A 72089-nucleotide genomic window follows, 5' to 3' on the forward strand; every position below is an offset into this window, starting at 1 on the left:
CCTGCTGCTCTTGCCCAGCCTATTCTCTGCTGCCACCACTCCCCTCCTTCCCACTGTGGGGTGCACTGTACACATTCTGCTGTTTAACTGGGCATTCGCGTAGGCAGGATGGGGAAAGTGTTGGATTGTGCTTTGCCTCAGGCACCAAAATGGTTGGGGCTACCCTGCTTATGAAGCTGTGTTCATATTTAAGCTTCACTACTCTATCTTAAAACACCATCATATAGGCACATAATGTAATACCAATCTAACTGGGGGGGGGAGATAAAGTTCTGTTTATTTATTTGTTTGTTTGTTTGTTTGTTTAACGCATTTATATACTGCCCCATATAAAATCTCAAGGCAGTTGACAACTTGAAGAAACAACAGTTAAAACCTAAAAATCATGCAAAACAGATTTAAATGACCATAAATAAAACTTTAAAACCCTAAAACATCATAGCTGGGTGACTCTGGGCCAATCACTTCTCTCTCAGCCTAACCTACTTCGCAGGGTTGTTGTGAGGAGAAACCTAAGTATGTAGTACATCGCTCTGGGCTCCTTGGAGGAAGAGCGGGATATAAAATGTAAAAATAATAAATAAAAATAAATAAATGAAAAGCCTGATGAAACAGGTGTGTCATCATAAAGTTGTTGAAAAACAACCTGAGATGGGGAGAATCTAACTTCATTAGGGAGTGTGTTTGAGAGCCACCTAATGACACAGCAGGGAAATAACTTGCCTAGAGAGCAAGAGGTTGCTGGTTCGAATCCCTGCTGGTATGTTTCCCAGACTATGGGAAACATCTATATCAGGCAGCAGTGATACAGGAAGATGCTGAAAGGCATCTTCTCATACTGCAGGGGAGATGGCAATGGTAAACCCCTCCTGTATTCTACCAAAGACAACCGCAGGGCTATGTGGTCTCCAGGAGTCGACACCAACTCGATGGTGCAACTTTACTTTTTCCAGAGCCTCAGGGCTACTGCTGCAACAACAACAACAAATATTTATATACCACTTTTCAACAAAAGTTTCCAAAGCGCTTTACATAGAGAAATAATAAATAAATACATACATAAATAAGATGGATCCCTGCCTCCAAAAGGCTCACAATCTAAAAAGAAATGTAGGATAGACACCAGCAACAGTCACTAGAGGGATACTGTGCTGGGCATGGAGAAGGCCTGGTTTTGGGTCTCCAAGTTGTCACCAAGCGAGCCAGTGACAACTGCAACCGGACCTCCCTTCATGATCTAAATAGGTGGTGGAGTTCATGAAGAAGAAGGTGCTCTCTTATCAGATCATGTCACTGTTAGTTTGCCCCTGCCAAATGAGCCAGTCTATGTATGCTTGGAATACAAAAGATGTGTTAATATTTTTGCAATCCCACTGGAAGTTTCAACCCTTTTGATATCTCTAATCATTGTTTACTTAGTCACAAGACCTGTTTGGCAGGTGAATGAGAGCATGTAACCTAAGCCTGATGTGAACAAGGCAGATTGAATCAAACTTATTTGTAAAATTATAAATGTTTTCTATTTGGGGACAAGCAGAATTTTAATTGGGATAAATTTTTTAATTACTCATGTGCCTATAAAGGTTTTATGTGAACTTTATTTAGGTTTCATCTTTTTTCACTGCTCCCCAGCTAATGCTAAGTGCTGGAATATGATGCCAGTGAGAAAACATCTTAATAATTCATTTTAAGCTCACTAGCAAGAAATTGTCCTTCTTCTTTGGAAGTGAACACCCAAGAGATTTTCTGTATTACTTTAATGAAGACCTCTTTCACAGAAGTACATACAGATGTTAGACATCACCTTCAAATCCAGCACACTCAAGTTAAATACTGGAGACACATACATTCATAACTTAAGCAATATGGCTGTCAAATTGGTTAAGTTGTGTGGAAGAAAGTTTAAGTTCATTGATCTAGCTCTATTGTTCTACATAGGCATAATAGTATTAAAGGGACTCCACTTCTTAAAACTTTCCCACATAAATAACAATTAATTGTTATTAAGAGGAAGAGGAAACTTCTCCAAAATGAGGAGTATGGTGAAAAGGAAACTGAAAGGAAAAATCAGGAGAGTCACTTCACTCCAGAATGCATGGAGTTTACTCAAAACCACAATATTAGAAGCCCCGTTAGATTGTATACCCAAAAGGAGGAAAGGTGACACTAAGTCCAGGAGGATGCCAGCATGGCTAACCAGTACTGTCAGGGAAACCATAAAAGGGAAGAAGAATTCCTTCCAAAATTGGAAGGCCTGTCCAAAGGAAGAGAACAGAAAGGAACACAAACTCTGGCAAAAGAAATGCAAGGAGACAATAAGGGAGGCGAAAAGAGAGTCTGAGGAACATTTAGCTAAAAGTATGAAGGGGGATAACAAAAACTTCTTTAAAAACATCAGATGCAGGAAACCTGCCAGGGATGCAGTTGGACCATTTGACAATGAGGGAGTGAAAGGGATTATTAAGGAGGATATGGAGGTTGCAGAGAAGTGAAATGAGTTCTTTGCATCCATCTTCATGGCAGAGGATACTGAGCATATGCCTGTTCCTGAATCAGGCTTTTCGGGGATGAAGGCTAAAGAACTGAGTCAGATAGAAGTGACAAGAGATGATGTTATAAAGTGTCTGGAAAAACTGAAAACAAGCAAATCGCCAGGGCCAGATTGCACCCATCCAAGAGTCCTCAAAGAACTCAAATGTGAAATTGCCGACCTCCTTGCTAAAATCTCCCTGCAATCAGGCTCTGTACTGGAGGACTGGAAAGTAGCAAATGTAACACCAATTTTCAAAAAGGGATCCAGGGGCGATCCGGGAAATTACAGACCAGATGTTAGCTTAACGTCCGTTCCAGGCAAATTGATGTAAAGCATCCTCAAAGATAAAATTGTAAAGCGTATAGAAGAACATGCCCTCCTGGGAGAGAACCAGCATGGCTTCTGCAAAGGTAAATCTTGCCTCACTAACCTTTTGGAGTAGGGATATGTGAACCGGTTTGGGGGTTTGGGGTCGAACCAACCCCTCACCTGTTCCATCCGGACCAGAACCGAACCCCTGCAGCAGTTTGAGAATTTTTTTTTTTAATTAGTACTTCCTAGCCCCTTCGGGGGGCTTCCTAAAGGCTGCAGGTGGGGTGGGGGGGTCCGTGGAGGTCATTTATCACCGCTGCTGCCCATAAAATAATCCTTTTTGTCCATTTGGGCCTCTGTTATTTGGCACGGTGGCCATTTTGCCTGCTGCACACATGCCCAAATGGCCTCTGTGAGGCCTGGCATGGCCCAGGGCCTCACAGAGGTCATTTGAGCATGCGCGGCAGCCATTTTTAATTTTTTTAAAAAGAACAACAACATGGCTGCCATGCACAATCTGCATGCTAGTGCAGGAATTCCACTTCAACATTGTGGACCTGCTTTAGAGTATGGGGAACTTCCTTAGCGCCTAGATGCAGCAAACCTAAGGAGGAACCAAAGAGCCTTAGCAACAGGCAGCCACATACTGCATGAGAATGAACTAGAATCTGAGATGGAAAGAAGACAAAGGAAGTTATGCAAATGGAGTGCCAGACTAGATGTTGTTCACAGCAGGAGACATAGGGCTAGGGAGCCTGCTTGCTGCTCAACAGCTGCAAAATGGCCTGGGTGGGGGAGTGATTAGTGGCACAGAAGCAGCAGGCCTGTGAGAGTGCTTCAGCCTTTCCCCACCCACTAGATTTCCCCTTCAGCTCCTTCCGCTGCAGCTGTTTTTTGCTGCAATGGCAACAAACAAGCTTGCAACCAGCTGGGATGTTCATACACAAGCAGCTGTCAGAGCCCTGAGCAACCAGAGGGCTTTCTTCATCACCAGGAGCTGTCTTTATGCATGCCCCCTCTGGAAAATCCCCTGCATAATTTATTTGTCATTTCCAAGCTCAATGTATAGTAGTGACGTGCGGCTGGTAGGATCTGTGTTGTCGCACCATTATAAGCAATGTTCTGTTCATGGCTTTAATTTTCTACATGCTTTGTGCTCATGAGCTGAAACCATTTACTTGCTTTCACAAAATACATTCAAAAGCCTTACCATGGATGTAAGATGACAGAGATAATAAAAATAAAATACTAGTGTATTTTATTTAGTGTAATACAAGCTTTAGTGTAATACAAGCTTATGTAGTCAAAACTGAATTGTACATCAAATTAAAACTTGTTTGCTATGTAAACAGACTTCCCATGTAGTATTTACTTGCAACTTTGATACAGATAAAAGCTTGTGAAATAAAACATGAAAAAGAAGTATTTAGTAAGGCTGCATTCTCACAATCATGGCAATCCTGGTTAAAAAGTTAACCATTGTGGTTAAACCACATCTATCTAAATGCCATTTGAACAGGATTACCTGGGAAATCTGCATTTTCACAACCAGCTCCATTGGGATCCACAATCCTGGTTAGCTCTTTAACCAGGATTGCAGATGATTGTGAGAACACAGCCATAATCGTAAATATGCTTTCTGTCAAAGCTATGCCTACTAGCTGACACACTGCACATAACATTCCATCCACCTTATAATAAAACATATGTCTATTTGCTCAGGAGCACTCCTGCACAACATACCAGAATTGCAAAATGGACAGCCATTTAAAATAATGGCAACCCATTGTGCAACTGTGTTTACTAAATTCTTTTGTGTTGGGCAAGAGCACTCTTGCTCAGCTTTGTGTACTTTCTGTTACAAGATAGATGAAACACTGCGTAGCCCATGTTCATTAAAGAAATTTTACAGGACATTTGCAAAGCAAAATATATTGCTGGGGCAATCTTTTAAAAGTGATATAACTGACATAGTCCATGTCAACTAACCACGTCAGCAAATGAGTCCAAATACTAGTACGTTTTAGCTATTATTCACCTCAATTATTCTTGAGGTGGCAGAGTTATGTGCTACTGTGAACTGATAATATACAATATCATGAACAGCAAAACACTGTTTTGGTGAATAATTATCTGGACTCACATATTCATGTCTTACAGTTAGTTTCACAGGGCTTCTATAAATGGTTGCCGGAAGTGATGATATATCCAAAACCGAAAGGAATCTGTTTTCAGAGGACCTGTCTCTGATAGTGAACACATCAATCCATCAATCAATGTCAGAATTTGGCATCACTTTTCAAAATAAATACTATCTTTTTGGCTCCCTTGCTCAACTTCTTGAAGCAACTTGCATTCACATACATTTCCATCAGGAAAGTTTTGGTGGCGAAAAATAACCAGAGTGTAAGGTTCAACCTATGCATGAAAACAGCCACTCTGTCTTTAAACCCAGGTCTACCCTAAGAACATGAAACTGGAAAGGACTGGAGTGCATGGACAGATTGCTGAACCGCCCCAGTTTCCATTTCCCCTTACATTCCCCTGCCCTGAAGCCGCTTTTCCTCCAGTCAGGTTCCTGTTGGAGCCAGCCCAGCTGGAGAAAAACAGACAGCAGGGAGTGGGGGGGGGGGGAGCAGCAGTCGCTCCAAGGTGGCTGATGTCTGAGAAAAATGGGCGTGTGGTTATTTGTTTATATGAATTTGGTAGATGTTAACATATTCCTGTGTGAAATGTTCATTGGGCTGGGGTAAGTTGAAAGAACCACCGCCCTCCTCTCTGCAGCCTCTGACTGTACTGATAACAAAGAATATATTTTGGAAACCACATTCCAGATTTTTGCAAGCTGGAAACAAAATAGTCACTGTGAGGCTTAAACTGAGAGCCCAGTGATCAGGGCTTCCTGCTCCCTGTACCACCAAGACTGTTAGTCAGGAAACCACAGACATGGGAAGTCAGATGAAACCAATCTGGCCTGGGAAGTTTGGCTGACACTGAAGGTCCATGTGGTGCAATGGCCCATTGGCTGATATAAAAATGCTCAGGTCTGCTGCCTTCCCTCAGGCATATAACTTGCTGCTGAGGGAGGCCACCAGATCATCCCTCTGTAACACCAGATTACTGAACTATCTGCCTGCCACTCAAAGTACTCGCTAGAGGTTAGCCAGGTTGGGCACCAGCCAGAGAACCCATGCCCATCAGATGGTCCACCCGGCCTACCCATGAAGCCCAGTCCCCACCTTCTTATGGTGGCACTGATGGTACAAGCCTCTCAGCCAAGGAATTCATGCCACTATTGCCTTATCCTGACCTCTTGACTGGCAAATGAGCTTCCTCCCAGATGCTGCTGCAATGATGCAGAGCACACTGGGAGCAAGCCAGAGCACTCACTGATGAAGAGGGTCGGAGAAGGAGGAACTGTCACCACCACCACACCACCACCACCACCACTACCACCACCACGGGACTTGGCAGTGGAGACACCCCTCCTTTTCCCACCCTATCCACTGGAGGAAGTGGCAGCAGCTCCTCTTGCTCCTACATTCCAAGGGTGGAAGGGGAAGGTGCTCTTGTTACCTGGCCCTGCTCTGTGAAGCGATTCTCAGGGTCTGCCTTTCACTCTGCAGAGTCAAATAAAGCTTTGAAAACGGTCTCTGGTTTGGTGAATGTGATTGGCTAGAACACCAGGCTACATAACTCGGAATTTCGGTAACACTCTCACCATCTACGAAGATTCCTCCCCCATTTGCCATGGGGAGGATAATTGTTGTTGACAGCTCCTCCTCCTTCTGCCCTCTGAGGATATGAGAACAAGCTGCCACCAAGGAATATCCTCCTCCACCCCATTTACCAATTCCCATTTGGTGAATGGGGAAGATTGCCACTTTCAGCAGCTTATCCCCCCTCCCTCTTCGAGGGGGAACTGCCACCACCAACAGCACATGAATCACCACTACATGAATGGGAAGGATGAGAGTGGCCACTGTCCACCACCAAGTCGCCCCCCCTGCATTTGCCAGTAGATGTTTCCAGAGGACCATGGGGGTCCAGAACACCTTCAGGGGCCCAGTATCCTTGCTCCAGGGCCCAGCACAATCTGGTACCAGCTCTGATACTTTCCTGCCTTCAAGCCTGAATTCATCCTCATCAAGCTACTGTGGTTGCTGCTGCCGACCTTGTTTTGTGCATGGACATCACCCACGATGTATCCAAGGAATGGATTGCATTTGTCCCACATCCAATATCCCAATGTTGCTTGACAGGAGATTTGCAGTACGTGGCAAAGTGTTATTCTTTGCTGAAAGAATATAATAGCACACATTATTCTTTATTAAAGGAAGTGTGAGGAATAGTTGTCGGTTACCACAGCAACTCATTTTTGGGGAAAATTTGGGTACTATAGTAATGTGGTTTTTACCAACTGGAAAATAAATATGACACAGGTACATAGCATAAGACCTTTTCACACATTGAATAAGTTGGGGGAAGAAGGGGGATCAAAGTGCTGTGTCAGGGGCGTAGCTGGGGAGAGGGGCCCCATGTTCATTCCAATCTCTGGTGGCCCCCCAGAGTGAGGGAAAACATGAAGAAAATAGGAAGTGGTGGAACTGGAGGCCCGGGTTCTTTAAAATCTTTCGCTGAATTATAGCTACACCCCTGTCCTGTGTGTGAATAGACCCTGCTCATGTACAACTGTTGGTGCATAGATTCTTCTGCCATGATCCAGAATCCTTAAATATTCTGTACACATCTGGAAATGCTCATTACTATTAGCTCTGTTTTATTTCATAAATAGGAAAAATGCATTTAAAAAAATAGGGTTTGTTTTTTCAAAGATTCCAAAGCTTCATCTTGCACCTGTGACCATATTTTCAGAAAGGTTTGGAATGCTAAATCATTTGGTAATTAACTCTTTGGAAACAAATCTTGGCAAGCTCTTGTCTGAGTGGCAAGCTCTTGTCTTGTTCAATTAAAGCTTTCTAGGCTTTCATATTGCAGCAGATGTTCAACTTTTTAAAAATCTTTGTGCCTTTCAGCAGTCTTTGTGAATGAGTCTACACTGGATATCCTTTGGTATTTTTGTTCTGTATCTATTTTTAAATAACCAGATGATCAGGCATATTAAAAGCTCTCTCTTGTCACAAAGACCAACAATTCCTGTTTGTTTTATTAATGCCTCCTCCAGTTACATGGATATCAATGTTTCTAGCTCAAGATTCTAAAACTTGTTCAATTCCACTTCTCAAGGTACATTTTCTTACTGTAGTTCCCATTTCTAGAGTTTGCCACTGTACAAAGTGCAGGATGGATTATACTATCAAACCACATCTGGTGTTGTGATTAAGAAGAGCAATCTTGATCAGCTTCTCATTTCCCTGGGAATGCCTGTCTAGGTGGTTCTCAGGGATCACAGTCAGACTCCAGAGCAAGTATCCAGAGAAAAAGTGATTGTTTTACAATTATAAAGGAAAATACTATTAAGTTAAAAGCAAAGTTCCATCAACACTGAACCTGCAAATATTTATTATTGATAGGTTGTTGTAATGTTGATTAGAATTGCACCATGTCAGGTCAGAATATTCATTTCCTACATGAATTCTTCTAAAATTATTTATTGTTCTCTTTTTCTCTTCTGGGGAAAAAAAAATCACCTTCCCGTTTCCCCTCCTACTAGCACAGAATATATTCACTCCAATCCCGTAACTGCTATTTGAAAGGCACAAACAATATTTCATGAATATAGATTGTACTTGTTTCAGACTATGACACAGAGGCATTTATAATGCAGCTCTATTCTATCCTAAAACACAAGAGACCATTGCTTTGTATCATTTATTATCCATAGCAGCATACTGAACAGAGCCAAGGATACAAATTGTTCTACTGGCTACAGAACAAATAGACTTTTAATGAATGGTGGTCAGTATTTTACAGCTAAGATTATAGCATGAAAGGGGCTATTTTTGATTAATTTGCTGATGTAATTGTTAGGTTTCAAATCTGATATCGAACAAATGCACAGTGCAATTCTATCCTTGAGTTAAATAGGAATGTAGGTAAATCCCCTACACTGGCATAATTCCAGGAGTCTCTCCTTAGACAGAAAGAATGGCCACACTCCACATCCTCTAATAAGACCCAGTAGTTGGAACATGTTGCATGTGTTCCATGTTTTCATGCTTCTGAAAAGTGTTCATAAACTACAACTGGTGCAGAATGCAGAGCAGCCAGATTATTATTGGGATCAACTGCCTCAAACACAGAATGCCAGTACTAAAGGATATTGATGGGCTACCGGTTTGTTTCCAGGCTTAATTCAAAATGCTGGTCTTGGCATTTTGTAGCCTCAGATCTCAGTGCCTAAAGGACTCTTCTTCTCCCACATGTACCTTTCCATCAGTTCAGAACTTGTGCTTTCTTCACATTATGTAGGCGAGTGGCTATCTGGGAGAGGACATTTCCAATGGTGCTGCTCAAATTATGGAACCTCCTCCCTAAATTGTGTTGTTTTTGGTTAATCCATTCCTTGATCCAGGCCAGCTTTTGAACGGGGCTTGTACTCCAGTCCTAGAGTAGAGGCAAGGCTAGCCCCGCCCCCCCTGAAACCCAGGAAGGCACTGTGCAAGAGTGAGGTGCCTTCCTGGGGTCCTCCCCTCCCCTCTCCCCCCCCCACCCTGAGTGTGCCAGCCATGGCTGCAAGCAGCTGCGGCTGACACAAAATTTAAAAAATGAGGTTAATTCACTCGCTCCATTAACCTTGTTTAAGGGGAGGGGTTGTTAGGCAGGCTAGTCACTAGGGAACCACCAGCCCTGACCATGAGCCCGGTGGTTCCAATGAATGATCAAAACTGGGTTGGCCTCTGGTAGCTCGGTTTTGATCAATCATGTGTGAATAGCTTCAATATCTGTTTCATTAAACTCTTAATATTCCTGATTCAACTCCACTGCTTTGTCCTTGCAAACCACAACTCCTTCCCTCGGATTCTACACAAGTGAAATCTATCCTGTTCTCTTTGGTTTTTTAACTGATCTGCTGTTTTTATTTCAGTTGTTTGTTAGATGCCCATCGTATAATGGCTTTTTAAAAATCTGTGGTTATGTGTTAATATTTTTACATCTTATTTTATTTCTCTTTGGGGTTTTTTTGTAAGCTGCCTTGAGGCTGCTCAGAAAGGCCACATAAAATATTTCAAATCAATCAGTCTATGGTAGTTCTGATCCTATCTAGCTGGTAGGTCTTGGAAGTCGCCGGTGGAGGATTCCTGTTCAGCACCCTGAGCTTTGGCTTGTGGTATACTGCAGAATTCTAGTCTATCCCCCATGAAATCACTAGCAGAGGTCATATGATGATTGGAAGGTTGTAGCTCTGTCTCCTGTTCCCATCCCGAGCCAAGAAGACTGTGGAGGACCTGACCTGGTGTAGCTAGGGATTCTGTGGCATTTTATTGTTGCTATATTTGTTCTCTTGTCTGCTACTGCTATAGTGCTTTCAGTGCTCCTGCTGTGACAGCCTAGGACATCAACTACTTACACTAGGGTAAATTCTAGAGTAACAGTGGCTATCTTAGTTGGCTGATAGGTTTGCCCTGCTGAGCTGCAACCCTTTATTAGGGAGGAAGCACTGCTGAACACAGTGGGACTTGCTTGCTGAGTAAGCATGGAGAGCTGGTCTTGTGGTAGCAAGCATGTCTTGTCCCCATAGCTAAGCAGGGTCTGCTCTGGTTGCATATGAATGGGAGACTTGATGTGTGAGCACTGCAAGATATTCCCCTCAGGGGATGAAGCTCTGGGAAGAGCATCTAGGCTCCAAGTTCCCTCCCTGGCTTCTCCAAGATAGGGCTGAGAGAGATTCCTGCCTGCAACCTTGGAGAAGCCGCTGCCATTCTGTGAAGACAATACTCAGCTATATAGACCAATGGTCTGACTCAGTATATGGCAGTTTCCTATACATAAAGTTGAGACATATATTTGCTACTTCATCCAGAAACAGGGGTCTGTGATGTAATTTTGCTTTCCAAAGAGTACCAGCCTCTAGAAGTCAAGTCAGCTTCTTGCACCTACTGTCAGTCAAAAGATACTGGAGAGACAGCATCCACTTGCTCTGGTTACACATGGGATATGAGCAAGCACTGCTTAACTTCTAACATGCCAGGCTTTAAACCCCCATCCCAGATAAGTGAAGATAAGGTTGTGGTTGCTTAATCTGACAGAAATGAACATGGCATATTCTGTGGTACCCTCTTAATTTTTTTAATTGCATGTCCATGGACTGAAGTGACATTCCAAATAGGTTTGGTGAGCCCTGGTTCAGGGGTGTAGCTTGGGGGGAGAGGGGGCCTTTTTTCACCTCTCTCCCCTGCAGCCCCTGGAGTGAGGGAGATAATGGGGGAAATAGAGAGGGGTGGAGCTGAGGGCCCTCAGGATCTGGAGGGCCCGGGTTCTTTGAACCCATCCACTCAATAATAGCTATACCCCTGCCCTGGTTAAATGTAAGCCCTACATAAGATGTGTTTTCAAACTATTGGATTTAGCATCTGAGAAACATGTAACATTTATAAAGAGAACTCAAGAGAAAATGGAAAGCGTTTGGAGTGCTTTTCTTGAATATCTGATAGTAATAATTATGCATTATACCAACTTGTGCATCTCACTTTGGCCTATTGGTTCTCCCACATCATGTTCCATAGACCTTACAGTATATTTAGTGAGTATAAATGACCTTCTATATTTGTTTGTTATTGCCAAGTCATTGCCGCAGTGGCACAAAATCCGCTTCGAAAAGAGGCAGTAAACACGTGTCAGAAAAGTTATGTTGCCAGTCTCGCAAGCAGTGCATGTAGCTGTCATGCTGGGATCCAAGACAGCTGTTGTGAATTTACATTGTGGCCAGTATTTCAGACCCCACTGCAAGTGTAGACCATTAATTCCAATGATGAGACCAAAACTGTATGAACTGAGAAGAGCAATATCTTATTTTTTCCTTCTATTTTAATTCCTCTGCCCTGCCCCAAGTTGCTACTACACTGCAGCCTCAGGCAGCCACTTGTGCTATCGTAGCTCTCATTATTCCCAGGCTGGTGAAGGAGGGTGAAGATAGTTAAAGCTATTTAATTATTACATAATGCATTCTTCAACTATATCACCTCCAGTTAGTAGTTGCAGGGTCTGACCTGTAGTTGCTAGTCAACTGCTGCAATTCCAATTCCCTTTGCAGTGGCAATAAAAACAGAAGTGGTAAACCCTGCAAAGAGTGAAAAAGAGGTGCACCAGTTTAGCTAGCACTCAATACCTCATTTGTTTTCAAAGCATACAGTGGCCTATTTTTAAATTATTTATTTCAACTGACTTGTTAGCCGGGGCATGGCTATAATAGGGTGGATGGGCTCAAAGAACACAAACCAGAGCCTGACACATCCCACGTCTCTCCCCACGAGCTCCAACTGGCCGGCCCTCATTTCCCAGCCATGTTTGTTGCTGGCTGCTCATGTTTTGTTTGTTCTCTCCCTCGCCTGTAGCAAAGCATGGTGGGAAATGAGCACTGGAAAGCTCATGTAGCCCTTCTGGCTCTCTAGCCACACCCCCTTTCATGTGAAGTCACCTGCAAGGGGCATGGCCAGAACCCCAGGGGCCCAGTTTTAGCTCTCTGGAGCTCATTCCCAGCTGGTAAGTAATTGTTGCCAGCTTGGTGTTTTTTCCTGCCTCTTCCTCGAGAGAGAGAAAGGAAAAAACAGTCACCGAGCAATGAAGCGCCAGCTGGGAATGAGCTCCAGAGAGCTTGTACGGCCCTTCCATTTTCTCTGGCCATGACACCTTACCTGTGACGTCACAGGCAGCAGGTGTCGCTGGTTTGCATGCATGCTGCACACTCAAAAAATCCAACAGGGCCACTGAAGAGGTGGGTGAAGGCAGGCCCTGCCTGCTCCCCTAGCTACAACACTGCTTGTTAGTTACAGCAAATTCATGGGATACGTTTTTTAATTACAGGATGTAATGCTTCAAAAGTGTGTATATGTCATTGTATAGGCACACTGTAGAAATAAATAGAAGATTAAACCATTGCCTCATTCTGACGCCTTCCCTAGTGAGCCCTAGCTATGGTTTAAATGTCTCTGTTTATCTTTTTCACATTATGAAATGAAGGCATTTCAATATAACTCAAAATTAAATTTTCTGCTACCACGTCAGACAAACAAATGCATTTCCAATACTGCATCTTTGGAAGTTCATTCTCTGCACTAGCCAGTATCATGTGCAGATAACATAAATAAAAGAATGAGATTAAAATAGGAGACAGTAATATGAGTCAAGAATCTGCCACACTCTTTTAAAAATGTATGCTTACAATTTATAAATTATTAGATGTATTTAAGAAAGTACATTCAATGAACCTCCTTGTAGAAGGACAGGATGTACAGGCTACGGGGTGGAGACTGCCTTGGTTGGTCTGATGAATGACCTCCAACTGGGAATTGACAGAGGAAGTGTGACTCTGTTGGTCCTTCTGGACCTCTTGGTGGCTTTCGATACTATCGACCATAATATCCTTCTGGAGCGTCTGAGGGGGTTGCAGGTAGGAGGCACTGCTTTGCTGTGGTTCCACTCTTACCTCTTGGGCAGATTCCAGATGGTATCTCTTGGGGACTGTTGTTATTCAAAAACTGAACTTCGGTATGGTGTCCCTCAAGGCTCCGTATTGCCTCCAATGTTGTTTAACATCTACATGAAACTGCTGGGAGAGATCATCAGGAGATTTGGTGCAGGGTGTTATCAGTATGCTGATGACACCCAAATCTATTTCTCCATGTCAACATCATCGGGAGAACGCATAACCTCCCTAAATGCCTGCCTGGAGGCAGTGATAGGCTGGATCAGAGGTAACAAGCTGAGACTGAATCTAGATAAGACGGAGGTACTTATTGTGTGGAGTCGGAACTCAGGAGATCATTTTGATCTGGCAGTTCTGGATGGGGTCACACTTCTCCAGAAGGAACAGGTACGCAGTCTGGGGGTGCTTCTGGACACAAAATTCTCCCTGGTGTCCCAGGTTGAGGCAGTGGCCAGAGGTGCCTTTTATCAGCTTCGGCTGATACGCCAGCTGCATCCATTTTTGAGATAAATCACCTCAGAACAGTAGTACATCTGCTGGTCACCTCCAGACTTGACTACTGCCATGCGCTCTGTGTGGGGCTGCCTTTGTACATAGTCCAAAAACTGCAGTTAGTTCAGAATGCAGCAGCCAGGTTGGTCTCTGGGTCACCTCAGAGAGACCATATCACTTCTATCTTAAAAGATCTACACTGGCTGCTGATATGTCTCCAGGCAAAGTACAAGGTTTTGGTTCTAACCTATGAAGCCCTAAACAGCTTGGGCCCTGGGTATTTAAGAGAACGTCTTCTTTGCTATGAATCACATCGCCCATTGAGATCATCTGGAGAGGTTCGTCTACGGTTGCCACCGCCTTGTCTGATGGCTACTTGGGGACAGGCCTTCTCCATGGCTGCCCCGAGGCTTTGGAACCCACTTCCTGCTGAAATAAGAGTCTCTCCATCTCTTACAACTTTTAAAAGGGCAGTTAAGATGCATTTGTTCACCCAAGCTTTAAGTTAGATACTGTTTTAATTGTGTTTTAATAGTTTTAACTTTTAAAATTGTAATTGTTTAAATGTTTTAATATTTTTATTGGTTGTTTTAATTGTCTTGTAAACTGCCCAGAGAACTTGTGTTTTGGGTGGTATAAAAATATGTTAGGGTAACATAAAACATAACATAACATAAAACATTTATTTCCATATATAAATACATTCCTATAATACTTCAAATGAATAATTCGCTCTCCTGAAAAACAGTCCATACATCTATTGCATATCACATATTATAAAAGTGAACTCCAAGTAGATCATAAATCCAATCGGGAATAACATCCAATTGTTGTATAAAATTACTTGGGAGAAATATTAGAGGAAAATGAAACCACAGTATTTTAAAATAGATGCTATTATCATTAACATCCAGAATTGTTGAACATTCTGTTTATTTAATGCTTAAATCAATGAAATCATCTTTGTCCACTAAAGAAAGTGAAATGTTTCTTGGCAGGCAACGTTGGCTCTCCAGCTGCTGTTGAACTACAACTCCCAGCATCCCCAGGATTATGGGAGCTATAGTTCAATGACATCACGAGAGCCAGGGTTGCCTACCCAATCTAGCTCATATGTTTAAAATCCCTCCTAGGCAAAGTCATCTTATTATTGCAGCTGTATGGAGGAAGTAACATATAAACTAGGGTATGCTGATGCCTGGTATGTTTCCCAGACTATGGGAAACACCTATATTGGGCAGCAGTGATATAGGAAGATGCTGAAAGTCATCATCTCATAGTGCACAGGAGGCGGCAATGGGAAACCCCTCCTGTGTTCTACCAAAGAAAACTACATGGCTCTATGGTTGCCAGGAGTTGACACCGACTTGACAGCACAAATTTACTTTATTTATGATGACAACTTTATTCTGTCTCCCATGCTGTTTAACATCTACATGAAACTGTTGACTGAGGTCATCCAGAAATCTGGAGTAAGATCTATTTCTCCTTTTCATTAGATTCAGGTGAGGCAGTCGATGTACTGAGTCAACAAGGGACTGGATGAAGCTCAATAAACTGAGGTTTAATCCAGATAATATGGAGGTACTACTGGTAGATGGTTCATCTGGTCTGGAATGTGCTTTTCAGTCTGTTCTGAATAGGACTGTATTTAAAGTGTCATATCCCTGCCAACTGAAAGGTTATCTCAATTTCCTGCTGTACCAGGGAGACTGGTGAGTTGTTCAGCATGGTAAGAGCAGCAGGAGAAGATCCTAGACAAGGCACATTGAATCAGCAGGGAAAGTTCTTAGCTAAGGAATCTATCAAGGAGCTGGTCACAAGGAGATTTGTTTGTTTACTTGCTTGCTTATTTATCCTATTTTTATACCACCTGATATGTGTATCCCTAGGCGGTGTACATAATTCAAAATACAACAAATGTAAAAACAGAATAAAAAGCAACAATTAAACAGAATAAAAATAGCTAAACTGTTCAAAATTAATTCTAATCAAAGCCTGAGAAAACAGGTGCATCCTGGGGGTCTTTTTGTTGATGCTGCACCAGCAATTACCAGGAAGCAACTGAGCAGTTCGATAGTTGCACCAGTATCAGTTTTATAGTAGTACCAGCAACAGTAAGACCCCGATCTGCCTCTTCCTAAGTAATTACTATGACTACTACTTCTATGAATATTTAAATACTGCTTTTCAAGAAAAGAAACGTAAGGTAGACCAGTTTAAAAGGTGCCTCTTTGCTCAGTTAGCAGGGGTCTGAGAGATGGGAGGCTTCATGCTGCCACAGACTCACTGCATCTCTGGACTTCAGCTTTAGCTTGTGTGCCTATCACCACCTCTGCTCCTGGGGGTGATGGTAGCAAAGCTAAAACTGGAGGATCTCGTCAGAGGGCATTGGTTCCCTCAATTCTGCTGCTTCCCTGCATGGTTTGACTTCTCAGACTGTCCCTCAAGGGATGTTGACTATCTGTGGCCCCCTGCGGGGTTGTTGTTCTCCTTCTCTGGTTTATGGTCCAGGCATAGTCTGGTCCTTACATAAAGTATGACATTCACCACTCTTAGGTCCCTGATCTGACCATACAAAGTGGAGGTGCTGGACTGGTGACTAAAGTGATTGCTGAGGCTAGAGCATGGGCAGGCAAAACAGAATGAGACAATGAGCCGGGTCTCACAATCAATGAGACCCAGTTTGGGAAGCGAAGCGAGGAGGAGAGCGGGCTAAGCCCGCTCTCCCCGCACATAAGCAGGGCGAGAGCCCTGGGCAGCTGGATCGAGCGCCCACACGATTGCCGGTTCAGTGACAGAGCTCGCGGGGGCTGGGAAGTTCAGGGGCCACATGGCCCCCGGAAGCTCCAGTATGCCCTGCACGAGTGTGCAGGGCATATTGGAGAGACCCCCAGAGCCGGGAGGCGGCTTTTTGCCTCCCCTCCAGGGGGGCTACTTACGATCAGAAAAACTGGGTTTGTGGAGTGCTCACTCTGCAAACCCGGTTTAAGGGGAGGGATACTTAGGCGGGTTAACCACCAGGAGGCAACTGGGCTCAGCTGCGAGCCCGGTGGCTCCCACGATCATCCGAAATCGGGCTAGGATCCCCTAGCCCGATTTTGGATGATTGTGGGAATAGCCTCACTGAATAGCAGACCTGTGGCATTAACAGCTGCCGTAAGCCTAGAGACTGAAACAGGTTTGGCCCAAGAACAAAAGGCAATCTGGAGCAGCAGACTCAGGAGCAGATCCTCCAGGGAGCTTCCCAGGTGAGCAAAGTACCAGCCAAGGTCTAGCTGCAACTGAAGTGATGCTATAGGACCAGGAATCTAGCTTGGCCCTGATGCAAGACCTGTGCCTGCACTCACTTCCTCCTCCTTCCAGCTAGACCCATTGAATGGGCGGTCTCAGGCAGCCCGGTGGACACTCTTCCACAGGTTCCAGATGCCGGCCATTGCTTTTGCAATCCGAGAGCTGATTGGGGAGGGCCTGGAGTCCAGGTGAGGGGCATCAAATTCCTGCTGCAGGGCTAGCTCTGTCTGTTCTTCAAAGACTGTAGTGCCTGCTGGATTGTGATCCATACCAGAGGCTCCTGCAGGGGTCAGCTCTTCTTCCTCCTCAGAGGAAGTGGTCCTTCCTCCTTCCCAAGGAAATGCTTCCTCTTTCTTTGTGGTCCAGGTCTGACTGAGTCTCTTCATGTCTAACTGGCATCTGTGGCCTGAAGCACCATTTATCAGCTAAGGTTGGTTCCCCAGAGGGTTGGTACCCTCTCCTGCTCTGATATAGCACAGTCACTATGATCCTTGCCCTGATAACATCCAGGTTTGACTACTGCAGTGCATTACACAATGCATTTATGTGCAATATACTCAGAAACTGCATTGGATCCCAAATACAGCTGTTACGACTGTTGTCAAGTCCTGCTGAGATGCAACCTATCTTGCCAGTTCTAAAACAGTTTCAGTGGCTGATTGAATAATTCTGAGAACAACTCAATGTACTGATTTTAACTTTTAAAGCCATATGTGACTTGTGAATCAATATCCCATGTACCACCATGTGAACCTGCCCAGTTATGAAAATAATCATCAGCCCTTCTTTCCAATGGAGGCTTTCCTGGCATCAAACTTAATGGCTTTTCAAGCACCACACAAAGACCTTTTTAACTGCTCAGGCTTTTAAAAATGTTTAATTTTTAAATGTTCAAATCTTCTGATATTGTTATCCTGCGGGTTTTTTTAGCTGTTGTCTTTATCAGCTCTGCTGTTCCAGTAAGTTTGTTATTTTTATATTTATCATTGTATTGCTTTATTATATTCAATAAGACATTTTAATTATTTTTAACTGTATGCCACCTTGGAAGTTGTTTAAATTGAAATATGGGATAGAAGTATTTAAAATAATATCTGTGCCAATATGCAAGGATCCATTAATCAAGTTATGCTTTTTTGCAATTGCTTTTTCCTAGGCAAAGCACTATCTGATCCCATCATGAAATCATCAGTGAAAATGATAGATTAGTGTTGTGACTTGAATGCTGATTTAAAGGAGGACTGCTACCAGGAGCTTTTCTAGACATGGCTTCATCCAAAGAGTGAATCTGCTTCACCGCAGATTCACAGCTGTTTAAAGACTGATTTTGAATGGAGGTTGGCCCCCACCAGGAGCATGGGACAAGGCAGCAATTTGACACCTAGCCTCAGGTGCCCCAATACCTTGGGTCGTCTCTCCTTAGGGAAGCAACTATTTATTAGCCTCAGCCTTGCGTCTGCAATATTCGGATATTATTGACCTACCTTACAGAGTGGATGCAAGGATTTCTGCAATAGATAAAATAAAATGTTTGGAACATTATAAAATTACATATACTTCTTAAGTACAATTAGTATTCATAATTTTCATTCCTTATTAAAGTAACATAGCAGAACAACAGCTGTAAGTTGCAGTCTAATTTATTATAATTTACTATTACTATTACTATTACTATTATTATTATTATTATTATTAATAATAATAATTCAATTTCTATACCACCCTTCCAAAAATGGTTCAGAGCGGTTTACACAGAGAAATAATAAATAAAGAAGATGGCTCCCTGTCCCCAAAGGGCTCACATTCTAAAAAAACAACAACACAAGATAAACACCAGCAACAGTCACTGGAGGTACTGTGCTGGTGGGGATATGGCCAGTTACTCTCCCCCTGCTAAATAAAGAGAATCACCACGGTAAAAGGTGCATCTTTGCCCAATATAATAAATTAGACTGCAAGCATGCTGCCTTGTCCCATGCTCCTGGTGGGGGCCAACCTCCATTCAAAATCAGTCTTTGTAAGTTTTGAAAGTAGTATAGGGGAGCAGGGAAGGTTAACAGCATCCTCATCTTCTCTCCTTGCGTTTCTTGCAAGATTTGCAAGGAGTGTGAGGAGAGGCATTCCTTGTAAAGCTTGCAAAGGTCAAATTGGTCTTAAACAGGCATCCCCAAACTGCGGCCCTCCAGATGTTGCTGAACTACAACTTCCAGCATTCCCAGCCACAAAAAATAGTGTCTAGGGATGCTGGGAGTTGTAGTTCAGCAACATCTGGAGGGCCGCAGTTTGGGGATGCCTGGTCTTAAAGATATGACCCAATGGCAGCAGCGGGCAGGGGGAGATATATTGCCACCCTGCTAGTGTCCCAACATCTGCTGCCTAAGGCAGCTGTCTCACCTTATCTCCTGAAAACACCACTACTTCTTCTGCCCTAAGGCCACCTAGTGATTTCATGGCAGATGCAAGTTTTGAACTGGGAACTTCCTGGCTCTCGTGTCTCCCTGCTTAAAGTCTTAAAGGGTCCCGTCAAGTCGATTTCAACTCCTGGTGCCCACAGAGCCCTGTGGTTTTCTTTGGTAGAATAAGGAGGGGTTTACCATTGCTACCTCCTGCATAGTATGAGATGATGCCTTTCAGCATCTTCCTATATCACTGCTGTTTGATATACTACCAGCGGGGATTTGAACTGGCAACCTTCTGCTTGCTAGTCAAGCATTTCCCCACTGCGCCATATGCTCCAAATTCAATAAGGCCTTTTTAACAATGAATGGTAACTGTATTTTTAATTAAATTGTACGTTACCTTGTAGTTCCTTCAACATTTTTTTCCCCTTCAAAAAACCAAACATTGCTATATTGACATTTTGGTGATATTGTTTGATTGATTAGTAGCCCTAGTTGATAATATTTATTTAATATGACAAAGTACTATAGTACAGATTATTACTCGTACCCAGGATATCCTTTTGTCATTGTTATTATTCACAATTTTAAAAAGGTCAAAGAGCTGCTTCGTGCAATTTATGGCTTTCATTTGTCTAGAAAGTCAACCTATATCCTTTGCAAAGAACTAAAGATTCCTTTTATTAGGTGAATGGTACATCATGAGCCTGACTATTCACAACCATCTAAATTTAGGAGTCCTTGGAGTTGTCCTTTCATTTCTTTGGTAAGGTGAGCTTTACCTTCTCAGGAATCATGCCTTCATACACTTTGGGAGCACACACAACTTACATCACTGTGACAGCTGGACAGAAAGCAGAATACTGGCATTATAACACAGGAGGCAGAGGATGACTAACTTTGCAAGCCTCTTGTTAATAGCTAGTCTTGCTATTTAAGTCCAACATTTTCTGAATTGTCCCACTGTTAATGCCCAGTTAAGCGAAACTGGTTTGTTGCAGCTTTGTTTACTGAGTTCCACCTGCTGACTTTAAAAGCAACGGTTCATCATTATTCTCCTAGCACGACTGTAAAATCAACCAGAAAAGCAAACTATATTCTACTTTGACCCATGAGTCATTGCCAAAACCAATGTATAACTTTACATGCAGTGGGACGTGATTGTGCCTACCCTTCCCCCCACCCTAGGGAATGTACTCCCTACTGAGATATGACAATTTCTCATCTCTGACAATTTTTAAAAAACATCTCTGGTTTATTTTTAAATAGTTAAATTGTTTTAAGTCTTTGTATAAGTTTTTAACTTGTTTTATGCTATTGTTAACTGCCCAGAGATGAAAGTTTGGGGAGGTGTACAAATTTGATAGATAAATAAATACATAAATAAATAATACACATCACAAGCTAATTGAATGGGACTAACAGATAAGTGTGCATAGTATTGCAACCTTAGTCATGATCAGATGTGGTCAGTTCAGCATGATCAGTCTGGCAATGATAATTTGCCTTGGGAAGAGGGAACGACAAAGCAATCACTTATTTGATTGCTACAAATTGATTTGGGAGCATAACTGTCACATTTTTGTGATAGCTAACCTGCCTTTGGCACAAACTGCAAATTTACTTCCTAAGAAATCTAAAGAGGATGGCTTTGCTTCAGCTACTTGGTCAAATTGTGTAGCAGGCATTCCTAATAACCACAAAACACTTACTATAGGATGCAAGATGCCCTGACTTGACCCAGGAGGCCTGCTCAATCAGTATGACCCAGATGGTGGTGTGAATTTCCACTTCCCAGTTTTTTGTCAATGGCAGGCTATTTTCTATAGGTATTTTGCTTTCAGGGGTTTCTTGCAATATTGTAGACCCACAAATCTCTGCATTCTTACTTTCATTTGAAATGCCTGCTTCCAGAACAGATAGAAGAGGCGACTGAATCTTTTGTCAAAATTATACTGGCAGACTGCACAGCAGTACTAAATCAGAAACCAACAAAGAATCCTACACACCACTCTAGCAATGCATCTGTATAATGGGTAAAAAGCCACATCCCAAAGGTGCTAATTTCAGGGATCTGGTATGCTTTTTGACACATCTGATCTCATTTTTCTAGATGCTTGTTGTGCCAGTCTTCTACCTGAGCCAACGGGTCAGATGCCTGGCACAGGAACTAGGGATGTACACAGAACCGGCAGGGGGCGGTTTGAAGGTGGGGGGGCACCTTTAAAGATGGGGGAGGGTGCACTTCCCCCCCGTGTTTCCCCCACCAGCGCTCCCTTGAAAACCGGACCGGGGGGGGGGGGGTAGCAGCGTACCTCCCTGCAGCCCCGTCCCCTCTTCGGCCTGGAAGTGACCGGAAGTAGTGTGACCGGCGCGCAAGTGAGCAAACACGGAATGCACAATCACTGGTGTGTGCATGCTACTTCTGGTTACTTCCTGACTGAAGTGGGGATGGGGCGGCAGGGAGGTACGCTGCCATCCCACCGGTCCAATTTTCAAGGGAGAGCTGGTGGGGGAAACACAGTGAGGAGGGGGATAAGTGCACTCTCCCCAGCCCTCAAAAGTGTCCCCACCCCCGTGTTTGAACCGGTTCAGCTGCAGGGTTCCGAACCTGTTCAGCATTCTAGGAATGGAATAAAATACTGAACAGGTTCATGCACATCCCTAACAGGAACAGAGGAGGTTATTTCATGAGCTGAGCTGACGTAATCACCTTAAGCAGTGGAATATTGGGATGCCAGTTGGGTGGCGAGACACCCAAGATTGGAGCAGCTCTTTGGGACTGATCTGACCCTTGCATGTTTTGCTAGAAACATGAGAAGAGAGAAGTTTGCAAGAAGCACAAGAAGAGTGCTTCTTCCTTCCTCCTTGCTTCCCAAGCTAGTTTGAAGATGGAAGGATCTGTTATGAAAGAGGACTGGTCCCCTGCAGGGGCATGCCCTCTCCAGGACCAGCCCAATACCTTGGACCTGCATTGGAACAAAAGAAAACCAGTACCACTGCAGCCAGCATCCTGAAGTGAACACAAAGCAGGGGTGTCCTTAGGGCAGAGCAAACAGGGTGACTGCCCCAGGCCCTGCTCTTTTAACCCACATGAAAATTAACTGGAAGAGGCCCCCACATTGGCTTATTTGCCCCAAGCCCTGCTCCCTGCCAGGGTCAGGGGCATAAACTCTGTGGGGTGGGGCGGGGCTCAAGCCCCCTCTGGGATTTCCTGGAGGGAGCAATGCCCCTACTGGGCTGCCAGCTGGGGGGAGGGCTCAAGCCCTCTTCCAGATTTCCTGGGGAAGGCAATACCTCCCCCCCCCCAGCTGCCAAGTAGCATCAGCTCACTCTCATACCCAAGTTTATCAGTCAGTTGAACAACACAGTCAGTCCTGTGTTGTCTTTGTAGCAACTCAGCAAGTTCTTAGGAGGCACAGCTGCCTCTCTGGGCACTTTCACTCTATGATTCTCTGATTAGAAGTAGTATAACAAGGAGAAAAGCTAATGGTGCTCTATGCACGCAGGTGTTCTGCCCAGAGTGACCCCATTCCCTAAGGGGAGTCTCTTACAGTGCTCACATGTAGTTTCCCATTCAAATGCAAACCAGGGTGGACCCTGCTTAGCAAAGGAGAGAATTCATGCTTACTGCCACAAGACCTCTCTCCTCCCTTGTGCCATTTGGCAGGTGGGGTGGGGGATTGAGAAGTCTATGCCACTGGCCAGGACTAAGCACAGCCTTGACACAAAGTAGTAGTAGTAGTAGTAGTAGTAACAACAACAACTATTTCGGTACATGACTAGGAAAAGACACAAAGAGGTCCTTTTTGTCCACACTCCTGTCCATATGCAAGTAAGTGTATAAGAGGCTGAAGCATCCCTGAAAAAGAAAAATGGCTCTGTCGAAACAGCAAAGTCTAGAAAGAGAACACAATGGAATGAATGAAAAAGCCAGAAGGTTCAAGAGAGGGAAGCCAAGGTAGGATGGAATGGTAGCATTCACCCTGGAGTTGCAGTGGCCTGTCCAGTGGCCATGTCTCCTTTTGGCCCCAGCCATCATTCCCGCCGTGCCTTTTCTTGTCATAGTTCATTTTGGCCATTCATTTTCGTGAACTCCCAGCAGGAGCCAGTTGTTCAGCGGCGGGTACTGCTGACGCGCGCCCCATTGCTGGTGGTTACCTGAGCTGGGAAACCACGTGAGCGCCACATCATCTGGGCTTTTGAGCCTGAAAGTCACAGAAAGGAGGAAACAGAAAAGAAAGGAGCAAAATACCTTCCAGGAAGGCGGAGTTGGGCTCGTCTCAATTGGTGGCAGAGCCTGAGAACCTAGAGGGAGGACGCACGCCGGGCCTGGGCTGGCGGCGGTCCAAGGAGGGCTTTTCGACCCAGCTTTGCCTTGGGCTGCTGCTGGAAGCCGAGCGAGCTGCCCGACTGAGCCGCGCGCGTCTGCCTTGCCGCCTCCCGCCGCCGCCTCAGCGCGCGCTAAGGTTCCCGCGCGCGGCTCCTCGTCCCTCCACTTTGGGGCCACAGGCTTCGCAGGAGAGGGGCCGAGCGGCGGCTCCGCGGCCGCGTGGCGGGCTGGCGCTCGGTGCGGCGGCGAAGGGCTGGCGGGGGAGGATGCTGCAGTCGCTGGCGGGCAACTCGTGCATGCGGCTGGTGGAGAGGCACCGCAGCGCCTGGTGCTTCGGCTTGCTGGTGCTGGGCTACTTGCTCTACCTGGTCTTCGGCGCGGTGGTCTTCTCTTCGGTGGAGCTGCCTTACGAGGACGAGCTGCGCCAGGACCTGCGCAAGCTGAAGCGGCACTTCCTGGAGCAGCACGCGTGCCTGTCGGAGCAGCAGCTCGAGAGCTTCTTGGAGCGCGTCCTGGAGGCCAACAACTACGGCGTGTCGGTGCTGAACAACGCCTCCAGCAACTGGAACTGGGACTTCACCTCGGCCCTTTTCTTCGCCAGCACGGTGCTCTCCACCACGGGTAAGGAGGCAGGGAGGCGGCCTTGGCAGCCCAGGCCTCGCCGCGCTTTGGCAGCCTCGCCCGCTGCTTTCCCAGCCCCCTCCTCCCTCCCCTCATCCTCTTAAGAGACAAGTGCTGCCTTTGAGCCGTTTCCTCCTGCGGAGAAGCCAACCACTGCATCTGGGCGTAGAGAGAATGGTTTCCAGTCCAGGGCCGAGGGTGGTAGGCAGATCTGAGCCTCAGCTCGACCTCTCGCTTTAGGAAGGAACAATACCTGTACCCACCCCCCATGCCTGCCCCACCGCCTCCGGGCCCTCCTTTGTAATTGCTGCTGGCCCTTGACTCTCAGCAGCTAAGCTTCTTACTACTCCAGCTGGGCGCAGGAAATGGCACAGCAGAGTAGGTTCGCCAGAGCGCCTCAGTCCCTCTTCCAGCTCCTGGGCTAAGTCTTGGGATACGTGAAGCAGTAATAAATAAAATTGTCTCTGACCACATGCAAAGTGTTTTCCCTTCATCACCAAGCAACTGTAGGCGGTCCCCTTCAGCTCCACTGGCCAGTGCAGTTTATATGGCTTGCAATCATGTCTGAGCCCCAGCACCTCTTCGCTTAACAATTAAATGCTGGAGCAGAGTTTATAAAAGAGTGGGATACAACACAGAGCAGAGTTTTACAGTGTATTCATATATATCTTTCTGGCTTTAAACTACTGTTACTAGAATTGGTCTGTAGTGCAAGTGTACCCTGGCTAGATATACATTCAGTTTCAAAATTGCTCTCTACTGCTTTCTGAAGAGAATTGCTCTCTTCTGTGTTTTCAGAAACACTTGGTTTCTGGTCTCTGCGTTATGTCTTTTGCCAACACAAAGATACTATGTGTCATTGGTGAAAATGCCTTGGGCTGTTTTATAAGTATTGTTAATGTAAAGGCACATATGTTTCCTAGCCAGCTAATGACGCAGTATGGAAGTAACTTCCCTAGGGAGCAAGAGGTTGCTGGTTTGAATTTCCAAAACACCTATATCGGGCAGCAGCGACATAGGAAGATGCTTAAAGGCATCATCTCATACTGTGTGGGAGATGGCAATGGTAAACCTCTCCTGTATTCTACCAAAGTGTTCTTGGCATCACTTGTGAAAATAGCCTTTGGAAAGACATTGGGTCCTTAGGCAGGCATTGGATCCCACAGAGCAAGAAATATAAAATAAGACAAATATTTTATAAAATTAACTATAGTTTGTTTGTTTGTTTTAATTTTGAAAGCAAGCTTTTGAGTTTTGCACAAAACTCTGTCTGAGATGTTCAGCCATAGAAATATAAATGTTGTATTGACTCATTGCTCAGTGTTTACTCATCTGTGTTTGCAGACTTTCAAGGAATAGAAAGTTAGGGAATATTTATGCTATCAGAAAAATAAGTAACTGAGGAGCTGGATCTTGAACAAAGGCAACTCTGTTGATGGATCCTCTTTATTAAAAAGTTGGCAACCACTATATAAGTCATACTCTATCTGCTTCTTGTATATAATATAAACAGATTGATAGGAATACCATTTTAAATCTTGAAAGCCTATCAGAAAGATTAATAGTCCATTCCTAAATACTTGGGAGTAAAACCAATTTATTTCAGTGGAGTGTATTCTTATCTACTTAAGCATCTTGGCAAGGTGCTGTTAAGTAGCATTGGGAAAGAACTGACATATTTTTAATATCTTCAAATATATATTTTGAAGGATTTGTTCTGGGGCAGTCTTTCTACATCACTAGATTCCTACATTTGATTAGAGTAGTGTGTCAAGTTGAAGAGTAATTACAAACTTACTTTATTTATTTATTTATTTATTTATTTATTGTTAAATTTGTATACCACCTTTCATTAAAACAATCCCAAGGCGGTTTACACAAAAATTAAAAACAAGACTATAAAAATGATACCTAAAATATTAAGCTAAAAACATTTAAAATAAAAGCATAAAAACTGTACAAAATACAAAGCAGCAGCAGTAGAGACAATAATATAAAAGCCTGAGTAAAAAGCCAATATTTTAACATGCTTTCTAAAAACTATGATGGAGATTGAGGAGTGAATAGCCACCAGGAGAGCATTCTAGAGTCTGGGGGCCTCAACAGAGAAGGCCTTGTCCCACGTGCACGACAACCGAGCCTCCCTCATTGTCAGCACCCGGAGCAGAGCCCCCTCAGATGACCTTGTCAAGCAAGCAGCTACCCTTGGGAGCAGGCGGTCTGTCAGATATCCTGGGCCCAAACCGTCAAGGGCTTTAAAGGTCAAAACCAGCACCTTGAATTGGACCCAGAAACAAACTGGTAGCTAGTGCATGTCTTTCAAAATGAGTGTGATGTGATCCCAACAGGCAGCTCCAGATAAAACTCTAGCTGCTGCATTTTGCACTAGCTGCAGTTTCCAGATATTCTTCAAGGGCAGCACCATGTAGAGCGTGTTACAGTAATCCAGCCATGACGTGACTAAGGCATGGCTAACTGTGGCCAGATCTGCCTTCTTGAGAAAGGGACGCAGCTGGCGCACAAGCTGAATTCATGCAAAGGCACCCCTGGCCACCGCCTTCACCTGAGCTTCTAAAAACAGAGCCGGGTCCAGTAATACCCCCAAGCTGCGTACTTGCTCCTTCAAGGGGAGTGCAACCCCATCCAGAACTGGTAAAATCTCCTCATCCTGATTGGCTCTCCTACTGACCAACAGTATGTCCATCTTGTCCGGATTCAGTCCCAGTTTATTATTACAAATCCCTCAGTTTATTATTACAAATCCCTGTTTTTAAAAAAAAGCTTTATTACAAATTTGATTTTATCCGGAAGACCTGAAGTTAAATATTTAGAATGAATGAAGAATGGACAAATGAAATTTGGACAAACAGGAATATTCTTTCAGAATTATATGAATGGAAAGTTGCAAGAAGATGCACAACAGATTGGGATAAATAGGGCTTTTAAATAGTTAGGGTCAGTGTTCCCTGTAACAGGGATTCCCAGATGTTGTTAACTACAACTTCCATCATCCCCAGCCAAAGGCAACTGCAGCTGAGGGTGATGGAAATTGTAGTCAACATCTGGGAATCTCTGTTACAGGGGAAAATTGTGAGGATCCTGATTTTGGATGTGGAATCTTTTACAGTATTTCATATCTCTGATATCTGCCATCTCTGATATCTGATATCATATCTCTGATATCTGGCATATGAGAGCCAGCGTGGTTAGAGTGCTGGACTAGGACCGGGGAGACCCGAGTTCAAATCCCCATTCAGCCATGGTACTAGCTGGGTGACTCTGGGCCAGTCACTTCTCTCTCAGCCTAACCTACTTCACAGGTTTGTTGTGAGGAGAAACTCAAGTATGTAGTACACCGCTCTGGGCTCCTTGGAGGAAGAGCAGGATATAAATGTAAAAATAAATAAATAAAATAAAAGGGATGAGAGAGACAGGGAAAAGACATAATTATCCTCTTTAGTTTTATTGGTCGGTGGCTAAGCAGAACTTGGCAATGAGGGCCTCACTGTTGAAAAGCTTAAGCAGTACTGTTCATGTATCAGGACAATTCATGAGCTCTGAAAGAATCTATTTCCAGAAGTACAATTTGAATGGCTTTAGAAGTGTAGAAAGAGAGGGTATGGAACACTTCCTTTTCCTTTCCTTTCCTGATAGAAATAAGTTTTCCACAAAAGCTTGTGCTGAAATAATTTGTTAGCCTTTAAGATGCCACAAGATTATTTATGATTTCCAGTTATACTCATAAAAATGTTTTGTGTTTAAACTGTCTTTCTAAAATTCAGTCTTTGGCCCTGGAGTTGGCAAGTTTGCCATCCTTTATAGAGAAAACAGTGAAACTCAATGCCAATGTTTTGCAACAGCAAAGAAGCTGATGTAGATTCTAGTCTGTTTCACTTAAATGTTTTCTAGCCTTAACTGGCAGAACTGGAAAATTCAGAAGACTATTTCCACACCATGAGACCACAAGTTTTGCAATAGTCCACAAAGGCAGAGCATTTTAATGTTAATGAGATGGCTGAGAGGATGTAAGTTTGTTTCTGTGTTTCTCATCCTTTCTGAATAAAATGACCTAGTGAGAACAAGTCGGTTTTATATTTCCTGTTACAATGGAAAAACCAATTGCTCATCATGTGTGGCTGAGGGGAAAAGCACACCCATAACTAATTCATCATGTACTTGCAAACTGGATAGCTTGTGTCTCTGCAAGTATTTTATTGTGTACTGTGGTTCTGTTTTATACAGATATATCATTACTTCTGTCCTAAATCCTATATGGTCCAGTAGTATTTTAGTCCCTTCATTCTGCAGTGTATTTTCCCCTAGTTCAGAATACTGACTCAGAGTTAGACTAATATTCTGTTGAAGTCTGTAGGGTTAGATAAAGTGACATGAGGTCACACTGCAGCTGTGGCAACATAATACTGTCATCTCCCATATTCTGAGCAACATGAATGACGTCATTCAGGTTTAAGAATCAGTTGTATGTAAAGCCAAATTGATGTAGTTTATTTTCAAAGCTAATTTGTGATTGTTGGAAATGGTCAAAATATGATTTACTGTTATTATTTATATACCACTTTTCAATGAAAAAGTTCTCAAAGAGGTTTTGGTTCCCTGTCCCTCAAAGTGCTCACAATTGAAAAGGGAAACATAAGGTAGATGCCAGTGACAGCCGCTGAAGTAATGCTGTACTGGAGTTGAATAGGGCCAGTTGCTCTCCCCCTGCCTAATGTAAAAGAATCACCACTTTGAAAGGGGTCTCATGCCTTACACCAAAGACAATTTTTAGGCTGCACAGAATTGCTGTTATTGCACAGCACAGAACAACACCTTTGTTGTTGTTTATAACTTTTCTTCAGTTCCCCCCCCATGTGTTTGAAGATTTATTGAGCAATAACAATTTCGGCTATTATTGGTTTGGTCCAATAGTAGTCTAAATTGTAATTTATCAACAAATCTTCAGCAAACACATGGTGGTGGGGGAGGATGGCAAAAATGGGAAAAGTGATAAACAACTACTAAAGGGTCCCAGGTTCACAACCTGGCATCTCCAGGTAGAGCTCAAAGGGAATCCTGCCTGAAACTTTGAAGAGTCACTGCCAGTGCAATACTGAGCTAGATGGACCAATGGTCTGCCTCAGTATAAGTAAGCTGTCTATGTTCCTAAACAGCAAACTAAGAAAAGAAACAAGTAGAGCAAAGGTTTCTGTTCAGGGCTCTCAGTGATGGTGATACAAAGAGACTCCTTTTTCTGAGAGAATCTTGTATTGGGGCACTAACCTCAACATTTCTCAGCACTAGTGCTGGAGAGGATTCCTAAGGACTTCCAGCACAAGAGGTCTTTTTAGAACGGGAAGCCCTTGGCAGTTCTAAGAGGAGAGGGAGAGAGAGAGAAGATCAGGGCAGAAGAGCCAGCTTCTGTGCTCTTTTGCAGGGCATAGGGGTTAGGGTGGGGACCAGCATTCAAAAACACAGGCCCTATATCCCTTTGTTCCAGTACCTTATGTATGGAGAACACCAATATATGAAGGGCTTTGGGACAAAGGGATGCAAAGAACTTGGGATGGCTTAGCATCACCTCCTAGACGTTTGGAGACTGATCTTATCCCCCTGAGCATCAGTGTTAACTTGCATCAGCAAATGAGTATACTGTAGCAAGAGGAATTCAAGGGATTTTCTAGAGCAGGGATTCTCAATGTTGGATCCCCAGATGTTATTGCTCTTCAACTCCCACAATCCCCAGCCCCATTGGCCTTTGGTTGGGATTATGGGAGTTGAAATCCAAGAATATCTGGGGATCCAACATTGAGAATCCCTGTTCTAAAGGCAAGTGAGGAAAGGTTGATTGCCTCGCTCCATTTTGCCTCACATGGGATGCTGCTTTGGTGATCGTGTTAATTTCATTTTCTTTGATTAGCATGTTGTCAAAGTTTGAAACAGCAAAGAAAATGTTAAAATTAAAAAAAATTGTAAGAATGTGCAATAACTTATTTTCATCAAATTTTTAAATATATCTCCTTTTATAAAGACTAGGAATGTTAATATTGCTTTAAAAGAAAGAGAAACAACAATTTTCTATGGAAAGTATGCTAATTAAATGTACAGAAAAGTAAGCCTCTGAAACATATTCACAAGGTTTTTCTCTTATAAATATTAGAAGTGCTTTAAAATACTGACTCATATTCACAATACTCCCAAGTGAGAATTTTGACTTTGAAGTGATATTTGACAGGACATTTTGTATTAATGAGCAACCTTCTTAGAAAACCTATCATATTTTAATAACCCAACTGATTGCACCCCCAACAGGGGTAGCATCTTTTTAAAAAAAACAGAGTGCAAACCAGCTGCATTTAAGCCTCCTCCGCTTTTTTTGCTGCTTTCTGTTGACTTCAAAGTGAAGGGGATCATAATTTGCTCCCTAGTCTTCATTTGTATAGCCTTGCCAGTAAATTGAAGAAAGTTGCTGTTCCACCAGATATTTACTAAACCAGGTGCCTTCACATACCTATCATAGTAAATTTGCAGCTTAGAGGAACCACCTCCTGCAATCTGCAAGAGAGAGGGCATGCCCTCACCTCTTGCCTGTGGGCGTCTCAGAGTCACCTGGTGGGTCACTGTATGAAACAGGATGCGGGACTAGATAAGGCTTGGGCCTGATTCAGCGGGGCCTTATGTTCTAACTCTTATACGTTTTCCCACAGGATATTTTGGACGATTATGTATATGTCCTCATAAAGCGTTGTGTTAGCTTCAGAGGCACTGAACAGGAATACAGTTTTTGATCTGACCATTCCTACTGGCTAAAAAGAAAAAGTTTCCATTTTGACTGACTGATAAAGACTCTGTGAAATCTTTTTGGGGCTATTAGCCACTTGGTGAGGATGAATATTTCCAGTATGAAAACTGCACAGGGGGAAAGAGTTAAACCCCTTCCCCTCACTATGAACTGTAGTTCTGAGCTGGATCAGGGGCCCCTGTGCTGTACTTTTCTTGGACATAAAAGGATCAGTTCCAGTCCACTTCCTGGTTTCAGCCTGTCTGTCCATGTCATATTCTATCTATCTATCATATTTCTATACTGCTTGAAATAGAAATCTCCAGACGGTGTACAATTTGGCCCTCACAATCTCATTACTGTGGGGTTGTGTCATTTTATACTGCAACATGAAATATCCAGAATTGTCTTTAGAATTGTATGCCTATTGTTAATATTATAATTATAATGGTGCTAACAGCTAATTATTTTGCATGTTAATGTTTGTTGTAACGTTTGTTGTAATCACTGAGCTAGTGTAGGTAATAATATACTAGTGTAATATCCCACCTTGCAGAGCTGCACTGGCATGCTTCTTGCCCAACTTAAGCACTTAGATGCCAGTTGCATTGTGTTTATAAAGTTTGGGCTGCTCACCTGGAAAGTTTCAGATTACCACTTACAAGTTTCTGTTCCTTTGCCTTTTGGTGCATGTTGCATTATATTTGTTCCTCTAGCACAACAATACAATAGTACTTTGAAGCATGCATTGTATTCCCATTGCTTCTTGCGAGACTACTCCCTGGTCACATAAATGTATTACAGTATCAGTAATATGTGTTATGTGTGATATGACCTCAAGGTAAGTTTGCATAGCACTTTGAAATGACATGGCAAGAACTGCACATGAGTGGCTTGGTAGAGCACTGCCAAGTTGAAAAGGAAACAACCAAGTGAAAACACAACTGTGGAGCCTGAGCTTTAGTTTAGTAGAAAGGAAGGAAGGTGGATAGGTTACACATGCACTAGGCCAAGATAAAATACACTAACGCTTTTTAACATCTACATGAAACCACTGGGTGAGGTCATCAGAAGTTTTTTTGCTATTGGTATGCTGATGACACTCAAATCTATCTCTCTGCCATCATTATCAGGCAATGGCATTATCTTCCTAAAATGTCTGCCCACAGGCATTAATGGGCTGGACGAAGGATAATAAATTGAACCTGGATCCAAGGAAGACAGAGCTGCTCATTGTGGGGGGTTGTATTCTGGAGGACGGGATACAACTCCTGCTCTGGATGTGGTTACACTCTCAGAAAAAACATGTTAGCAGTTTGGGAGTGGTCTTGGATCCTGGTCTCACCCTGCTGTCTCAAGTTGGGGCTATGGCCAAGAGGGCTTTTCATCAGCTCCGAATGATATGACAGCTCTGCCCATTCCTTGAAGAGCATGACCTCAAAACCTCAGGTGCATCAGCTAGTAACCTCCATACTAGACTATTACAATGCATTCTACATAGGACTGCCTTTGTATATAGTCCAGAAACTTGTTAGTCCAAAATGTGGTATCCAGATTTATGATATCATGCCTGTTCTTGAACAAAATATAAAATGCTGGTTATTAGCTTTAAAGCCTTGAATTGGATCAGGGCTTAGGCCCAGGTTATCTGAATGAGCGCCTTTCTCTACACGATCCCCACAGCTCATTAAGATTAACAGGAGAGGTCCATCTTCAGGTGCCATTAGTTCATCTGCTGGCAATTTAGGATTGAACATTCTTAGTAGTTGCCCCTAGATTGTGGAATGCACTTTCCGTGAGAATAGAGGTATATCATCCCTGGAGGCTTTCAAGAGATCTATAAAGAACTACCTTTTTCAGCCTGGCTTTTAAAGGCCACGCATTTATACCACATTTAAGTGGTTGTAATGGTCTTTAAATAAATTTTAATGGTTTGTTTTATGTTTTATATTGCTATTTTAAAGGGTTTTATTTTTTATTATGAAACACCCTGAACCATTTTTGAGTATATAAATGGAACAAACATAGACACTGGGGAAGTGGGTAGGGTGAAGGGAAGACGTGCTGAATTGAAGTATTGTTTTAGACACTTAGAGGGTCGTCCAAGGGGGAGAGTGGATGGGATGAGGTGAGAATGTTAGCAGATTTTTCAGTTATCTGTTCTTGAGATCTGAAATAACAGTACACATAATAGTAAAATGGTGACCAAGCATAACGTGGTCATCTTATACCACATTTCTGATAGTGTGTTTTCACTGTAGAAGGCATTGCTGATCCAGCTCTAACAGAGGTTATTGCAATAAATTGTGGATTATGTTCTGTGGTTGAGGGATACCCCATGATTATTACTGGAAAAACCAATGGTTTGGAAACACCTTCAGTTGTTCTGGTGCATTTCTGGCACACATAGCATGCCAGATACTATTTTACAAAGTATTATACTACTTTATAAAGTAGGGTATTTATCTGGGTTACCCAAATCACTTATGAAGAAGTTATTCCATTGTGTTACAATGTGTAAAAATAAGGTGTAACTTACTGTCTGCAGCTTCTTTAAATTGGTAGCTTAGAAATATTTTATAACTGCTTGCCTTATAAACACAAAGAAATATTATGCTGATTTAACTAAGGCTTTATGCAGAAGCAGCTCCATTTTTCTCCCACAACCATCTATTTCTTTCTCACTCCACCCCCCACACTCTCTACAGGATCCCTACTTGGACAAATGTCCAAATAACAAAACAAAAGATTACTAGATAGAAAACAACAAAATACCTTATAGTAGTCCAAACAAATGTAAGTTATACTTTTCATATTGTGTTATATAAAATCTGAAGCTCTGTACATATTGAAACATATTGGCATCCATTCCATTCTATTTCCCTTATTTTATTTTATTTGTTCGATTTCTATACCACCCTTCCAAAAATGGCTCAGGGCGGTTTACACAGAGAAATAATAAATAAATAAGATGGATCCCTGTCCCCCTTATTTGGCAGTTATATACTCACTCTGTGTCTTTAGGTCATAGGCTATCTTTTTATACTGTGCTTGTACAATTCCCGCCAGGAAGGAATTCTGGTTCATACGATTTCTTTGGGTAGGCTGCCAAAATAAATAGTATTTCTGTACAAAGAAATGTGTGTCAGTTCTTTATACAGAAGTACTCTTTGCGTCATAAGATTTATTATCTTTTCAAACCTCTATACTGCATTTTTAATTTTCTAAAAATAAGCTGATGACTTTCTCTAGGAACTTATGCAGTACTTGCCTATGCATGTTTAAAGTAAAGTTGTGCCCTTGAGTCGATTCAGTGTCGACTCCTGGCAACCACAGAGCCATGTGGTTTTCTTTGGTAGAATACAGGAGGGATTTACCATTGCCTCCTCCCTTGCAGTGTGAAATGATGCTTTTCAGCACCTTCCTATATCACTGCTGCCTGATATAGGTGTTTCCCATATTCTGGGACACATATTCCATATTCCCACATATTCCTGGGAAACCACAGTCTGGGAAACATACCAGCAGGGATTTGAACCAGCAACCTCTTGCTCGCTAGGCAAGTCATTTTCCTGCTGTGCCATTAGGTGGACTGTGCATGTTTACTTAGAAGTAAATCTCACTTCATCTGCTGGGGTTTACTCTCAGCTAAATGTGCATACGATTGCAGCCAGAATACATCCTATCAATACAGTTACCCATTGGTGACTTGGATAGATAAGATGGAGCTGTTGTGTACTAATAACTTACGATGCTTATAGAAATTTGCTTAACAGAATATGAACTACTTATAAATCTAGACTTTTAGAGGGAGATCTAAATCCAAACCTTGTAACTGAAAGCTGTTGGTGGCTAAGTAATCAAAAGCAAAAGTAGCTAATAATCTGCATTAATATAATCCTTGGGCCAAATCTTTGGCTAATTCTGTGCCCCAAACTTTTCTATAAGAGATGGAAAGGAAAAAACTGCTTGAACTGTGAGAAGTCATGGTTTATTGCAAGTAGAAAAGATATCTGAACTGCATGTTATATCATGGAGCTGTGTTATTTCAGTGACTCTAAAAACCCAGACTAACAATTTAATAGGGCCATATTTTGAATACAACTAGGCTGAAGGACCAGCAACATAATAAACTAAGACACAGGCAGAGGGCAGAGAAATGGCAGTGGTGCGAACCTTGATGGGATCCAAGACTCTGCTTGAGACCAGGTGGGAAGTTCCAAGGGGTCAGATGGGACTCCTAGACTGTCAGTTGCTTGATTAACTCATTAATTCTAAAGACATTAATGGACAGATAAGAAATAAGCTAACCCCTGCTCACTTGGCAAAGAGGCACCTTTTAACATGGTGATTCTCTTTGTTGAGCAGGGGGAGAGTAACTGGCCCTATCCACCCCCAGCACAGTACCTCCAGTGACTGTTGCTGTGTCTGTTTCTTTTTAGATTGTGAGCCCTTTGGGAACAGGGAGCCATCTTGTTTATTTATTGTTTCTCTGTGTAAACCACCCTGAGCCATTTTTGGAAGGGCGGTATAGCAAGCAAGCAAATAAATAAATAAATAAATAAATAAGAACCCTTTCATGTGGTCATCTGGGGATTATTTGGGGGAGGGAAAAGCATGGACTCAGATCCCCACACATGAGCAGAGGGTCTGTGCATCTCTGCAAATTCACCCCGTAGACAAGCAAAGATCCCAGCACTCCAGGGAGGGAAAGCATCTTTTCCAATGAGTCCTGAGGCTAGAGGAGCTTGGCAGAGGAGATCTGCAGCAACAACTCTGTTCCAGTAGGCTCCTCCATCTTCAGGACTCTTATACAGATGGCTGCCAGCTGCCTGGGACCCGTTTTCAGTGCCAATTTCTGCTTGTTGTCTTCACCAACCTGTGTTAAGACCTGGGGAGAAACGTGAGGGTCCCCTGTTTTGCAAGAGCTGAGTTTGCAGGCATTGCATGGTTTCACACAAGCCTACAAACCTGGTCTACATGCCTGTTAGGCCCTTTCTGCTGTGTGTGTGTGTGTATGACCTTATAGATTGTGTTGTTGCACTTGAATTGCATTATATAGGTTGCATGGAATGTGACTATGAGAACCACATTCAAACCAGTTTATTTATTTTTAAACCAAGCATGGAGCAACATTGGATGACTCTTTGAAGTCAAGAAGTCTAATCCTCTGTTAATGCAGTTATGTTGTTCTATCTCACACCTGCACTACAAGTCAGCTGCCAAAGTTGCCGACATTCCACAAGGCTCTCTAGATTCTGACTTCTGAAATGAAGCAATGTCCCTGAAAGGATGTACTTGAGGTTGGCAAAATGCTGAGCAAATCTGTTCCATATGAAATCTAAACTCTCAAGTAACTTTATCTGCTCCTCTCTGCCAAGGTACTTTCTTATTATCTGGCAATTTTTCAGCCATGAACACCTCACTGAATTTCTATTTTATGAATTGTAAGATTGCAATTCATCCCTTATTAGTGTCTTTATGTATTAGGTAACATTGTCCAAACCCATTCATCTTTTAAGCATTAAATAATCCTACAGTTTAAAATGCAGTATATTTAGAGAACATAGTAATGTGCTTGGCTGCTGTTGTGACATGATTTAGAAATTGGCTTTCTTAGATTCTGATTCTGCAGAATCTATATGTTTGTTTTAATCTTTTCAAAGCAGGTTTATAATCCTCATAAGTGTGCAAATAGCCTTTAAAGGCAATAGGGCTTGAAGGTTCTCAAGTGTTATATTGAAATTTAAAATATTTTCTCAGTCCTGGTGGGCAATGTTTGCCAAATCTCAGAAATGTGTGTTCCCAACACAATGGCAAGAGTTACATTTTGTGCTCTGCAGGAAAAAGACTTTTGCCTGAAGAAGAGGATTCTTGTCCAAACGCATAGGGAGGATGTTCTCATGTGAAGCCTAACCTAGGTTAGGGATGCCCAGTCCAGCTTAGGCTGTATGTGAGAACCGCTGAGATTGGGCCTGATCCTGGTGGGCCAGCACTGCCTAACCTGGCTTTTAAGCCTGGCTGTTAGCCAAGATTAAGGGAGCAAGCACTCCCTTGGCCCTAGCTACCTGCTCGTGTGCGAGCACAGGCTGCTTCCATCCTGGCCTCACACAGAGATGGGTTCCTAGAGTGCCCTGTGGGGGAATCCCCCAATGCAGCATGCATGTCATGTGCTGCATTGTGTTTAAATGACCATAGGACCAACTAGATGTGGCACTTGTTTTTTATGTGTCTGTTCACAGATAAATCATCTTGACTATCTAAACCTGGGTTATCTGCCTCTAACCCAGGCTTGCATGTTCATGTGAACAAGGGCAGCAGCAGCAACAACAACAACCCAGGCTCTGGTAGTCTGAATCTAGGTAACCCTGCTTCAAACCCTGGGTCTTAACCCATGTTAGTGCAGAGCAGGGGCCCCAGTACCTAGATTTGTGGATCAGGTACCGACTTTTTGTGTTGCTTACAAGGCCTGGCAGCTGGCTGCCATGTTTTCTATAGAGCACCATGATTGGAGGGGCTGTGATCTGTGAATGTACCACTCTGCACAGCCCTCTCTATGAACACTTGCTTGGAATGGTTTGAATGGGGCTTGCCCCACCTCCATTCCCCTTCAAATGATGGAGCATTAAGTGGGAGAGATTTCAGCTCCCCTCAACCATGTGCATGTTTTGTTATAAAAATTAGGCCTCGCCCTTTCCATTGTAGATGTGAACAAGGCAGACACATGATTAAACAAAACTGGAAGCCCTTACCATCTCTAGCTTTGCACTTAAATATAACCAATATGTAATAAACAATAGCTGACTCTCATTGTTAGAAGGAAAATCATGCTTACTATCTTCTGTTTCATTCTTTTTCACAACATATCCATAGATGTGGGTTTTCTGGAAAATTACTATATAGATTTTCCTGATATCCTAAATAGATTGTGATCTGATTTCATGTTTTTTGACCAATGTATACAGTAAAAACAAGACCTTCACCATATTAATTTCCTCTCACTGTATCTCAAAGGTTTTTCAAGTAGCCAAGCAGAACATTTAGAAATTGAAATTTTTCTATGAAATAAATAAATAAATTATGGGGAAAGTTCCACCCCACATCTCTGAACATACCAGAACCAACAGCTTAAAAATATTGACAAGTATGCCTTGAATTCTCAGCCCCACCAATTAAAATATGGCCACATCAATTAAAATTGACCCTAGATCCTTGCCAATCATCTAAAGTGCTAGCTGATCAACTTACAGGTTGAACAACAAGGACACAGAGCACTGTCACTGAGAGGCATGCAAAGGAAGGGACAAAGAGGAGGATGAAACAGGCCTGTCCAGCCTTCTCCTCATTTCACTTCATTCACAGGGGTCCTCCTTGTGGGCCTCCACTCCGCCGCATAAGGCACTGAGTGGCCCAGGCCTTGCCATATAGCCTGTGAGCCTAGGGCCTTAGTTGCTGGGTCTCCCGCAGGGAGGCGTGGAGAATTTCCGATTTCTGTAGCATGGCTGAGTTCATTGTTGCATACCTGGCACAGTGAAGAGTTCCACATTCCTATATCGGTGCAATTTGTCATTCATGATTTTGCCTTTTAAGATGCTTGACAGTATGGTCCAGCAGCAGCTTCTGGTTGGTTTGTTTCCCCTTCACAGCATAAAAGTCAAAGCATTTCTGTTCAGAAGAAGGAAGCCAATGACAGAGTTTGTGTATCTTTCCCTCCCCTCTATGTTTTATGCAGCTTTCTGCTGCTCACCTAACAGGAAGAAATAACTCACCCAAGCTACATAATGTATTCCTGATTTTTTAGATGTTTGATTTATTAAATACATCAGTAGATGGAAATGTATTACTGTGATGCTGTTGACCAAATCACACTGCTTGTGGGCTGCTGACAGATGCCATATGCTGGTGCTAGAAGTCTCTTCTGGATTAATTGCACCTGACATTTGTTCTTCTCAAGCTGAGTCACCATGCTGTAGAGTAATCTCAGCAGTAGCAATCTCCACAGCTGGCAGTTGCCATAGTGAGCCTGGAGTAAACAATATTTTTCAAGAGCTTGGATTAATTAGGATTAGCTTTAAAAAAATTGGTGCACATTTGTAAATGATGCTACAGAAGATGGACATATATAAGGTTTAAACTCCTCTGCCTGCCTTAAAGAAATACTTGACTCTCCAAATTCCTTATGTTTTGCATTTCACATGAGAAATGCTTTTAACTAGTAGCAGAGGCAGCCAGTGGGTGCGCAGCAAGAGGTGCCTTTTAAAAAAAAAAAGTGATTACCGGCAGTACCACCAGCACCTGCAAGCCACCGCAAGCAGTGGCACCCTGCCTGGCATCCCATGCAGTGGCTGCTACAGCTCTGGCACTTACCTGGCCTCTGTTCATGCACAGAGGCCAGGTGAGTGCTGGAGCTACGGCAACCACTTTGCGGGGCGCCACTGCTCATGGTGGTTTCCAGGAGCTGGCAGTACTGCTGGTAATAACTTATTAAAGGTACCTCTCGCCCCGGCCCCCAGCGCCACCCTCACTGGCCACCTCTGACTAGTAGCTTCATATTAACACATCCATGTTGTTTTTGGAGCCTGTAGAAGGCACAGCTAAAGGGGCTCTAATGTGATATATTTTACCGTACATTTTATTAAACGTTATTACAATTTCATTTAGTATATCGGTGTTAAAATATTGTTGCATGCTGAGTTTGCAGAATACAGCAAAATATGCATTGAAACAAACAGTTTGTCTTGTAACTTGCAGATGGATTGAAAGCAGGGGTGGAGCTATAATAGGACAGATGGGTTCAAATGACATGAGCTGCCCTGCTCCTGGGAACCTCCTCACCCCTTGCTTCTCCCCTGAGCTCCCGGCAGCCTTCATTTCCCAGCTGTGTTGATTGCCGGCTATGCGTTTTTTCCCCATTCTCATTCTGAGTGAGGGAAAGAACAAACCAAACACACACCTAGCAATGAACATGGCCGGGAAATTAACTGAAATGCCCATGCAGGCCTTCTGGGACTCTGGCCACGTCCCTGCGGGTGATGTTGAGCTTGAAGGAGAGAAAGGAAAAGTCATCCAGCTGACAATGAAGCACCAGCTGGGAAACGCTCTCTGAAATGCTTGTGCTTCTGGGGCTCTGGCCATGCCCCCTTGCATGTGACGTCAGATGCTGGAGCATGGTTGGCACGTTTGTGCATTGTGCATGCACACACACACACACACACACACCACCAGCAGGGCACCGGGGAGTCAGGAGGTGAACACAGGTCCCCACTCCCCTAGCTACACCACTGATTGAAAGTGCCAATCATTCAACCCATCTCAGAACACTTTTGTATTCCTTGTAAATATGGTTGTAGTAAACTGCTGTTTATTGACTTAGCTGTGCCAGGCACCAGCCATCCTCTTAGTGGCTGCCTCACCCTGATAACAGCTCTTGACTGTTTGTTGCCTAGCAGGGAGGTAAACCAACAAATGAGTAAACTGAGAGTTTTCTAGACAGAATTCTCAAAGGAACCTTTGAAGTCCAACTTTGAAGGCTTCTGTCATACTGATTGGTTAGGGTTTGTGAAGAAACATAGCTTTGTTTCCTAGATTTGATCCATAATGTCGGAAGGTCAAGTTGACTTCACCAGAAAGAATGCTATGTTTGCAAAGAACTTGCATTAATAATTTACTTTGGTGTAATTTTATTATTTGACATTTGGATGCCTGGAAACAGTGTTAACAACAGTTCATATCTATTGACTGTGCATTTATTACTGAGCATATTCTCAAATGCTTTTCTCTATTCCTGCTTTGGGAAATATCAGAATGAATCTGATTTAGATTGTGGTAAATGGTACACTAAAGGAATTCGGTCCACCTTCTGAACAAAATACTGCATAGAAGACTCTTTTATTGTGCATTCAAGAGGCCCAGTCTAGGGGAAGCTGGTGGCTCTTCGTTTGTTGTTAGGTAACACATAAAGATGTAGACCTAAAAATGCAGAAAATAAGGGGGCGAAGCCTGTCCTGGCATAGAGATAACATGATGAAAATTTTTTTGCCTCCTTGAATTTCTGTATGCTAGGCTACTGTTAAAGGCTTAGGAACAGGAACCCTGCATATGTTTCAGATTAGATGCTATGGAGAGTTTTCAAAACAATACTCCAGAATAGTTGCATTAACTTTGAAGGAGACATTTTAAGGACTATAGCTTTACACCTCAGACCTGCCACTTAAATATCCCTTCTCATTGAAATCCTCAGAAGTTGTGGGTGCAAGAATCAAATTGCAGGAAGTCTGCAATATTAGGTAATAACGAACAATAGCAACAGCGGATAATAAAGAGACATTTTTCTTATATGCAGAGTAGCTTACTGAGCATTATAGTTCAAACGTGTTTAATGCAGTCAGAGTCACTTTAGGGCCTTCTCTTTTCATTTTCTTATCAGTGATTGAAGTGCATGTTTTCATACAGACTTGCTAATTAGACACCCACATTGCAGTGGTGTAATGGTTCATCCTGAGTTGAGGCTGCATGCTGCTGAGCTCATATATAATGCAAGCAGAGCAGGAAAAGCAAGCCTGGAAGCATTCTTATGTTAGGAAAGGCTGATTTCCTCTTCTGCAGCCATCCTCCTATACAGCTGTACCTAGAACTTTGTTCAGTAAGGTTTTCTCATGAGTAAGTGTGAATAGGGATTGTAGCTTTACTCCTGTTTTGGACAAGAAAAACCCACACATTTTTTTCTGGTGCTGTAGGTAGCCAATATTACTTTCACATTTGTGCAACAGAAGTATGCTCAGTAGTGCATTTATCAAAACAATTTATTTTTAAATACAACTTTTCTCAATTTTTTAGAATTTAATAATTTACATTGTATCTAAACTGAAGCATACAATTAAGTATAAAACAGTTGGACTCTGTCTTCTTGAATTTTATTACAATCTCATCTAAAGAATTACCCATTCTTAAAAGTATATCTAGCAGGGGAACACTGAAAAGTGTTCTTGGTAGCTTTTTCAAAATGGTCATTTTCCAGAAGTGTTGTTAAACTTTCCTATTGGTCTACCTGCTGTTAGTTTAAACTTGTTTTGCTCCTGCTTCCTGTTTTTGGCATTCTGTGGTCCAGATCATGGTGGTTACTTTGGGGTGAAAATAGACCCAGCTGGTCTTGCCTTTTGGTGAGGAAAGAGGAGGGTAGATTAGTAGGCAGCCATGTTTGTGGATGTGGCGTTTTTGGTTAATCCATTCCTTAATCCAGACCAGCTTTTGAATAGGGCTTTAGTTACTTGTATTTCAGTCCTGGAGTAGAGGCAGGGCTAACAAACAAACAGCAGCAAGAAAAGCAGTCTGCACTTGCCTCTCTGTACATAATATCTATTTCATTAAACTGTCAATATTCCTGATTCCACTCCACTGCCTTGCATACCACAACTCCTTCCCTGGGATTGTTAAGTGGACAATGCCAAATTATTCAGGGTTGTTAAGTCCAAAGTAGACCATGAAGTACTCCAGAAGAACCTCTTCAAATGGGGCAAATAATAGCAAAAGCAATAGCACTTACATTTATATACCGCTTTATAGCCAGAGCTCTCTAAGCGGTTTACAATGATTTAGCATATTGCCCCCAACATTTTACCGACCTCGGAAGGATGGAAGGCTGAGTCAACCTTGAGCCCCTGGTCAGGATCAAACTTGTAACCTTCTGGTTACAGGGCGGCAGTTTTACCACTGCGCCACCAGGGGCTCGTAGTAGCTATTGAAAATGTCTACTTAGGACCAAACTATACATTAAGTAAGAGGTCTGTGATTCGATCTCCTGATGTTCCTGTTTTTACTTTAATGTAGGGCCCCAGATTTGTTCAGAGCGAGGAGAGGAGATGTTTAAACTTTCCCCCCATGTCATGTTTCTGGTCTAAATTGCTACCCAAAAGCCCAATAAGGATAGATTTTTCCTGTATATATATTTTTGCCTATATTTTTCCTATCCAGGTCTGGCAGAAGTTGCAGGGATGATTTAGATAAATAAAATAGGCACAGATCAGAAGGAAAAGAACATAGCCACAATTATGGTCAAATTCTGAACCACCTGCAGGTACACTAATGTAAAAACAAAAATTCAGGAAATCCAATCATGGATCTTCCGCATAACTTGGTTCTCAGTGTGCAGCAGCACTGAGAAAGGCAAATTAAGTGCTTGGAATTTTGAAAGTTATTGAAAATAAAACCACCAGTATACCTTTATATAAATCTGTGTTGGGGCCTGGAACATTGTGTATACTTCTGGTTGCCTCATCTCAAGATGGAGATTTAAGATTCACTGGAAAAGGTATAGAAAAGAGCAATTAAAATGAAGTGGTGGGAGAATATCTCCTACAAGGAAAGGATAAAATACTCTGGGCTTTTCCTTTTATAAAGAAGACAGCTTTGGGGGATGTAACAAAGGTTTATAAAACTGTAGTGTAGAGAGAATGGCTAGTGAGCTATTTTTATCACTTTCAAATTACTAGAACTGTTGCCCAATGAAATTGATCAACAACAAATATTTACATACCAATTTTCAACAAAAGTTTCCAAAGTGGTTTACAGAGAGAGAGAGAGAGAGAAGATGGATCCCTGTCACCATAAGATAAACACCAGCAACAGTCACTGGAGGTACTGTGCTGAGGGTGGACAGAGCCAGTTATTCTCCCCTGCTAAATAAAGAGAACCACCATCTTTAAAAGGTGCTCTTGTCTTTGCCCATACAAAGTTTGACGTGTGCTGTAACGTGTGCTGTCAAGTTGATTTCAACTCTGGGCGCCCACAGAGCCCTGTAGTTTTCTTTGGTAGAATACAGGAGGGGTTAACATTGCCTCCTCCCATGTAGTACGATCTGATGCCTTTCAGCATCTATATCAGGCCTACACAATATAAGGCCTGGGAGCCGGATTCAGCCCACAGGGACTATTTTACTGGCTCCCAGGTATCCTGCAGCAACACAGGAGCTGGAAACTGCCTTATAGCACCATCCTGTGCATGCTTTCTCAGAAATATGCTCCATGGTGTACCCAGTGAGGCTTCCTGCCATGTAAGCATGCCTAGCATTGCAGCCTGAAAGCAACAACAATTTAGGGAGAGGAGAGGACTTGGCATACGTTTGAGGTTGGCATGCACTCTAGGGGCCCCACTGATTGAGCAGGGACAGAACCTATTTTCTGGCCACTATCCTTGGTTAAAACTATGGGTCCATTGACAGGGGAAAAAGAGCCACAAGTAACTAATAATATTTAATTTTAATGGCATAATGTGCTAATAATGTGACCTCAGCCCCTGCACACCAAGCTGTGGATGGTTCCGGCCCACCAGGGCATTTGAGTTGTGCAGCCCTGCTCTATATAGATATAGTAACAGTGGGGATTTGAACCAGCAACCTTCTGCTTTTTAGTCAAGCATTTCCCCGCTGCGCCACTTAAGGTGACTCCTTTGCCCAATTAGCAGGGGTTAATCAGCAGTCAGTTCAGAACCACAGGAAGCATGATTTCATACAAATCATGATTAATTTATGGAGTCCACTGCCATAGAAAGTGGTGATGGTTGATAGATTAGATTGATTTTTTAAAGGGTTAGACATTCATGGAGGATAGGTTTATCAATTGCTATTGATTATTTTAGCTGCTTAGAACATCAAGGTTCAGAGGTGGTATTCTTTTCAATACCAGTTGCTAGAGACAATACATCCTGCTAGGATGACCCTCAGTCTGAGCATCAGGGCTCTTATGTTAATTACTGTAATTCGTTCCTGCTGGTTATTCTGCGTAGCTCATGAACATCCATCTTATTGCAGGCTTTATTATTATGTAAAACTATATATAATTAGGGTTCTATAGAAAAGCTCAAAACAGCATTTGTGACTGCCCCTAAATAGATGGATGGGACTTGGTGGTTAATTTCATTTATGGAATATCCTCTGTTGAGATTTCAGGTCTAAAGCTCTTCGGAAGCAACTGTTAAGGGGCAACCAAGTGATGCAATTACAGTCCAATCTACATTATTTAGAGCATTGCAGTGCGGTGGGGGTGGGGAAGATGAAAATGAAATTATCTTGTATTTGTAATGGAGGCAAAGAGGAAACACATAAATCCTGTGGGAGAAGACAAATTATTCTGATTGTCTAAACTTTAGAAGATGATAAAAGCAAGACTAAATAACATTGTTATGATAGTCAATTTAATGGGCTCCCCAAGGACTCTTGCCATAATTAGGTTTAGCATGCCTATTAGTGAACTTGAGACTGGACTGAATGACAAAAGCTTCAAATGAGTGTTGAAATAAGACGATTCTAAAGGTGATTTTGTGGCACTCCAGATCAATCTAAGACAACAGAGAAGCACGTTAAAACCAGGGTCTTCAGTACATGGTTGCTGAGGTCAACAACGTTTCTTGACACCCACGTGAAAGCAAGTGCAAGGTTGTTTGTGCCTATCCTGGGAAACAGTGCAATTACTCAAGACATGAAATACCAAAGGAATCTATAACAATATGCACAAAATCTTTGCATAGGCAGAACCACTTTTGTTCCAACTTTTCAATCTTAATTCAACAAGAGATGAACAGTTTTTGAAGTCACATTGTTATATGAGAATTAAAGCTATGTTTCATTCTGAACTTCAGAATCAGAGGTCCATGAGCAGTGTAACTTTTTTTTTAAAACAGTTCTTATAAAGTATCTAAGGCACTTACCTGGAACATGAGTTACTGTGCAGTTACTTTCATGTTATTCTGCTGAGGCTAGAGATTTAAAAAAATGTTTTGGCTTCTACACAGCCATCCAGATCATAGTTTAGAAACTTACACTGCCAAAAGCATGCTGAATTTGAGCAGTATGAATAGTTGCATAAGAAATAGTGGCTGCAGTGCCTATATGTGTTTGCAGTGAGAGAGCTGCACATCTGGACCTGTCTTTGAAGTTTCCAATCCATCTGCTCTGACTGCTGAAGAGACAAAATATTTTTCAGTTTTAAAGTGGCTGCCTCTTTGCCTGCATGAGTGGCTTCTACAGAAACTAAAAAAAAAAATCTGATTGGGTGCATGGTTCTTTTAGCAGAGCAAAAATGTGGAGGAAAAGTTTGAAGGAAACTTTGAGAAACACCCCAGTTAATTTCAAGATGCGTTTTAAAAATCTTTTTAAAAATTATTATTCCATAAAGCGCATGAATGATCCTTAAAGTGTAGACACTGAGGTCATGCACACGACCAAATAAGCTGGAATGAGGGAGGGTTGGGGGACGGGGGCAGTCTCCTGCCTGACTCCCCACACACAATCTCTCCAGTTCTCTCGGCCACTCACCACGGCACACGATCGGTGCTGCAAGGCCTCTGGCATCCCTCAATACACCATGCCAGGATTTCAGTGCATTGAAGGATTCTCCCTTAGGCTACACACAACACACAAACTCAGTGCTGGGTTCAAGGGCACATTTGCACCCTTAACCCTGGTTAAAGTCTGGGTGGTGTAGAGTTAGGTAGGGTGGGAGCCCTGGGTTCTAGAGTTCCATAATCACGCTGCCTAGACCAGGAGAGCTAGTCTAGGGAAAGGAGAGCTAGTCTTGTAGTAGCAAGCATGATTTGCCCCTTAGCTAAGCAGGGTCCACCCTGGTTAGGACCCTGGGAGTGGGAGACTATACGTGTGAGCACTGTAAGATATTCCCCCCAGGGGATGTAGCCGCTCCACAGTATGTGAACTACTGACAGAAAATGTGGTTAATGTATGGTAAAAATACATCTTGATTGTTATAGGAAGTTCATATAATCAACTATTCTAATGGAACTCTGTCTTGCTGCAGAACATGTGAGAAATGACAGCTGTCCTTGAATGCATCTGTTTTTCCAAGTCTCATATCACCTCTTCTTGTTCTGTCACAGGTTATGGTCACACTGCACCTTTGTCAGATGGAGGAAAGGCCTTCTGCATCATCTATTCTATCATTGGGATCCCCTTTACACTGCTTTTCTTGACAGCAGTGGTGCAACGCATTATAGTCTATGTCACCAGGAGGCCTGTGCTGTATTTCCACGTTCGCTGGGGTTTCTCGAAGCAGATTGTTGCCCTCATCCATGCAGTGGTTCTGGGCACTGTTACCGTCTCGTGTTTTTTCTTCATTCCAGCAGTGATATTTTCTGCCCTTGAAAATGATTGGAACTTTCTGGAATCATTTTACTTTTGCTTCATTTCTCTGAGCACCATTGGTCTTGGGGATTATGTTCCAGGAGAAGGTTATAATCAAAAATTCAGAGAGCTGTATAAAATAGGAATTACATGTGAGTAGCAAACTGTTGGTAAAAATAAAATATATTTAACTGCTGGGGTTTTTTTTAAGGCTGTGCTTTTGTTTTTCCAATAAGACTTAGTTTAGCAATGACCATAACAATATATAAAGTACAATCCCAAAGTATTATACTTTATCAATCTCCTAAAGCATTTTGTAAAAAGTGTGCAGTTATTTGTACTTCAGATTTGGTATTCTAAAATCCTGGTTGCTATGGAAAGTGTGCATTACAGATTCTCATAGAATCTCAAGTAATGGCACTTAAATTCTACTGATCCAGGTGAGCACTTGGCTACAGCAATACTTTAGCTGACAATCAAGGAGCACTTGCCTTCCTGTAGAGCTACTATAATTAATTTATAAATGAATCGACTGTAGTATTGCAACATGGGACTGCTGCTGGTAACTGGCAGCTTACATGGCTTTAAAAAGGGATTAGACACATTCTTAGAGAAGTTGTCTGTCAGTGGCTATTAGCCTTGATAGCTAAATGGAGCCCCTATATTCAAGGCGGTATGCATATGAGCACAAAATGATGGGGAATACTAGCTATAAGGATGTCACTAGCTCTCCATCTAACTCTCCTCACAGGGGCTAAAATACTATTTTAATCTCTTTGAGGGAAAGGCAGGATGCAAATATTTTGTGGGCTGAAGTTTGCCTTCACCAATATCTGTCTCATTCAGACAGACAGACACATACTGTATATAGAAATATCTAAAATAGAATAGAGGTGCATGCCTTCATATGGCATGACTTAGTGATATATTTTAGTCCAAAGCAGTTAGCCCTTTGCACTTTGGAGTCATTTCCAGCTTAGAACATTGTTGTAACATGCATTTCACCAATTCATTTTTCAAGCACTGTTGTCCTTCTTTTCTAGGTTACCTGTTGCTGGGCCTCATTGCAATGCTGGTGGTGCTAGAGACTTTTTGTGAACTTCATGAGCTCAAAAAGTTTAGGAAAATGTTCTATGTGAAGAAGGAAAAGGAAGAGGACCAAGTGCATATAGTAGAACATGACCAATTGTCCTTCTCTTCCATTTCTGACCAGGCAGCTTCCATGAAGGAAGATCAGAAAGTAAATGAGCCTTTTGTGTCTCCTCAACCTACAGTTAACTGTGATGGCTGTATAAACAATTAACCAAGGGCTCCCTTTCCAGTATCAACAGTGCACTTACATTCTTGCACTTAGGAACTAGTACCATTAGTTAAATTATAGAGGCAGGAAGGCAATGCTATATTATCAAGTATTCATTGTTTGGATATTTAAAAACATATGGGCCAAATGAAGCTTTCATTAGCTGGATCTACATATGGCTGAAATATAGTATGCAGCTGGGAATCCCTAGATTCATGGTGTATAAATGGAACAGAAATGGGCGAGTTTAGATTTGAAGGACAGTTCAGTTCTAATTTCCTCAGCCTACTGAGGGCTCCCCCCCCCCACATTAGTATGTTGTTGACAAAACAGAAGCATTTTGATGCCAAATATGTTAAAGTATTCTGGTTTTGAAACCTGTTTCATTGAAGTATATGGAAAAACTGTTTGAAAAAACGAATTGTGATTTCAGGTAGTATGAGTTGGAAGGACATGTAGTTGTAGCCAAACCACCACCTGGAAATAGAAATAGCCTTTGCTAGATCTCTTTCAGTTAGGTCTCGAAGGCAGGAGTGGGCAGATTACAAGCTTGCAGGATCTACTTTGCTTTTTGCTAGAATCCCAAAATCTTGCAACCTGAGACAAGTTCAAATTGGTGCTATGGGGTAGAGCCTATTAGCTTTTGCACCCCATGAGCCATGCCTGCATAGACAAGTACAAATCTGCATCTGTGTTGCTACAGATCAGGGTATTCTAAGACAAAATGATAGAACTGATGAGCAAAGCTGCACAAAGACCTGCTCAAAGGCAACCAGTCTTTTTTATAGGTAAGGAACGCTGAGGCTGAGTGAGCACAAGACTGTCATGGCAGGTATCTTTTTAACTAGCTGTTGTTGAACTGTTGGGAGTTAGAAACCCTTGCCAGTCTACTGGAAATAACCCAGATCTAGCAATATAATGTGATTGACCTTCTGCCTACTCCTGCCCTAACTCATATCTAGGGCCCAGTGAGCGAGTTATGCTTGTATTTGAACCCCCATAAAGCCTAAAGCTACAGGTCAGGTGCACTAAACCTGTTCTGAATAACCTCTCTTATTGGGAATCTGGAGCTCAGCTGCACATATTCAAAGCTTAGCTCAATAAGGGTGGGAAACAGGCAGACTAGACATTACAAAGTGTTTGAACACATACAGTATTTGCAACATGTCCACCACATTAGAATGTAGGTTTGATCTCACCCTAAGTATTCCAGTCTGTAGACATTCTACATCTACATCTTGCTTTTTGTAGGAAATCAAACTGGGTGCTTTCCTTCTGGCCTTAACAAAACACAAAACAAAACCCCAAAACCTAGCAAAAGGATGTTTTGCCACTGATTCCAGCAGAAATAGGATCAGGGACCCATGAGCACCAGCATACACAGCAGTGTAGGCACAACATAGGGGAAAGCCATCTTCTGTAGCGTTCACACATGCCTCTTTGGCCCTAGTTCTATAGGCTATGATTCTAAAACAATGTATTGCAAAGTGGTTTCAGAATTAAAGTCTTACCTGTTCAAGGAAGGTGAATATATTGTAATCAAGCCGATTCTGAAGTGTCTAAAGACTATTATGTAGAGAGAAAAATACTTGAAATTCTATCTCCTAAAAGCACTGTATATGAGTTTCATTAATACCTAGTGTTGTTAATAGATTTTATACCTTTATTGGGAAAATTGACTTTATTGATAAATCTGCTTTAAAATATTGTATGTGAGCTGAAATTTATATTTAAGGGGGGAAACAGCTCAGAGATGCTTCTTAAACTTGATTTGAAGCATACAGTATTTGCATGCTCTCATTAAAGTGGCATTTTTGTACAGCCTAAGTTGGTTTTGTTTCTAATTAATATTTAACCTTTGTGTACATAAATATAAAGATATATTTATATACTATACATATGTTGTAGACCATCGGAATTTTAACTTACTCAGCTTTGAAACTTTGAAGATTTCTTCCCACACAGGTTTCTCTTTCTAGAGAAGAAATGGCACTGAAAACAATGAGGCCATTCACAAAAACAAAAACTCTGTTCTACCTAGCTTTGGGAACTGTGTGTGCTCCCAATTTACAGTTATTTGGAAGCAAGGTAAGAGGAAAACCTGGGTAGAAGTGACTGTGTGGAAGCAAGGTAGAAGGAAAAGCTACCCAGATTTTCCTCCTTCCTTGCTTCCACACAACTGAAAATTGGGAACCCACACAGCTCCAAAACCTGGGTAAAAAGAAGTTTGATTGTATGAATGACCTCAATGACTTAAATCCTGACCAAATGAATGTGGGATGGCAAGTCTGAAGGGCTGTGGTTTTCAAATTCTTGTTTTTTTAATAGGCCCAGCCCTCCCATCTCAATGCTACTCTCAAGTGGTTTGAGTGCTGTGACCCTCCTATAATGTACTGTACTGTAAAAGGAATTATGCTTTTCAATAAAGTTATGCTGACAGTTGGTACCCAGAAACAGGTTCAATTTGCATAATTGTGGTATACAGCTAAGCTCTGAGGAATATGATGTACATAGCTATGATCCATACTATGGATCTTTTTTTTTCTTTTAAGTGTGTGCTCAGGTGCAAAAATAGTGGATTCTAAAGCACAGGAGCACTAAAGTACTGTGTGATATTAGCAATCAGCATTTTAGACTTTTACAGTTAAATAAAGTATGGCTCCTGCTGATCTTTTTTGTGTTTTGTGTAATGTCTAAATTTGTGCATTCATGCAGGCTCTAAACCAGAAGTATCTGAGGGCAGCAAATGGCTGCACTCTTGTTGTTTTACTCAAGGATCCCTCACACTTTTGCCAAATAGGTGAGCAGAACTGACAATTCTGACCATTGAGTTTAGTAGTTCAGGACCATCCATTTCTGCTCATGAATCATCTTCATTGGACAGGGGTGAACGTTTTCTAATAAAGTATTAGAAAAAAATATGTACCCAAAGAGCATAATCCACTGCAGAGTTCAGTGTATATAAGAGTACTGGTTTCAGTGGACATCAGTGCACCTTATTCCTGGTTCCCGGACAAAATACAAAGTGCTAGTTATAACTTACAATGCCCTAAATGACTTAGGCCCTGGGTATCTAAGAGAGTGTCTTCTTCATTATGAGCCCCACCGCCCATTGAGGTCATCTGAGGAGGTCCGTCTCCAGTTACTGCCAACTCGTTTGGTGGCTACATAGAAACGGGCCTTCTCGGTCACTGCCCTGAGATTGTGAAATGTGCTCCCTGCTGTGATACAATCCTCCCCATCTCTGGCAATTTTCAAAAAACACCTGAAAACCCCTCTTTTCACCCAAGCTTTCTCAGCTTCCTAAATTTTGGGAGTTTTAATATTTGGCTTATTTTAAAATTCAAAACCCGATTTTGGGGTTTTTAATCACTGTAATTGTTTAATTGTTTTAAAATGTTTTTAAATTGTTAATTGTTATATTGTTTTTAAATTTGTTTTAGCTCTTTACTGTTTTAGTGGTTTGTTTTAATTGTAAACCACCCTGAGCCATTCTGGAAGGGCAGTATACAAATCAAACGAACAAACAAACAAACAAATAAATAAATAATTCTTTGTGAGATTGTGGCTCTGGTCAGCACTCCCAGGCCTTGTTAGTTCTTTGCGTCTTCTATAGCAATGTTTCCCAACCAGTGTGTCATGGCACGCTAGTTTGCTGCAAGGCCAGTGTGGCACGACTTGCTCTGAGGCAGCTCTAAAAGCAGGGAGTTTAAACTCCTCTCTCTTGGAGCGGACTCACTCCCTTCTGCATCAGGAGAAATGTGTCCTTTTTCGATGCATTATGGGGCAAGTCAACTCCAAGAGGGAGAAGAGGAATGGCTACTGATAAGAATAAAGATTCTATAACAAGAAAGATGAGTAAGGAAGTGGAAATAAATATACATCGGACGGTGGTTGTATCAGTATTGGGGGGCCGGCAGTGTGTCCAAAAGTTGTGTTTAATGTAATTGTTCCTCAGGATGAAAAAGGCTGGGAGATTTTCCCATCAGATGGACACTCTAGGCACCTGTCTCTTTGTCTTCTCAGGCTGAACTCAGCCTAAGGAGACACACGGCAGCCGGGTTAAGGGTGCAAGCGAACCCTGAACATCGGCTAACAGCCGGGGTTTTTAGGAGGGTTAGACAAGCAGGAAGTGGAGGGATCCGTGAGGAGCCTGCCGCTTCTCAAGACCAGCCTAACCCAGGCTGGGCTAGGCTGGTTGTGAGAACAGCCTCATGGTATCAAGTTGCCAACAACTAAGCAGCTTCATCCTAAGTTCAGTTTCACATATATTTTCCACATTGATATCCCTTCACTGTAGGAAATTGCATGTATCCCACTTGTTCACGGTCTTATGTAATGAACACAAATATCTTTTGCTATATGTACGTGTAGTCAGATGCCTCAATTGTTGGGGGATTCTGGTGACATTATGTATGTATGCATTTAAAAACCACTTTTTCTACTGAAGAGCTCAAAGTACTGTATTTTAAAAAGGCAATGCTAGTTCTCCAACCCGCCACTGCTGTTTTGTTTCCCACCTCGCCTCTGCTGGCACTTTCCTCTCCCCGTACCAGCAGCTCACTCATGAACTCTTGCAAGAGCTGGTACACCTTCAAGAAATATATACGTGTGTGTGTGTGTGTGTGTGTGTGTGTATATGATGCAATACAAAAAAGTGATGAACACACCAGCAGCAATCAACAATGTGTGACCATCAGCAGGCAAAATGTCCACCTGAGCGGACAATAGGGTTTTGCTAGGTGATGAAAAGGTGGCCTGACTCAAGAGGATCTTCAAACTAAGAGCCACCACCAAAAATGCCCCATCTTACATCACCGCCAACCTCACTTCTGAAGAAGGAGGAATCATAGCATAGGAGAAGGAATCATTTTATATATTTTAAATCAGATTTGTTTCTTATTTTTAGCTTAATTTTTAATTGTCATTTTTATTGTATGTTTTTAAACTTTTGTAAACCACCTTGAAATTGTTTTTAATGAAAGGCAGTATATAAATTTAACAATTAAAAATAATAAAGTAGCAAGGATACAATTGAAGATCCCAATGATTCAGCAGTTATATACAGGAGGAGGTAGTTCTTAAGGTACCTGAGTCCTAAAATATTTGGGGCTGCAAAAGTAACAACCATCATCTTAAACTGTATCCAGAAGCAGTTCAAGAGCCAATGCAGATGGTAAAGCAAGGGAGTCACCTGATCCCTGTTGCTTTGAGTAACAGCCTAACTGCTGCATTCTAGACTAGCTGTCATTTCTGGATACTTTTCAAGTGCAGTTCTGTAGCCACCAATGGACAAGAGGAAACAAATGTCTCTGGGTCAATGGAGTCTGGGGGCCACCAGCACCCCCTCCCCCAGGGCACCCTCTCACTCCCACACCTAGCCAGAAAATGAAGCATTTGCTGACTGGGAGTGAGACATCGCCCCTTGTTTGCCAGCTGTTGCTTTTTCTCTCCCTCGCCCTGGAGAGGGTGAACAAGACACTGGCTAAGGGGCCATGCGTTCCCCACCACTTCCTCGTGCTGTCCATGCCCGCTGTGTCAACATGTGCCTGGCATCAATGCAAGAGGTGTAGCTAACACACACACATGCACACACACACAAGCAGCCAAGGGGGGTGGCAGTAAGCCCCCTATGCTGAGCAGAAGTGTTGCAAAAACCAGAATTTGATGGGAAGTGTCTGTTTTAGGTAGGAATGTGAATGAATCGTGATTCATAGCACACACCCTGCCCCTTTAAAATGGAGGAGAGCGGGTGCATACCTTCTCCTCTGCCACTTCCTGAATCAGCAGCACTCCTCCCAGCTTCCGTGTGCCAGCAGTGCTCTTCCCCCAGCAGCCCCCATGCGATGCCGGCATGCACATGACCACCCATGTGCGGCAGCCATTTGCATGATCAGCATAGTTGCTGACCACGTAAATGGCTGCCATGCATAAATGGAGGCCCTGTGTGTGCTGGCATCACGTGGGGACAGCTGGGGGAGAGCACTGCTGGCACACGGAAGCCGAGAAGAGCGCTGTCCATTTAGGAAGTTGCAGCGAGCGGTGGAGGATCAGGTATGCACCTGCTCTCCTCTGTTTTAAAGGGGCAGGGGGTGTGTTATGAATCATGCTTCGAATCAATACCTTTAGGGAAGGTAACACATCTTTCCCTCTCTCCTGCCCCACTGGAAAGCTTTCATTTTTCACTTTTATAGTAATAACCCACAAACTTCAACTCCCCCCACCCCACCTATTCCTCTGCCCTCTCCACATCATTTTTCCTTTTTCTCTGGGAGTTGCCTTAACTCTAGTTAGTACGATTACTGCCAAATATCTGGGTTTTGCATTGTATTTGTACAAAATACATTTTATTTCTTTTCAAAACATCATGTTTCTCTTTTTGTCACTCCTGGTATCTAAAGGAGCCATCACACTATCTGGACCCTATCTGTGGTTTTTACACTTTCAGTAATTCTGGGTCCACTCTCCTGGGCAGATAGCTGCCTGCTTCCCTGACTAGTAGAGTTGGCTGTGGTTGAGGAGAGCTGAGTAGACTAGTAGACTTTGCTAGGGAAAACATTTCCTGGGCACTCTGACTAATTTCCTTTAGCTTCAAAGTATCATCCACTGAGTACATTGGGTGCACACAGGTATAGGACAAAGGTCTGAGGAAGTGTAAGAGCCCCATGAAGAGGGTGTTGCTGTACTCAAGCCTTGTAAAGGTAAAGTGTTCCGTCGAGTCGATGACGACTCCTGGCGACCACAGAGACATGTGGTTTTCTTTGGTTGAGTACAGGAAGGGTTTACCATTGGCATCTCCCACGCAGTATAAGATGATGCCTTTCAGCATCTTCATATATTGCTTCTGTCTGATATACAGGTGAAACTCAAAAAATTAGAATATTGTGCAAAAGTTCATTAATTTCAGTAATGCAAATTAAAAGTTGAAACTGATATATGAGATAGACGCATTACATGCAAAGCGAGATAAGTCAAGCCTTAATTTGTTATCATTGTGATGATCATGGCATACAGCTCATGAGAACCCCAAATCCACAATCCCAGAAAATTAGAATATTGTGAAAAGGTTCAACAGTAGGCTCCAGGTGTCCCACTCCAATCAGCTAATCAATCCATAACACCTGCAAAGGGTTCCTGAGCCTTTAAATGGTCTCTCAGTCTGGTTCATTAGGAATCACAATCATGGGAAAGACTGCTGACTTGACAGTTGTGCAAAAAACCATCATTGACATCCTCCATAAGGAGGGAAAGCCTCAAAAGGTAATTGCAAAAGAAGTTGGATGTTCCCAAAGTGCTGTATCAAAGCACATTAATAGAAAGTTATGTGGAAGGGAAAAGTGTGGAAGAAAAAGGTGCACAAGCAGCAGGGATGACCGCAGCCTGGAGAGGATTGTCAGGAAAAGGCCATTCAAAAGTGTTGGGGACTTTCACAAGGAGTGGACTGAGGCTGGAGTTAGTGCATCAAGAGCCACCACACACAGATGGATCCTGGACATGGGCTTCAAATGTCGTATTCCTCTTGTCAAGCCGCTCCTGAACAACAAACAACGTCAGAAGCGTCTTACCTGGGCTCAAGAAAAAAAGAACTGGTCTGTTGCTCAGTGGTCCAAAGTCCTCTTTTCTGATGAGAGCAACTTTTGCATCTCATTTGGAAACCAAGGACCCAGAGTCTGGAGGAAGAATGGAGAGGCACACAGTGCAAGATGCTTGAAGTCCAGTGTGAAGTTTCCACAGTCTGTGTTGATTTGGGGAGCCATGTCATCTGCTGGTGTTGGTTCACTGTGCTTCATTAAGTCCAGGGTCAACGCAGCCGTCTATCAGGAGATTTTGGAGCACTTCATGCTTCCATCTGCAGACGAGCTGTATGGGGATGCTGACTTCATTTTCCAGCAGGACTTGGCACCTGCCCACACTGCCAAAAGTACCAAAATCTGGTTCAATGACCATGGGATTACTGTGCTTGATTGTCCAGCAAACTCACCTGACCTGAACCCCATAGAGAATCTATGGGGCATTGCCAAGAGAAGGATGAGAGACATGAGACCAAACAATGCAGAAGAGCGGAAGGCCGCTATTGAAGCATCCTGGTCTTCCATAACACCTCAGCAGTGCCACAGGCTGATAGCATCCATGCCACGCCGCATTGAGGCAGTAATTGCTGCAAAAGGGGCCCAAACCAAGTACTGAATACATATGCATGCTTATACTTTTCAGAGGTCCGATATTGTTCTATTTACAATCCTTGTTTTATTGGTTTCATGTAATATTCTAATTTTCTGGGATTGTGGATTTGGGGTTCTCATGAGCTGTACACCATGATCATCACAATGATAACAAATTAAGGCTTGACTTATCTCGCTTTGCATGTAATGCGTCTATCTCATATATCAGTTTCAACTTTTAATTTGCATTACTGAAATTAATGAACTTTTGCACGATATTCTAATTTTTTGAGTTTCACCTGTAGGTGTTTCCCATAGTCTGGGAAACATACCAGCGGGGATTTGAACTGGCAACCTCTGGCTTGCTAGTCAAGCCATTTCCCCCCTGCACTATTAGGTGGCTTACTCAAGCCTTGTAATAGTGTGAAATAGATATGTGGGCTTAACTATAGAAGTAATATCTATGTTGGACATGTATTATGTGTAAAGCACCTGTAAGATTTAGAGAAATGTCTGGACATAGAGCTGTGCAAATGCTATTTCTCCAGATCTTATGGGTGCTTCACACATCATGAATGTCCAAATGTGCAATAACCATATGATGGGCATGGGTCCTTTTTGGCATAGCAGCACCCATGGGTACTTTGCTGCCTGTTGCAGGGCTAAGTTCAGCCACTGGAAACCATCAATTGTGGTGCTGTGCTAGCAAAGGGACTCTTGCATCCAGTGGTGCTGAGTAAGTTAATGATAACACATCAAGGCACAGGATCAGGCCACCGACGAAATCATTTCCTTTTATAATCCCATTATCAGGACCTGTTACCTCACCAGGAATTTTTACATGGTGTTTCAAAGGTATGCTACAAAGGCCATTTGTACTTTGCTGTAATTGGTTTTTGTTTTGTTATCTCCAGACTAGAGGCTCATATAAATATGTGTGCTCCAGAAATTGCTTCCAGCAATTCAGCACGGACTACTTGTCTAGGTAATTTGCAGTCCAATTCTATGTATGTTTACTTACAAGTGAGTCACACTATGTTCAATGGGGCTTATTCAAAGGTAAACATATACTGGATTGCAGCTTTTGATCAAGATTGTTCAGTCCTGATTGATCAATCTTGTTAAAATGCTCAATGTTTTCTAACAAAAACAAATGTGTTTGAAGTGTTAGTAATAACAGAATGGTTTATGAAATAACATGGAGTTTGTTTTGTCAATACAGAGCTAGACACACAAGGCAATGTTGAAATGCTTGTTTTCAATAATAATTGCAGTTTATGGTAGTAACCTGCAGCTCCTGCTGGCATAAAATCCTCCTTGGAAGCCAAAGGTGCGATAACACAGGGCATCAACATGTTGATGTCGGTCTCAGGAATACAGCGGGGGTGGGGGGTGGGGGGTGGAGAGGAGATCACTCTGCAGAAAAGTCTCCTTTCTAAAGGGGGATTGTATTGTGTGTTGCTGAAACTAATCAGAAGTCAAGCTGACAGGTGTAAATTGAAATGGAGGCCAAAGGCAGCAGACAGGGAAAAAATGAGCTCTGTCACTTCAGGCATTTGACAGGATTGCAAGAGGAAGGAAGGAATATGTTTTCATAACTGTGTTCCCCACATACACAACCTTTCTGATGAAGCTGGAAAGGACCGCATGGGTTACCTAACCTTGTAATAATGCGGAATAGATATGTGTGCGAAACAGCAGAAGTAATATCAACATAGATAATTCATTATGTGTGAAGTACCCTTATGATTCATGTTTTCTAAGGAAGGAAATGCCCCGGTATACTTAGGCAATTTGCTGCATGGTGAAGCTGGTTTAATAGGGAGCTTTCCTTAATGTTTAACCTAAATCTGTTGGCAGTGGTGGTCATTTTAGGGAGAGATGCTATGCACTTGGAAATCTTGTTTTGTTCAAAATGGTCGAGATTTTTTGTTTTAAAAAAGAGAGTTTTTCTGTTCCACTCACAGATGGGCATCCCCAAACAGGGGCGTATCTACGGTAGGGCAGGCAGGGCACGTGCCCTGGGTGCCACTTGAAGGGGGGTGCCATTTTTCAAAATGAATTTTTTTTTAAAAGGCCACCGAAAACAAAATGGCCACCATACATGCTCAAATGGCCTCTGTGAGGCCCTAGGACATGCCAGGCATCTCAGAGGCCATTTGAGCATGTGCGTTGGCCATTTTGTTTTCGGTGGCCATTAAAAAAAAAAATTAAAAATGGCCACCACACATGTTCAAATGGTCCCTGTGAAGCCCAGGCCTGGCCATTTGAGCATGCGAGGCAGCCTCCAAAATAGCCACCACGCCGATCTTTGCAGACCAAACAGGCCCAAAAATCAGCCCAGGATTGGCTGTGGCGGTGATTTAAGAGGCCAGCAGGGGAAGGGGGGATCTTTGCAGACACCCCCCACAGCCTTTAGGAAGCCCCCTGAAGGGGCTATAGGTAATTTTTATTAAATTTTATATAATATAAGTCACTGTACACATATTCAATTTGGCACTATGTACAGAGAATCAGGGCTTGTGAATATTGAGCTGAAGCTTATGAGCTAGGATTGTATTCATTTGCTCTTACTTTGCTTCTTGTGATAATTGAGTTAAATGTGATGTCTTAATAATATGGCTACTAATGGTGAGTTTGTCTCTGAATCAGTGTGAAATCCTTAGTATTAAGGCCACTGGGAGTTTCTTGCTCTCTTTCTCTCATTTTAACTGTCTTTCTGAAATAATAGGATATACTCCAAGCAGTGACACAATTTACTCTGAATAGCCATTAATTATTTTCAGAGTATCTGGGAAAAGCCAAATTCTCCATTTATTTTTAAAACTTATGTAATAGTGATCCTATAATGCACAGTAGAGAATTAGACAGGCACTTCTGTTTAGTTTTCTAAAAACACCTCCACATAGTATTTGGGTATTTCATGAGCCCCAGCATACTGAAATTTGTAGTTTCCCAGCATTTTTTGGTCTGGCTACGTCCACTGCTAAATAGTTTTTGAAATATTAAAAGATTAATGAGTTTGACTTGTATTTTTCAGCTGATATTATGGTAAACTTATCTGAAAGATGGGTGCCGGATGTTTGGACAGGGGGTGAAATTTCAGTGCTTGCCCTAGGCGCTATTTCCCTAGATACGCCTCTGTCCCCAAACACGACATTTCAATGTGCAGCAGGGAAGTAACTTGCCTAGGGAGCAAGAGGTTGCTGGTTCAAATCCCCACTGGTATGTTTCCCAGACTATGGGAAACACCTATATTGGGCAGCAGTGATATAGGAAGATGCTGAAAGGCATCATCTCATACTGCACGGGAGATGGCAATCTCCCTCCTGTATTCTACTAAAAAAAACCACCACATGTCTCTGTGGTCACCAGGAGTTGACACTGACTTGACAGCACAATTTTACCTTTACTTTAAGTTCCTTTGTGGATTATGGTGATAGTATTGTTGTCTTTTCTCCATGATCAACCAGATGTAAAGATTTCTAAATGTAGAGGCCAAGTGTTCTGTCAGAAAATGCCATAAATGTACATGTAAGTGGGAATGTAGTTAATGAGAAGTACCTTAATCTAGCATGGAAGAACCCAGATCAAATAGCAACCTATTTGTTCAGGACATTCAAAGATATATGTGATTTGCTCTCTAATGGTGAGAGAAACTAAATTATTTGGAGCAATTATTACAGGAAAATTTCCTTACAGTATTCAGGCACTGCTGACCACTTTAAAGGCAATTATTTCCCAGTTGAAATACCTAAGCTTGATAATAAATTTCTTCTGCTCAGTTTGACCCTAAAAAAAAACTATTATGACATTTTTATGTTAAATTGCAATATCTTTATTTGCATTACAGTTCTATTGTATTCATTAGAAATCACTTATACAATACCCTTTCATTTGTCATGAAAAAATAGCTTTCATTTGCTATATTATTGACCTTTTAGCCCTTGGTATCCATTATTTTAAAAGGTTCTTCCATGTATGTTTTAATTATTCATTAAACATGTACCAAATCAAAGATGACACCACAGCCCAAACCTCTTTGTGATCTTTGTCAGTGGTTTGCTGTAGATATTGAACAACATGGGGGATAAAACATTGCATAAGCCAAAGGTCATGACCTTTGCTAAAATGCCCCAGCACTATCCTCCAGATGTGGCCCATCAGAAAGGACCAGAGCCACTGTAAAAAAAAAAAAAGTGCTCCCACTCCAGCAGCTTTCCTTGATGAGATCACACCCTCCCTTGGTCAGCAGGTTCATTGGCGGCAGAGTTTGTGTTTGTGTGTGTGTGTGTGTGTGTGTGTGTGTGTGTGTGTGTGTGTGGATTTCTGGATCTAGCATCACTCCTCATCTTGATTCTCAGATAGTGGACCAGAGTGCCTTTTACCAATTCCAAATGGTTCACCTGCTGTACCCACTACTGCAAAATGGAGACCTAGCTAATGCCACTTTTGCCCTGCTGACTTCCACCAAAGACTAGTGCACTGCAGTCTATATGGGGCTGCCCTTCAAGATGCTTCAGAAACTGAACTGGTGACAGGGTGGCTTGGTAATAACACGTTATACTTTTTCTGAAATACCTGCATATCTACCAGTTTGTTTCTAAGCTCCAGGGTGCTATTTTTGACCTTTACAGCCCTGCATGATCTGTGGCCCAAGTATCTCTGGGTGTGCTCTGTAAAAACCTGCTAGCCTTTAATTTTAATTACTATACCCTACTGTTAAATGGAGGTCCCAATGGTTTCCCATGCAAGGGACTGATCAGGTCCATATCTCTTCAGCTTCAGCAGTGAAGAGGATCCCAGATCATTTGCTGGGCCCTAATGGTTTAAGATTTGCTAGCAAGGCCCTGCTTCAGACAAAATTGTCATATGCCTGCAGCAGAGCTGTTACTGCAGTGGGCCTCAAGCTGTGGAATGTGCTCCCATGAGGTGCCTACACATGTTCATCTTTGGCCATCAGGCATATGAGAATCGGTTTGAGGTTTCTATGGTTGTGTTTATGTAGCTTTAAATTATTGCTTTATAATGGGAGGGCTCACATAACCCACTGCAAACTTGTAAGCCAGTAACATGTTGGTAAAATGTTGAGACATGAGTGCGCGCACTCCTGGCAGGCATGATGTGTGAATCCACCCAAGTTCAGCTCACATGCCATATCACCGCCATTCGCTGCCATGTTGAGCAAATGTTGGCTTATGAACCTGCCCACTCTTTAAATTGTATTTATTTTATACTTCTGTTTTTAAGTTTTTGTAAACTACTTTGTGGACACTCCTCTTGAAAAGCCATCTAACTAACGTACTGTAGATAAAATAAACTGTCATTTTCCGATGGCCAAAAGGACCCTAGGATGACATGTAATGTACCCTTTCCTATTTCCCACTCTGCTTCACACTCTTTGTTTTCTGCAACTGTTCTGGTTTTATTCAGTTACTTTGGATGGCACTAATACTCAGAAGGAGGTTCTTGCAGGCATGGCATTAGCAACAGACACTGATGCTTTGTACTCCTAGATTGGGACTGATAGTGTCTGCTGGTGTAGGGTATCATTTTTCAGCTTATCATGCAGATGCAGTAAAGCTATCGCATGAGTGACAAAATGAAACCGCCTTGCACCCTGCAAATGTTAGTAAGTGACAGATTTGACAGTGAAGAAGGCCAATATGGATGAAAAGATGGCTAAAGGCTGACAGTCAATCTGGGTGAGTGGCACAGTTTGAAGGCTTCCTGTGATGAGATTGTAGATCAGGAGCATAATGAATGTCTTAGAGAAGACTATCTGACATTTTGTTAAGTGTTGCATATCATTTTAGCCATGGACATGGGATAATTCTGCTGAAGCAAGACAGGAAAGAAAGTTTGTGACACAGGAAATAAGTTCTTTAGGTGACAGATCTTCACAGCAATATATATTTGTAGCAAGGACTCATTAATATTTTCAAAATTGTTGGAGCTAAGAAGGAAGGCAGGGAAGCCTACAAAAAGGCAGGCTCAGTCACTTTTGACTATAGTGATAAAGCGTCTTTTATCTTCTCTATACTCCCTAGACCCAGTGAAACCCTGAGGCAGGAACAAGATGTTTGCTCCACATCAGAGAGTAAAATGCTTCTTGCTGGCATATTGGTTGCAAATGAAACACTATCTATGACAGGCATTAAAAACGCAAGAGGAGGGGACCATCTTGTTAACCTCGGGGTGCAGTCTAGGAGACAAATAAGATAAGAATGGTAAAGTACTTGGTGTCCCAAAATATACTATTGACATTATCGTTAATAAACCCGGTTAATAAGCCCAGTAACAAACCCCTTTGGTCTCCTGCTCAACATGGAACAGGAAAGGAAATGAATGAATATAAAATGTAAGAAGAGCCTGGCTGGATCCAACCAAATGTCTACTTAGTCCAGCATCCTGTTTCCCACAGTGGCCAATCACATGACATGGGGAAGCCCACAAACAGGAAATGAGAACATACCTCTTTCCTGCTGCTGCTCCCCTTCATACTGCCTCTGCTAAACCTGGTGGTAGCACATAGCTGTCAAGTAGATTTGACCCTCATAAATTTGATAGATTTGACCCTTATAGATTTGACCCTCATACATTTGTCTATCTCCCTTTTAAAGCCATCTGAGCTGGTGGCCATCACCACATCCTGTGGATGGCTACATCCACTCTCTGCATAATTCCTTACTGGATCCAGTAATTCTTTACTGGATTCCCCTCTACAAGCAGAGCCCTCAAACCAGTCTGACCTGGTTCAACCCAGTTCAATTGAATGAAAATGACCACCAGCCTGTTTGACTGAACCGGTTCATGGACCGGCAGTTCAGTTTGAATTCAAACTGAAATGCCAAAAAATGGTTCTTTACACAACCCTATTGCAAAAGAGGGAGGCTGCCTTCAGACATAATATGAAACCAGAGGCAACTGTGCCATGTGCCATGGTCTTAATCCTGATTGGACAGCTGCTATTTAAACATTTTAAAACCCCAGACCATTAGCATAATATGTTTCCTATTTGTTCCACTCTTTGTACACAATTTCACAAACTCTCTATTTTAACCCTCCCCCATTTAGATTGTATTCATATTACAGACCACATACGCAGCAACCATGCTTTTCAGTCCTGTGAGTATTCAGCAGTGTAAACATAAATTTGGCCTGATTTGTATTCATCCATGAACACTGCAAGCACAGGCCCATAAAAGCCTACCAAGGGGATTACACAGAAATATTTGTGACAAGTTTTAAGTCTGCTGCTAATCAGAATAACAAGAACAAATAGAAGACTTGTGGGGGGCGGGGCTAAGTGTTGCAGAGAAATTCCTTATCCTCTATAAGTAATTGTACAGGAAGCCACTTTAACTGAAAAACAAGAGTTTGATATTTATTACTAACTTAAACATAGGCTAAGAAAACAGCAAACAGACTACCAGCCTCTTATGCAGAGAGAGGGAGAACCTCTCAGTTTGAATTCAGGACAAGTGAGGAGCAGACAAACACACACACAGTGACTCCCCCACCCCCACCCCAAGCTAGTACAGGCACATTCAAATATATACAAATATGCCCCACACAAAGAACTGAGAGAACATCCAATGTTGGCAAAATCCTAACATTAAATGTGGGGAAGTCCTTAGTATAGCTTTTGCAGCTGTGTGTTTTTAAAATAGATTAACTCTTTACACAGATATTGACCTCTTGAGACAGACTTGCTGACAAATCAGGAAATATTGATAGTAGAACTCTACAAATCACACAGTGAGGCGCTTCACACTAATCGTGATGGCCGTCAGGGTTCGTGTGGGGAGAACGGGCTTAGCCTGCTCTCCCCACACACAGGCAGGGAGCTGTCCCTAGGCAGCTGGACCAGCCGTCCACATGACTGCTGGCTCTGTCACAGAGCCGGTGGGGATCGGGGGCTGCACAAGTCCTAGGATGCCCCACGCTAGTGCATCCTGGAGAGACCCCCTAAGGCCAGGAAGCTTGTTGGAGCCTCCCAGCAGGGGTCTCCTCAAGAGTTGTCACAGTGTGAAACCACTCCGTGGTGTCTCACGACCTCAAAAACACGGTTAATGGAGCGAGCACCCTGTTAACCTCGTTTAAGGGCAGGGGTTCCTATGCAGGCTAGCTGCCATGAAACCACCGGGCGAACCCGGTGGTTCAAACAATAGCTGGAAAGCGGGCTAAGCTCCCTTAGACCACTTTCTAGTGATCATGGGAACAATCTCAGTATTTAATTCCTGTACTTTAATAGCTTTTACAAAGGTTAGTCGTGGGGAAAATGCCTTAATATGCTAACAATCAGGGGTGTAGCTATAATAGAACAGATGGGTTCAAAGAACTGGGGACCCCAGCTCCTGAGGGCCCCCAGCTCCACCCCTCCCTATTTTCTACATTATCTCCCTCACTCCAAGGGGCCACTGGGGAGAGGGGAGAACACAGGCCCCCTCTCCCCTAGTTACGTCTCTGGTAACAATGCAGGCTACTGGGGAGAGAAAAGTTGACTTGCCTGTTAATATACACACACTGCAATTATTCCTTCGTTGTAACAAAACAGATTTTTATCGTGTGTGTGTGTGTGTGTGTGTGTGTGTGTGTGTGTGTGTGATGCATACATTGAAAGTTATTTTCCCACGACATAGCTATTACTTACATTCAATTCAGTTCTTCAGTACCTTCCTGTTGTATTACATCTAGCAATATTTTATGTTTTGTTAATTAGAAGTTTGTCCCTGTGAGGACCCTGTGGAGAATATTGGGGTGGGATCAATAAGGAAGAGGGAAGGAAAGGAGAAGGAGAAAAAATGGAGTTGTTTCTGAATAAAGCTTAGTTAAACAAACATAAGATTGCTTCGTGTTTACAAGAGAAGCAGTTTAAAAACATTTAGTGATGAGATTTTGAACCAGCTAAGTATGTGAGCCTGCAGAGCTTGTGAAGGTCCCTGCATCTTCATTTAATTGCAATACTGGGCCTACTTTCCTGAACTGCTGCATTTTACTATTTGTTAATGGAACTGGTCCGGGGTGATTGGCAAACACCCCTAAATGCATTTGAACTTTGTGTGGGGAATTAGCAATCTGGGGTGGAGCAGTCCCACATCAGAACAATTTTTGTGCAAAGCTTTGGCTACAGAAAAATGAACTGACAGAGAGGTTGAAGTTCAAAAGCAAAGTAAGTTTTTATTTGGTGTTCAGACGTAGAGTGGAATAAGCAAGTTGATTAAAGCAATATTACTACTAAAAATATGTTACAAAGATTAACCAGATAACCGCAAAGAGGCAATTTAGCTTAGTGTCCCAATTAAAATGACTTCCAGACTGGCTGGAGAAAGGAGGCTTGAGAGAAACAGGTTTTTGGATTCAAGAAGGGGAGAGCAAGGATAGAGAGAGCCCAGAGGGGCACAGAGACTATCATACAAGCTTGTCCTTCTTTTAGTGGCAATTGGACCCTTGTGTCTCAGGCACAACTGAAGGACCTCTTTCCTCAGGGATGAAAGCAGGCTTGAGGGTTAGGCAGCAAGCGTAAATCCCAAAGATGTATGTTTTTGTGCAGCCAGCTTCTAGAACATAAGAACAGCCTTGCTGCATCAGGCCTATGGCCCATCTAGTTGAGCATCCTGTTTCACACAGTGGCCCACCAGATGCCACTGGGAGCCTATAGACAGGAGTTGAGGGCATGCCCTCTCCTCTCCTCTCACTCTCCGGCAACTGGTATTCAGAGGTATCCTGCCTTTGAGGCTGGAGGTGTCCTATAGGCCTCAGAATAGTAGCCGTTGATAGATCTCTCCACCATGAAGTTATCCAAACCCCTCTTAAAGCCATCCAGGCTGTTGGCTGTCACCACATCTTGTGGCAGAGAATTCCACAAGTTGATTATGGGTTGTGTGAATAGGTACTTCAGTTTGTTGGTCCTAAATTTCGTGGCAATCAATTCCATGGAGTGACCCCTGGTTCTACTGTTATGTGAGAAGGAGAAAAATTTCTTTCTGTCCACTTTGTCCACACCATGCATGATTTTATAGACTTCTATCATGTCTCCCCGCAGTCACCTTTTTTCTAAACTAAACAGCCCCAGCTATTGTAGTCTTGCCTCATAAGGAAGGTGCTCTAGGCCCCTGATAAACTGGATTGCCCACTTTTGCACTTTTTCCAGTTCTACAATGTCCTTTTTTATATGTGGTGACCAGAATTGTATGCAGTACTCCAAGTGTGGCCTCACCATAGTTTTGTATAAGGACATTATAATATTAGCAGTTTTATTTTCAATCCCCTGCCTAATGATACCTAGCATGGAATTAGCCTTTTTCCCAGCTGCCGCACATTGAGTCGACACTTTCAATGAGCTGTCCACCATGACCTCAAGATACATCTCCTTGTCAGTCTCTGACAGCTCAGATCACATCAATATATACTTGAAGTTGATGTTTTTCGTCCCAATATGCATCACTTGCCAACATTGAACCACATTTGCCATTTTTTTGCCCACTCATCCAGTTTGGAGAGATCTTTCTGGAGCTCCTCACAATCTGTTTTGGATTTCACTACCCAAAATATTTGGTATCATCTGCAAATTTGACCACCTCACTGCTTACTCCAACTTCTAGATCTTTTATGAATGAATTAAAATGCACCAGTCAGAGTACAGATAGATCCCTGGGGGATCCCACTTCTTACTGCCCTCCATTGTGAAAACTCTCCATTTATACCTACCTTCTGTTTCCTGTTCTTCAACCTGTTAGCAATACACACATGTACTTGTCCCCTTATCCCATGACTGCTAAGTTTCCTCAAGAGTCTTTGATGAGGAACTTTGTCAAAAGCTTTTTGGAAGTCCAGGTATACTATGTCAACTGGATCACATTGATCCACTTGTTGACACTCTCAAAAAACCCCAAAAAGTTTGTGAGGCAAGATTTACCTTTGCAGAAGCCATGCTGGTTCTTCCCCAGCAGGGCCTGTTCTTCTATGTGCTTTACAATTTTATCCTTGAGAATGCTTTCCATCAATTTGCCTGGAACAGATGTTAAACAAACCAGCCTGTAATTTCCTGGATCGCCCCTGGATCCCTTTTTAAAAATCCATGTAACATTTGCTATTTTCCAGTCCTCTGGTACAGAGACTGATTGTAGGGATAAGTTATATATTTTTGCAAAGAGGTAGGTAATTTCACATTTGAGTTCTTTGAGGACTCTTGGATGGATGCCATCTGGCCCTGGCAATTTGCTAGTCTTCAACTTTTCCAGACAGTTTAGAACATCAACTCTTGCCACTTCTATCTGACTTAGTTCTTTAGCCTCTGTCCCCGAAAAGCCTGTTTCAGGAACAGGTATATGCTCAGTATCCTCTGCTGTGAAGACGGACGCAAAGAACTCATTTAGCTTCTCTGCAACCTCCATATCCTCCTTAATAATCCCTTTCACTCTCCTGTTGTCTAACAGTCCAGCTACCTCCCTGGAAGGTTTCCTGCTTCTGATATATTTAAAGAAGTTTTTGTTATTCCCCTTGATGCTTTTAGCTAAATGTTCCTCAAACTCTCTTTTCACCTGCCTTATTGTCACCTTGCATTTCTTTTGCCAGAGTTTGTGTTCCTTTCTGTTCTCTTCATTTGGACAGGCCTTCCAATTTTGGAAGGAAGTCTTCTTTATGGCTTCCTTTACATTACCTGTTATCCATGCTGGCATCCTCCTGGACTTAGTGATGCCTTTCCTCCTTTTTGGTATACATTCTAACTGGGCTTCTAGTATTGTGGTTTTGAGTAAACTCCATGCATTCTGGAGTGAAGTGATTCTCCTGATTTCCCATTTCAGCTTTCTTTTCCCCATACTCCTCATTTTGGACACGTTTCCTTTTCTGAAACTCTAAGTGTCTATGTTAGACTTCCTTGCTGATTCGCTCTCCACATGTATGCTGAATTTGATAGCACTATGGTCACTGTTCCCTAAGGGGTCAATGACACTGACATCATGCACCAGGTCCTGGATGTCAGTCAGGATTACATCCAAAGTCACCTTCTCTCTGTTTGGTCCCAATACCAACTATTCTAGGGCACAGTCATTCAACGTACCTAAAAAATTGACCTCTTTGTCATTACCTGACTATGAATTTACCCAGTTTATGTGTGGGTAATTGAAGTCACCCATTATTACTGCCCTGCCTCTCCTTGATGCCTCCCTGATTTCCTTCTGCAACTCCCAGTCACTGTCAGCATTTTGATCCGGAGGGCAATAACACGTCCCCAGCAGCACACTTCCTTTCAGGCCTTGTATTGTCACCCACAGGATTTCTGTGGAGGACTCCGGTCCACCTAGGTTTTCTAGCTTGTTAGATTCTATCCCTTCCTTGACATACAGTGCTACTCTACCTCCAAGGCACCCCTCCCTGTCCTTTCTATAGAGCTTACATCCAGGAATAACAGTGTCCCACTGGTTCTCACTGTCCCACCATGTTTCTGTTATGCCCACTATATCTATTTCTGCATTAGCAACCAAGCACTCCAGCTCACCCATCTTGGCTCGGAGGCTTCTGGCATTGGCATATAAGCACCTATATGCTTAATCTCTTACCTGGTATATGCTATCTTTCTTTTGGCTCTTTGATCTCTTTGACCAGCTAGCACAGCCTCCTGTCTGCTCTTTATGTGGTTCCGCTCTGTGCCCTTCTGTTTTATCTGAATCTTTTACACCCTTGCTCCTTACAGAATGGCATTTGCCAAACCGAATACTGCCTAGCTCCTGTCGGCTATTCCCCAGGCGTCATTTTAAAAGCTGCTCTGCAACCTTTTGAATTTCAAGCACCAGCAGTCTGGTTCCATCTTGGTTCAAGTGCAGCCCATCTCCTTTGTACAGGCCTTGCTTGCCCCAAAATTTATCTCAGTACTTAACAAATCTAAACCCCTCCTCCCGGCATCAGCGTCTCATCCATACATTGAGAAGCCTCAGCAATGCCTACCTTACTGTACCTGCATGTGGAACAGTTAGCATTTCTGAGAATGCTACCTTGTGGGTCCTGGACTTCAGTACACTACCTATCAGCCTAAATTTGGCAATCATGACCTCCCGACTACATTTCCCCACATTTGAGATTCTGGTGAATCTCAAAAGGATTCACTGTCTGTGTTTGCTGTGCTTGAGTAAAACACAATTATTTGAATGGGTCAAGAACAACCTGTATGTACATGGAGTGAATGAACGTGCAAGCACAATATCTCTCAGGTCGGAAGGGCCCAGTATACCAATCACTATTTTTAATGAGTACACCTCTGAGTTCCTATTGTCCACTTGACTCTTTTGTGATGGGAAGGGAGTTGCATTCGCTGTGCCTTATCTGACTTTCCTGCTGAGGTGATTTAGCTTGTTTGAGGCAACTGCAGAGGAGGGGAAGTAAAGGGGTAAGTCTTGGGACAGAAAGACCGTGAGAGGAGGCTAACCCAAAAGTTAACTCCAGAGTCTACTTAGATATTCCCAAATATAGGGAAAGGCATGAGGTTAACCCTCTTTCAATTCGCTTGGCAGCTGTCTGGTGGTGACCTTCCCACTGCCTGATAAATGACTGGTTCCCAATATGCCAACAAACAATCCCATGTGTCAGGGTCTGGCCAACTGCCAGGGAAGATCACGAGACAAAACGGAGCTGCTGAAACTGGATACGGCTCGGGAAGTTCGTCTTGACCGGACTTGGCTGCACACTGTCGACACAGAGGTTGACGAATGTTGCTTTTCAGCAGTGAGTAGAAGGCTGGTGACGTGATTTATAGTGCAAGCCAAGAGCTCCCAGCTGGCAGGAATTCAAGGCTTATCAGCCCTCTGCAAGAGGCGTTTGCTTCTCCTAATAGTCTCCAATTGAGCCCTGCGTCTCGTGACACGCCGCAGTTGTGGAGTCAGCGGGGGTTGGTTGCATAGCTCCTCTTCGGATTGGTCCTTCACAATTTCTGCTGTCTCAGGTTGTTGTGCCTGCCCTGAATCATTAGCCACAGCTGTTTCATTAACACTGATAGCCGGGCTCTGCCCCTCAGACACTCCTGCATCGCCTGGAAAGTTGACAGCTTCCCCTTCCTCCTCGCTGTCTGAGATCGAGGGCGTGACACCGTGAGACTCCTGAGCATGTTAAGAATGAGAACCACAAGCCTGTGTTCTCAGACATAAGCAGGGAGGCATCTGGGAGCCCGCAGAATAGCAGCGCTTGTCACATATTGCTGTTGCTGATTGTTCTCCAGTTTTCTGACTGGCACAACCCTTGTAGGTATATTTTTCTTATCAGTCCTGGACTCAGTAGTTCAGTGGATGCCCACCAAAGCATGGCTCATCCTATAACCACCTTTTTCCTTGTCTACCCCAGGAGAACCTGCTCTTCCCTGGAAACAATTGAGGTCTTATTTCTACAATTACCTCCTCACTATACAGATCCCTGATTTTACTGCAGCCTGGGCCCTGAAGGTCAAAGAATATATACTCGTTTGCCCTTTCCTATCAACTTGGAAGGGGATACCAACCCTTATGAAGCTGCTTTTCAAGCCTTAGATGATCATTTCAACCCTACTTTGAATGTGATTACAAGTTGAATGTTACAAGTTTCATTCTAGTTTCCAACTGCCTGGTGAATCTATCGATCAATATGTCATAGCATTGTGTACCTTAAGGGTAACCTATGAGTTTGCCAACTTTACTGATGAAATGATCAGGGAGCAGATTGTTATGAAAACAAACTGCTCCAAATTTCATGAAAAACTGCTACTGGAGCAGAAACTTACCTTGGATAAAGTTATAGAGATGGCTAAGAGGGTGGAAAATGCTCTTCACAGTGCCAAATCACTTTCTTTGGTACCCCAAAACCAACTTCCTGAAATCCAGGCTGTTCTCTCTAAATCCTTCTAATCCCAATCTTCTCACATGGCACTGCCTCAGAAAGTGGCAGGACAAGAAAGGAAGACCTACCACTGCTATCTATGCAGAGACTCTGTCCACAAAACCAATTTTGTTCACTGTCCTGCAAGCAAGGTCATTTGTAACAGGTGCAAGAAAATGGGATACTTTGCTAAAGTTTGCAAGTCTGCTATCCACTCCATTACTCATTAACCATATGATAACTGAACCACAGCTGAACCACTTTCTGATAGTGTTTTGACAGAACCAGA

General features: G+C 42.8%; 1 protein-coding gene across 1 annotated transcript; it reads left to right on the forward strand.

Annotated features, from left to right (window-relative positions):
* The first annotated feature begins 23785 nt into the window (after positions 1–23785).
* On the forward strand, positions 23786–51463 carry KCNK1 (potassium two pore domain channel subfamily K member 1). The gene is made up of 3 exons (XM_053299273.1): positions 23786–24590; positions 47251–47646; positions 48538–51463. Exons 1-3 carry the CDS (start codon positions 24236–24238, stop codon positions 48795–48797), a joined length of 1011 nt encoding a protein of 336 aa, XP_053155248.1. The 5' UTR covers positions 23786–24235; the 3' UTR covers positions 48798–51463.
* The last annotated feature ends 20626 nt before the right edge of the window (positions 51464–72089 follow it).

The sequence above is a fragment of the Hemicordylus capensis genome, chromosome 1 (genome assembly GCF_027244095.1).
Source record: "Hemicordylus capensis ecotype Gifberg chromosome 1, rHemCap1.1.pri, whole genome shotgun sequence".
In the NCBI taxonomy this organism is placed as follows: Eukaryota; Metazoa; Chordata; class Lepidosauria; order Squamata; family Cordylidae; genus Hemicordylus; species Hemicordylus capensis.

Coding starts and splice junctions, on each gene's coding strand:
- KCNK1 (XM_053299273.1), top strand. CDS start 24,236: ATGCTGCAGTCGCTGGCGGGCAACTCGTGCATGCGGCTGGTGGAGAGG. Junction 24,591..47,250: donor CACGGTGCTCTCCACCACGG/GTAAGGAGGCAG, acceptor GTTCTGTCACAG/GTTATGGTCACACTGCACCT. Junction 47,647..48,537: donor GTATAAAATAGGAATTACAT/GTGAGTAGCAAA, acceptor CTTCTTTTCTAG/GTTACCTGTTGCTGGGCCTC.